Genomic DNA, 72,089 nt, shown 5'->3' with positions numbered 1-72,089 from the left:
GTAACACGTAAACTTCTTCTTCTAATGGACCGTTCAGAAATGCAGATTTTACATCTAAATGCATCAGAGGCCAATTCCTGTTAGCAGCTATTGCAATCACCATTCTGATTGTTTCATGTCTTGCTACAGGTGCAAACACTTCAGAGTAATCCAGCCCAGGTTTCTGTAGAAATCCTCTGGCTACCAACCTTGCTTTATGTTTGCCAATTGAACCATCTGGCTTTAACTTCTGCTTGAAAACCCATCTGACGTTGATGGCTTTCTTGTCTTTTGGAAGTTCTGTCAGCTTCCAAGTCTTGTTTCTCTCTATAGCATCAAGTTCTTCTTTCATGGCCTTTAGCCAGAGCTTCTGCTTAAGAGCCTCTTCTGTACTTATGGGTTCAGAGTCTACTAACATGGCACACTGAATAACTTCTCCTTTAGAGTCTACTTCAGTGTCTTGCAGCATGTCAAATTCTGCATATCTTCTGGGGATGTTTCTGATTCTTTGTGGTCTCTGAACTTGTTCAGAGTCTTGAGCTTCAGAGTTTCTAGCTTCAGATGGTTGACTTCCTCCAAAGCTTTGACCATCTTCAGGGCCTGACATATTTCCAGAGTCTGAATTGCCACCAGAATCTGGATTATCATCAGAGTCTGGGTCATCAGAGTCTGGATCATCAGAGTCACCTTCATCTTCTGAGTCTTCTCCAGAGTCAGAATCACTATCAGAATCAGAATCAACGTCAGAGTTTACTCCAACTTCAGAAATTCTTAACTCTGACCTTTCTTCAGAAGTTCTAACATCAGAATCAGATTGAGACTTATCCCAATTCCAAACTTCTGATTCCTTCACAATCACATCTCTGCTGAATTCAATTTTATTGGTTTCTGGACAATAGAGCTTGTATGCACCTGTACTGTGGTACCCTATCAGAATCATCACTTTGCTTCTATCATCCAGCTTCTGTCTTCTGGCTTTTGGAACATGTTTATAGCAAACAGAACCAAACACCTTCAGATGACTAACACTTTGCTTATCTCCAGTCCACTTCTGTATTGGAACTATTTCCTTCAACTTCTTCGTAGGACATCGGTTGAGTACATACGTTGCGGTGGCAACAGCTTCTCCCCAGAGCTTCTGAGGAAGTTTCTTCTCCTTTAACATGCTTCTCACCATATCAAGCAAAGTGCGGTTTCTTCTTTCAGCAAGACCATTGTGTTGAGGGGTATAAGGAGCAGTAACCTCATGCTCAATTCCATTCTCCTCACAGAACTTCTGGAACTCTTTGGAGTTATACTCACCTCCACCGTCAGTTCTAAGAATCTTCAACTTCTGACCACTCTGATTCTCAGCCTTCATTCTGAACTTCTTGAATTCATCAAACACCTCGTGTTTAAACTTAATAAGGGATACCCATGTCATTCTTGTGAATTCATCAACAAATAACACAAAGTATTTATTCCCTCCAATCGATGCTACTGGAAATGGACCACACACATCAGAATGTACAACTCCCAAGGCATGTTTTGCTCTTGGAGCAGTTTCTGACGCAAATGGCAATCGTGGTTGTTTTCCTTCCATGCAAACTTTGCATGACTTTTCAGGCTTCTTAATTGCAGGAATTCCATGTACCAACTTCTTTGAATTCAGATGTTTTAAGCTTCTGAAATTCAAATGACCAAATCTTCTGTGCCACAGCTCACTCTCCTTCTCAGCACTTGTTGCACTAAGACATTCTGAGTCTGCAGTTCTGACATTCACCTTGAATGTTCTATTCCTTCCCTGTTCTGACTCCATAATCAACTTCTGATTGCAGTCATACAGCTTCAGAAGATTGTCCTTCATGGTAACTGAAAAACCTTTCTCAATTAATTGTCCCACACTCATCAGATTGCTTCTGATGCCAGGTACATACCACACGTTCTGAATCAATGCTGTTTTCCCATTGTTCAGAATCACTCTGACATTTCCCATACCTTCTGCATTAAGATATTTGTCATCAGCACATCTGATCTTTGTCCTTTTTTCAGAGTCAAAGTCAACCAGCCATTTCTTGTTTCCAGTAAGATGATTTGAACAGCCAGTGTCCATATACCACCAGTCTATCAGATCCATATCATCAGATTCAGAGGCCATCAATAGCACAGATTCGTCATCAGAACTTCTGGCTATATTTGCTTCTTCTGATTTTCTCTCCTTGTTTGACCAACAGTCTCTAGCAAAATGACCAAACTTCTTACAGCAGTAACATTGGATTTTCTTCTTGTCATACTTCTCTTTTCCCTTCTGAGCATTCTTTTGTCTATCAGAGGTTGAGCTTTCTGACTTCTGACCACCATCAGATCTTCTCCTGGCTTCTGACTGCTTCTGATACCTCCTATCAGAAGTTGCTTTCAGAGCCTGCTGCTCTACTTCCCTTTCAGAAGTTCTTTCAGTCAAACGCAACTCTTGCGCTTCTAGACTGCTCTGCAGCTCTTCAATTCTCATTGTGCTCAGATCCTTGGAATGTTCTATTGCTACCACAATGTAATCAAATTGAGAGGTAAGGGATCTCAATACCTTCTCCATGATTGTTTCTTCAGAAAGAGTTTCTCCACACGCTTTCATCTCATTAGTGATCAGAATCACTCTGGAGATGTATTCAGAAACTTTCTCATTATTCTTCATGTTGAGATTCTCATATTGCTTTCTCAAGGACTGAAGCTTCACCTTCTTCACTGATGCGTCACCACCATAACATCTAACCAGTGTGTCCCACGCAGCCTTTGCTGTCGTTGAATCTGCAATCTTCTCAAACACATTTACATCAACACATTGATGAATGAAGAACAATGCTTTCTGATCCTTCTTCCTTACTTCCTTCTGCGCGTTTTTCTGTTCATCCGTCGCATCTGCTGCTACCGGAACATAACCATCAGTGACAAGATCTAGAACATCTTGAGCACCGAACAGTACACGCATTTGGATCATCCAACGATTCCAGTTTTTACCGTCAAATACTGGAAGTTTGGTGTTCATGTTGCCGTTTCCGTTCATCTTTCTACCTTGCACAGTACACTCAGATTTCTCACACAGTGTTTCCCAACCCACAGAATTAAAATTCTGATCAGATTTTGTTCAAGATTCAACACGAATCTAAGAATCAAAATCAAACACACAAGACCTCACGTTCACTCGTGTTTCCCGTGTTTCCCAATGAATCCGAACCGGAGCTCTAGATACCAATTGTTGGTGCAAAGGTAGAATGAAAGATGAATATTCTATTAAGAGAATGACGGCTAAAAAACATGATAAAAGTTACAATGATTGTCACCCTATTTATAAGCTAAAACTAGGGTTACTAGAATAGGATAAAATACTAAAATACCCTCTAACAAACTTAGGGGCTAAGAAAATAGTACAACTAATAAATATGAATTACTTCTAATATACTTATTTTTAACTTTTTTATTTCATTGGTTAAAATTCTTAAGAATTCTTAAATGATAATTTTTTTTGCAAATCCAATGCCTTTTTAGACTCTCTTCGATAAAAATAACGGTCGCTTGATAAGTTAACTCACAACTTATATCTTATGAGTGATGTTTAATAACTAATAATTTATAATTTATAATTGATGACTGATAATTTATAACTGATAAATTAATTGAAGTGTTTGGTAAAACTAGCGACTCAATTAATTAATAAATTAAAATGGCATAAAAGATATTTAATATATATTTATTTTATTTAAATTAAAATAAATTATAAAGGGTAGCAGTGGATTTAAATTAAAATAATAAGGATAAAAGTGGAAGAAAAAATGATAAGTTATAAGCTAAAACACTATTTAAAATAGCATTTGAAAAATAAGCTATAAACTAGTAAAATAAACTGTAAATATATGATGAAAAGATGGTTATTAAACCGATCTTTTATTGTCATATAAGCTTACAATATTGAGAATGTAACAAATGTGAGTAGTGTGGATAATAGTCTCACATTGGTTGAAAATATGTAGACTTGAGCATTTATAAGTGAGAGAATTTATTCACCTATCACTTTAAGGTTTCTGGTGAATATGTGGTGTGTCTCTCACATTTGTGTTTCTCTAAAAGAAGTCTCACAATATTCAATGTTCTCTAATGAAAAAAAAAACCTCAATAAATGATATCATGAGCCTTTGGTTCGAGAAGGAGAACGACTTACTTGTATCGAAAGTCAACGGTGTCACGTGACTGATGATAATGATAATGATAATGATAATGATAATATGTTTGATGATAATGATGATCTGTGTAATGATAATGAATAAATAGATTAAGAATGACAAGTGTATTAGTGTGACTTACTTTTGTATGTTGTCTAGTTGATTTTTGAGTTAAGATATTGACTTTTTGTATGCAGAATCGAAAGAGATTTATTCCCCCTTTTATATGTGTCTGACGATGGTGAATACCAACTCACTTATGATACTTGCAAGTGTACTAGTGATAACTTAGCTGGGTTATGTTTTGGATTAATTATGTAATTTTTTTATAAATATTTGGTAATACTTAAATATACTATGTTCAAATTATTGTGTGTCTGTTTAATTGTTTGGTGTGAATGAAATAGTTTTAGAGATATTAAATTAGATATAAAATATTACTTTCAGATAATGTAAATTGTTATTAAAAGGATTTATAAAAAAACTCGGACTTTAGAGATGGAAATAGAGACCGAAATTATTATACAACGCTTCTTGTTCGGTCGTAAACTTTGTCTCTATCGGTAGAGAAATTAATTTCAAATCAATCACAAAAACGGTCTCTAAAATTGGTCACTGAGGTCGGTCTCTGAAACGATCTCTAAATTCGGTCACCAAAACTCGGCCTTGGATATGATTGCTACGAACTAGCGACCGGGGTTTTCGCCATTGTAATGAATTGGTCGCGGATTAAGTCGCTAATAAAATTAATGAACGATTTTGAAGATTTTCAATTGCTAAATTAATCTCTAAATGTGAGATTTCTAGTAGTGCAGAAGGGTGGTGAGTAAAGAAATCTTCTGTTGAACAGTGTCAACGACGCCACAAGGGTGGTGAGTAAGAAACATTTTGTGAGGTATAAGAGTTTGTGGAAGTAAGAAGAGTTTCTACTTGAGGGGGAGCATTGTAGACTCACATTTGAGAGAGAGTATTGAGAATGTAAGAAGTGTGAGTAGTGTTGGCAATAGTTCCACATTGATTGAAAATGTGGAAACTTAAGCATTTATAAGTGAAAGAGTTCACTCACTTATCACCTTAAAGTTTTGGGGTGAATATATGGTGTGTCTCTCACAAAAATATTGCTCTAGAAAAGAAAGAAAAAATCTCACAATGTTCAATGCTCTCTAATAAAAAATTCTTCCAAGACCTCCAACATATAAGCTATAAGCTCAACAAATATCTTACCAAATAGAACCTTAATTTTTCTATGCTTCAACAATTCAAATTACCTTTTTTTTATATTTTTCTTTTAAATTACAAGAGACAAAGTCCAAAGAAGAAAACTAAAACATCAAAATAAACAAAAGTTAATTCGAAACGAAGTCTTAATTTGATCAAAACATCTACGCAATTGTTAATTTCTTGGTATACTTTACAACTATACTATTTTTACATTTGTTTATGTCTAACTTGAAAAATATATATATTCGACACAAATTTGTTATAGATATTTTTTTATATTAAGATTTTATAAAATAATAATAATAATAATAAATAATAATAAAAATAAAAATAATAATAATAATAATATTTTATTAAATAAATCAATATAACATAAACCTTAATTTGTGTAATTGAAATTAAATAGTACAAATAGAAAAGATATATTCTCTATAGAAAAACTTACGTGCACTTTTAACACAACTGGATGCAATGATTATGAAATTTTTACTATAGTGGCAGTTAAATTCCTGATAAATACGGAAAGTGATTTAGGGTAGCCCAGGAACTATAATAGCAAGGACACTAATCCATCTAGATGAAACGAAGAACCAAAGACAAGGCAATTAAATTAGAGAGTTTCTTATGACATCCTAATTATTTCTACCGTATCATGTAAATTTTCAAAAATATCTCATATATTTGGAGATATACCTTCGGACGCATTCAAATATAAGGTAACGTTAAAATATTCCGGAGATAATATTTCAGAGATGCATCTCTGGAACATTTTGAAGCATGAGAGTCACGTCAGACTCTTCTCCTTTCTCATTTCACATTTCTTCAACCACAACTTCAAACTCGCTCAACACACTACTATTGTACCCCAAAATTTACCCTCCTCTTTTCATCTTTTCATTCAACCCTTAACTTGAGAATCATTTGCATACCCTCATGCTCCATTCATATGCATCAATCATTCATTCATATCTAGTGGCTGATCATTATCGATTCAAAGTTCTTGGCTTACAAAGCTAAGGTTTTGGGTGTGGATGAAACCCTAGAGGTTTGGCTTGAATATTCATCTAGTAATAGGGGATGTAAAACCCTAGTGGCTTGATCTTTGAAGATTGAATTCAACAAAGTTCTATTTTGGTATTCTTCAAGGGGTTCAAACCCTAATGTGCTGATGATTTTGGTGGCGAGGCTTAATGTTTGTTCCATAGGTCTCATCTTGGCTTCTAAACCCTAGTTGGAAATCATATATGTTTAAGACTTGGTTGAGAAGCATCCTAATTCATCCAAATATTTTGATTAAAAGTTTGTGCTATGGAAACCCTAATCTCAGATGCTTGAAGACCTATGCAAGTAAGGGATCGACTGGGACATCTTGGTTTAACTGAAACCCTAGTCCATTTGGGGAAGGTTATTGCCTAACATCTTGTCTATCATACCCACCATCTTCTTGGCCCTTTCTAGATCATGTCTCTTGTTCATAGGGTATGGATTTCTAGTCCTTGATTCATGGATTCATGCTTACACCACTACATCGATTCTTTGGGCTTTGGCTTGCTCTTCCATCAAGACTTTAAACCATTCTTAAGTCATCATTATGGATTCATCTGTGTTTAACCAGGATTCATGCCCACTTACACAAACCCATACAGGAAAACCTAGTTTGAGACCTATAGTTGACTTTGGTCAATTGTTGACTTTTTGGTCAACTAGTTGACCAAAGTCAACCACTTTCCATAGGCCATTCTCAAGCCATTCATCTTCAATCCATGACCATTTCAAAAGCCTTGATTCATTCCAAAACTTGACCATCTTTGGCTACATTCCATTGAATTTGCTATTCAACATCCAAGATTCATTTCTAAGTTCAAGCTAAGATCATTCCACTTTACACAATTTCATCATAGGCCTTGAATTACCAATTTCAGTACCACTATCCTACAAGTGTCATGCCAGGGTCATTCATTTCATTCAAAAGACAATTCTAGTTTCCATTTTTCATGATATCATTACTTACTTCCATGTTTCAATTTTTAATTTGAACAAAAAGGCCAAGCTACATTACATGTTATTCTAAGCCATTCTAAATCATTCACATGTTTCTATTTATAACCAAAACCACAATTTCAAGCCATGACAAACTAAGGTCATTTTCAAAACCTTTTGTACATTCATCTTATCATTCAAAACCTTTCCATAAAACTCAGCAAGCATTCAAATCCTATTTCAATCCATTTTACCACAATCCACATTCACATGTCCATTCAAATTTCAATCTAAAACTACAAGAATTTCCAAATTACATAAACTTTACAATTTCATAAACCCACAATTCACATTTCCATACAATTCCAATTCAATCTCGAACCATGGTTTACATGTTCTTACATTACATTGATTCAATTCAAACATTACACAAAAAGAAAACTACAGAGATGAGCATTCTTCAACCAAATTCCAAACTACATCCAAACCATAACCTACACATAACCATTTCAATACATAACCTATATGATTTCATTACAGCCATTTCCAACTATGAGAATTCCAATATACATTCACATACAATTCAAGTTTAATACAATATTACAATCTCACTCCAATTGCATTCACTAGAACAATGAACCCTACAAGATGTCCACATCTAATCCAATCCCAAAGCCAAATTGGTAGCCAAAGCATGTTTCTAGCAAACTCGTAACCCAATTCAGTTCAGCCATGACTTCAACCTGTTAGCAAGGATTCAAATGCATTCATTAAACATTTAACCAAATAACCATTGCAACAATAATCCAGAATTCACAGGATTCGATTATAACAGCTCACTAACCATCATTAGCATAACCATGGTAGTGAATAACAAAGATAACAATCATACCAATATAAGATTCGAGCAAGAACAATAAAAACGGTTCCTGTTGAGTATAACAGATGTTAGGGATGCTAATACCTTCCCCTTGCATAACCGACTTCCTTACCCAGATTTCTCTTTCCCCGAGTTTTATCGATGTTTTCCCTTTCCTCCAGGAATAAATAAAGTTTGATGGCGACATTGTTGTACGTTCGAGCGTGCGATGCTTTCGGGTATATTTCTGCTAGCTTCAACTTGTGAATCTGTTGGAGAAGCTCTGCTACTTGGAGTATTTCCTAGTCGCTAGAAGGAGTTGAGCCTAGCTTTGGTTGTTTGTGTTTGTTTTAGGTGTTTAGATTTATGCTTTACTCGCTTTATATTATTCATCATTTATTTTATTATTTTTATATTCTCCTATTCTTAATATATGTATATGATGTTGTTGGGTTGGGGTGACGATACATGAGAGAGAAGCTTTATACCCAATCTTGAGTACAAACATAGGATAGTAACATGGCTAGGGTCATGTTTGACCTCCGTGGAGTTATTCTGTGATCATGGTTGACACGAGATGTCACACCTATAGCAGATGTTTGGGAGCATCATTGTCCGAAGACTCAGTTGTTTAAGGCAATGGTATCTCAAAATGGGTCATTTACTCTAGGAACCTTTTTGGATCACCCTTTTGAGGATAGTACATACCTGTGAGGGGGATATTAGGTTTTTGCAGGAAACTAAGACCCTTCATACTTGTTTCTTGTGTATACGTCGAACATTTGAACTTACAACAAACAAAATATGCAGTTTATCCAAAATATGCCAGAACTTTGATTATATAATATCTCATCATCATTACATCATGTGGCATCATTGCATCATAATGTTTGATTTTTCTTATTACATTTTCATGTTTCAGGGACCCTTAGTTTGTCAATTGCAGTTGTCTACTTAGTTATGGAGAAGTTCGACAAGAGTAACACTTATTAGTACAAGTTAAGGGACTCTAAGTTTGATGGACTAAGGAAGCTTGGTGACTTCTTGGTTGATGACCATAGGTTGGCCTTCAAAAAGGCATATGGTAATTTGTTGGGGGTTCTGTCTACTAGGGAAGACACAGGGTTAATCTTCACTTCCGCACAGTTCTATGATCCCACCTTGCATTGTTTCACATTCCATGATTTTCTTCTAGCTCCCACGCTGGAAGAATTTACTCACTTACTTCATCTACCAGTTAAGGATCAGGTGCCCTACATGAATGAAGATGTTTTCCCAGATTTTGTTGTGATAGCCCAAGCCTTGCATATGAAGAAGGATTTGATTGATTCTATCTTTCGAGTCAAGGGTAATGCCAAGGGTCTTCCGTCCAAGTTTTTGTTCGAGAAAGCCACTTTATTTGCCAACAGTGGAAGTTGGGATGCCTTTTATGCTAGCTTTGCCTTGCTTATCTATGGTTTAGTATTATCTTTTAGTGTTGAAGGGTTCATTGACAATGTCGCCATCACCATTTTTATCTCCTAGAATCTAGTTCCTACATTACTAGCTGATGTTTTCTTCTCTTTCCATCGGAGAAACATGAAGAAAGGTGGGACTGTTGCATTCCACAAGTGGATTATGACTGACTTGCCAAAGAGAGGACCGTTTTCTAATAATGTTGGGGAATTAAAATGGTCGCAGAGGTTGATGTCCTTGGATGCCGAAGATGTTATCAAGTATAGTCGTGATTATAGTGGGGTTGAACCTATCTTTCATTGTGGGGATTTTCAAAACATCCCTCTTATCATTACTAAAGGGGGTTGATTAACTATAAACTTGTTCTCTCACTTTGTCAGTTAGGGTATCTATGAAGGAAAAGCCTGAAGACCGACAGCTAGAAGAACTACTTATAGCTGAAGAGGTTGAGAATCTTGATATGATGAAGAAATTATGCAGAGCCTGGGGTAAGATTCATCGTATTGGGAAGAAGGAATTGGACAAGCAGACTGAAGGTGAGAAAAACAAGAAAGGGGGGGTTTGAATTGTTTGGAAAATAAGCGCTTTTTCAAAATGAAAATCACACAAGGATTTTATACTGGTTCGCTTATAACACAAAGCTACTCCAGTCCACCCGGCCAAGGTGATTTCGCCTTCAACAAGGACTTAATCCACTAATCTTGAAAGATTGATTACAAACAACGTCTAAGAGAAAGATCTCTTAGTCCTCTCAAGTATACAGACTACACAGAGTCACTTGAGGAAATAAACAAACAATAGATAAAAGATTTATGTAATCTAAAGTGCTTCTAAGAAAGCAAATATTACAATAGTAAGAACAAAGTGATTCACGTTATAAGCAACAGCTTCGTGAAGATTTAGAGAGCAAGAGTGTTTTCTTGAGTGTTTGATGTTTCAGTATATTTTTCCTTGTATGTGTTGTGTACTGAATGTTGATTTACAGTCCTTTATATAGATTAGTGAGGTAGTAGTTGAAACTGATGAGTAATAAAATGAATTTACGCCATAACATAAATAGCTTCTGCAAGATAACTTTCTCTCCTTGAAATGACTACTTACCACATATAGTATCTTCTTTATTGAAATTGGAGATTAACGTCTCTTTCTGTATTAGGAAATCCATTTGCAAACCTTTACTTGACTTTAACGTTACTCTTTCATAATTAGCAATTCCATGATCAGAATCTTCGTGTATCTGAGAATCTTGGAGTCTTGCTTCTGATGTTGATCTCTTTTGGATTCTGATGGATTCTTCAGATAGCGCTGATAAGTTCTGGAGTTTAGAGATAGCGTTGATCAGAGTCAGAACTTCTAGAGCTTACTTCTTGTTCAGATGCTTCTGATACTTTGCTGTTTTGCTCAGAGTTAGACTTTCTTGAACGTGTTTCTACTTCAGATGCTTCTTATCTTCTGATAATTTGTATCTGATCTGGTTCTGTATCTGATGACATCATCAGATTTCTTCCTTCTTTCTTTAGAACCCTGCATACTTAGAAACTTTTCGTTAGGGTGCCATTTTTGGTTTCATCCTTTGTTATCATCAAAATCATGGAATCTGTTGTAGAACAATTTTTGTTCTTACAATCTCCCCCTTTTTGATGATGACAAAACAATCTTAATTAGCAGATGAAACATATAAAATATCAGATCAGATAGACAAGAGCTCCCCCTGAGATAGTGCTAGGGAGTTCAGAAGTTCTTACCAGAGCTTCTAAGTAAAGAGGTTTCTTGATACCTTCTGCAATTTCTTAAGTCCAGGTTAGATAAAATTATTTTTAAGAAAAATATGTTGCAGAATGCTTAAGGTATTTAGACAATATTTTCATCAGAGCTATTAATGACTTCTCCCCCTTTTTGTCAGAATAAAAAAGACATAGCAAAATAAATAAATAATTGAAGAGAAAAACATTGTATTCAGATAAAAAGCAACAGAGGCAAAAAGAACAAGTAAACATCAGAAATAGAGAAATCAGAGCAACAAGCAATAAGTCCTAAGTGCCTAGGGGTTCGGAGGCGGAGGCATTCTCTGAAGCAACATAGCCAGCATGTTCTGAATGTTGTCGTTGACAGTGTCTTGTTTATCCATTCTGGCACGGAGTTCATTCTGATCTTGCTTAAGTTCTTTCAGCGTCTGGAGAACCATAGGGATAACAGAAGAAGAAGAAGACTCCCCCTGAGTCAGAGCCTGCTGTGCTTCAGCAGCAGCCAGCGCTTCAGCTTCAGCAGCAGCTTGTGCTTCAGCTTCCTTTATCCTTAGAATTTCAGCTTCTCTTGCTCTTTCTTCCTTCAGCCTTCTAGCCTCTTCTTCAGCTTCTCTTGCTAATCTCTCTTCTTCCAGCCTTCTGGCTTCAGCTTCTCTTGCAAGTCTTTCCTGAAGTCTTGCCTCAGCATCTCTGATGTATCCATTTCTGACTTGTTCAGAGATGTTCTTCAGTCTAAAAGCCTCAGAGGTCATCCAGCCAATGACTCTGTTCCAGTGTGTCCTTACAGAGTCAGGATCATCACTGACTTCAGAGTTAGTGGTCAGAGACTTGACCTTTTGTACTGAAGCCCCTGCGACCAGCATGATGGCTTCCTCAAGGGTAGGTATAGAAAGGTCAGGTTCAGAGGTATGAGGTGGAGATGTTGGAGGACTGAGATTTAATGTGAGAGGTTCAGATTCTGCTTCAGGTTGAGGTTCAGATCTTTGGGGTAAAGCGTAAAGAGGGTTTAAGTCTAATGGTTCAGATTCAGGTTCAGGTTCAGGTTCAGCGGAGGTGTTTGGAGGGGTGATATCAGAGGTGTGGAGGTCAGAGGGTTGAGTTTCAGAGGGTTGGTCTTCAGAAGTAATGTTGGTTGTTTGTTCTGGTGGAGGTGAAGTTGCTTCAGATTGTGTTTGTGTTGGTTGTTGTGAAGCAAGGTTTTGAGCCTGAATTTGGGCTAAGGTTGGAGAGTCAGGGTCAGAGTATTCTTGGTCAGAGGAGATTTGAAGGTATGGGGGTGATTCTGGGGCTGAAGATGAAGAGGAACTGGTTTGGTTCAGTTCTTCAGCTTCAGATAAGGGTAGTGTTGTATGGGCAAGATTAAATTTGGGTCGAGGTTCTGAGGTTCTGGTGGTTGAAGGTGGGATTTCAGAGGTTGTATAAATGGGTGGTGTTGGGAGAGGATTAGAGGAAGGAGTAGAGGAAACCATCAGAGGTTCAGAGGAAATAGGAGGAACAGACGTACCAGTAGAAATTTGCAGAGGAGCTGGAGATCTGCTTCCAGAAGATTCTCCAAGTCTTGCCTTCTTTGCCTGTGATGTTATCTTCTTCTCAGAGAGACCTCTCTTGTACCTGACGAAGTCTTCTTCTGAATCTAGACAATCGTCGAGGCTGAAGTCAGAGATGTCAACACCTTCATCCAGCAGACGATTAAGATAGATAGCAACCGCATCTCTGGGTTCATTCTTGTAGAACCTAGCAAGACCATGAGGCAGCTTCCTCTGATCTTTCAAGGAATCCCAGGATGTGTCCAGCGTGGGTCTGACTTGAATCTTCTTTATTATTCCCATACTCTTGAGATTTCTGGCGTTCAGAGGCTTCCCAGTATCTATTGTCAGATCTAGCATCAGCTTGGCCTTCTCCAGATGATCTACCAGCCCATTCTCGATGAAAACATCAGATAACAATCTTCCCAGAGGGATGTAGGATCTGGGCTTCATGTTGTTTCTGGTCTCCCTGACAGAGTCTCTTAGGTATCTGAAGAGTAGTGCAGGAAGGCAGATCTTCACACCCTTGTGAATGCAATACAAAATGCACTTCTGATCTGCATTGATGTAATCAGAGGAGTTTGAGGCTGGGCGGTGGTGAATAGTTCCCAGAATGATCTTGAGCCACACTCTGAGGTTCTGATGCAGCTCTTTGTTCTTTGAAGGATTTCCTTCAGTGTTGGGTTTGAAAATGGTTGGATTGATTACTTCAGCAACGCGCCTTGATCTAAGGTTGATGTTGTAAATCCTTTTTCCTCCATCTTTCTCCATGTTCAACAAAGAAGCAATTGACTCTTCAGTAATTACTATCTTTACCCCCAAAACATAGGAGACGATGAAATGGTCATCAACATCTGCAAATCTCCAGAACTCCTTGATGAGAAGTGGGTAAACAGGGCCATAGAGCCTTTGGAAGTAGTTTCCCCAACCTTGTTGACGAAGTTCTTCAGTAAGATCAACTCCATTTCTTCTCAAGTTGTCAAAGTCCACCAGTGTTTCACATAACACATCCAATCCCTCAAAGGGAGTTGCTAGGTTGATGTGAGGTAAACGATCAAGAATATGGGGTTCCTTGTATACTGGAGTAGTGGAAACGCCTGTAACCATTGGAGTTGAAATGCTTGAAGTTTGGGCAGTGGTGGTGGATTCCATTTGTTGAGAGAAGTTGAAAACTTCTTGTTGTTGAGCATCCATAGTTGAAGAAGAAGATGAAGAGTTTGCAGAAATGCTTCAGAGAGGTTTAGGGTTTTAGAGAGGGTTTGAGAGTGAGTGAGAGTGATAAGTGTGTGAAAAGTGAGAAAAGTGTTTAAATACCCTAAGTTAAAACACATGCAAAACGACACACAATATTGCGTTAGCACAAAGCTCAAGTAAGCACGCTTGGGGGAGAAATGATTAAGGCTAATTAATGAATGTCTAATCCCAACAGTATGCACACTGCTCGAGGAGATCTCAAACGTTTCCCTTTGATTTTCTTCTGGACAGCTGTCCAGAAGTTCTAGGGTTGGACGCTAAGTGCTCCACGTGTTGATGTATCTGATCTTCAGGAATACCAAAGGATTGGTTCCTGGAGATTTCTAACTCAGATATCTTCTTAACTTGGTAGAAGTATCAGAGTCAGAGGCAGAAACACATTTGTTTATGTCAGAGTCTCATTTTACATTTTCAGAGCCACACTTCATTCTGGACAATTTTGAATGTTTAGATTTTCTAAGATAAAAAGAAGTCTATCTTCAGCTAGAGGCTTAGTAAAGATATCTGCCCATTGATGATCTGTATCAATGAACTTCAATGTTACTATCCCTTTCTGAACATAGTCTCTGATAAAATGATGTTTTATTTCAATGTGTTTAGCTCTGGAATGTAGAATGGGATTCTTACTTAGACAAATGGCAGCAGTATTATCACAGAAGATAGGAATGTTACTCTCAAAAATTTGCAGATCTTCTAACTGATGCTTCATCCAGAGCATCTGAGTTGTGCACAGTGATGCTGAGATATATTCTGCTTCTGCAGTTGATAGAGCGATAGTTGACTGTCTTTTGCTAGCCTAGGAGATTAGATTGTTTCCCAGAAGCTGGCAATTTCCAGATGTGCTTTTTCGTTCTAGTCTATCTCCTGCATAATCTGCATCACAGTAACCAGAAAGTCTATACTCTGATGTTTTCTTATACATCAGGCTCAGGTTAGGAGTTCCTTTCAGATACTTAAGAATTCTCTTAACTGCTGTTAAATGAGATTCTCTAGGATCTGATTGGAATCTGGCACAGAGACAAACACTAAAGAGAATATCAGGACGAGTAGCAGTCAGATAGAGAAGAGAGCCTATCATACCTCGATAGAGCTTCTGACAAACCTTTGAGCTTACTTCTTCTTTTTCAAGAATACATGTTGGATGCATTGGAGTTTTTGCAGAGTTGCAGTTAGCCATGTCAAATTTCTTCAGAACATCTTTAATATATTTGCTTTGATGAACATATGTAACTTCTGAAGTTTGGTTAATTTGAATTCCCAGAAAGAACTTTAGTTCTTGCATTAGACTCATTTCAAATTCTGCCTGCATTAACTTAGAGAATTCTTGACAAACAGAGGTGTTAACTGAACCAAAAATAATGTCATCAACGTATATCTGGCATATCATGAGATCATTGTTAAGGTTCTTACAGAAAAGTGTGGAGTCAACTTTCCCTCTGATAAAATTGTGTTCCAGAAGAAAATTGCTTAAACGTTCATACCAAGCTCTGGGAGTTTGTTTAAGTCCATATAAAGATTTTTTAAGTTTAAAAACATGTTCTGGAAAGTTTGGATTTTCAAAATCTGGAGGTTGGTTGACATACACTTCTTCTGATATATAACCATTAAGGAATGCACTCTTGACATCCATTTGATATAATTTAATAGAATGGTTAATAGCAAAAGATACAAGAAGACGAACAGATTCTAACCTTGCGACTGGAGCAAAAGTTTCATTATAATCAATACCTTCTTGTTGACTACAACCTTGAGCTACCAGTCGAGCTTTGTTTCTGATGACTTCTCCTTTCTTATTCAGCTTGTTTCTGAATACCCATCTGGTTCCAATAACGTGAGTGCCTCTGGGCTTTGGAACAAGATCCCAGACATCATTCTTTGTGAATTGATCTAATTCTTCTTGCATGGCTGAAACCTAGTCGTTATCTTGAAGTGCTTCATCACAGGACATAGGCTCAATCAGAGACACTAGTCCCAGAGGAGTATCTTCAGAGGTCCTGAAGGTAGATCTGGTTCTGACAGGTTCGTCCTTGTTTCCCAGAATCAAATCTTCAGATATCTTAATATAACTTTTGACTTTCTTTGGGATTTCTGGGGATTTTATTTCTTCAGAGTTCTGAATGACAGTTGCTTCTGGAATTTTATCAGATCCTGCAAGAGTGATTTCTAAATCTGCAAAATTTTCAACTAGCTTTGACTTTTCAGGGTCAAGCTTATCATCAAATCTGACATGAATTGATTCTTCCACAATTTTGGTTTCTGTGTTGTATACTCTGTAGCCTTTAGAGCGTTCTGAGTATCCTAACATAATACCTTTCTGTGCTTTGGAATCAAACTTGTTCAGATGTTCTTTAGTGTTTAAAATAAAGCAAGAACATCCAAAAGGATGAAAATATGAAATGTTTGGTTTTCTTCCTTTACACAGTTCATAGGGAGTCTTTTCCAGAATGGGTCTTATAGAGATTCTATTCTGAATGTAACACGCTGTGTTTACAGCTTCTGCCCAAAAATGCTTTGCCACATTAGTTTCATTGATCATGGTTCTGGCCATCTCTTGGAGTGTCCTATTCTTCCTCTCTACAACTCCATTTTGTTGTGGAGTTCTAGGGCAGGAGAAATCATGGGATATTCCATTAGAGTCAAATAATTCTTCAAAATCTTTGTTTTCAAATTCTCCACCATGATCACTTCTGACTCTAACAATTTTAGCATCAAATTCTTTTTGCACTTTGGAGCAGAAACTAGTGAATACAGAGTGAGACTCACTCTTGTGCTTTAGGAATTTTACCCATGTCCAGCGACTGTAATCATCAACAATGACTAGTCCATACTTCTTTCCATTAACTGATGCTGTTTTCACATGACCAAATAAGTCAATGTGAAGAAGTTCCAGAGGCTTAGAGGTAGAAACAACATTTTTCTTTTTAAAGGATGTTTTTGAAAATTTTCCTTTCTGACATGCTTCACACAGAGCATCTGAAGAAAACTTCAGTTTAGGTAGGCCTCTGACTAACTCGAGTTTAGTTAGCTGAGAAAGTTTCCTCATGCTAATGTGGCCCAAGCGTCTATGCCATACCCATTGCTCTTCGTGAACCGACATCAGACATTTAACATTTTGTTCTTTTAAATCAGAAAGATTAATTTTATAAATGTTGTTTTTCCTCTTGCCTGTGAAAAGGACAGAGCCATCGTTTTGATTAATGGCTTTACATGTTTTTTGATTAAAGATTACATCATAACCGTTATCACTTAATTGACTTATGGATAATAAGTTATGCATTAATCCTTCTACATAAAGGACATCAGATATAGAGGGAAGAGTACCATTACCAATAGTTCCGGAGCCTCTGATCCTTCCTTTCTGATCTCATCCGAAGCCTACAAATCCAGCGTCTTTAAGTTCCAGACTTTGGAACATAGACTTTCTTCCCGTCATGTGTCGCGAGCATCCAGAGTCCAGGTACCATGACTGGTGTCTGAACTTTGCTGCATAGGATATCTGCAACATAGACAATCTTATCCTTTGGTACCCAGAATCTCTTGGGTCCTTTCAGATTAGTTTTCCCAGAGTTTCTTATAACTTTGGGTTTTCTAGCATTTTTAAATTTTTGTTCTTGTGTGTGTGTGTAATGATATGAAAAGGGAGATTTAAGTTGGTCACTGGTAGAAGTTTTATCTTCCTTAGGATCATACCCAATTCCCTTTTTATTGTTCTGACTGACTCCATAAATCATGGATGCCATAATACTCCTACCTATTCCATTTTTCAGAAATTCTTGAAAGGCTTCTTCGTATTCAAAAATAATTTTATTTGAAGTTTGTGGTGCTTGAGACAACGCTTCTTCTAATTCTAAGCTTTTTCTTTTTGCTCCATCTCTTTCTAGTGTTAAAGATCTGATTGTATCTTCTCGTGCTAGAATTGTCATCTCAAGTTCACTACATTCTTCAAATTTTGCTTTAAGACAGCCTTTAATGTTTTTAAACGTTTGTTTTAATTTCTGATATGAGCTAAGAGTTTCTAACAAACAAGATTCTAGATCAGATCGAGAAAGTTCAGAAAATACCTCTTCAGATTCTTCATCTGAGCTACTCTTGGATGTGGTAGCCATAAGTGCCACATTGGCCTGTTCATCAGAGTCAGATTCTGATGATCCAGATTCACTATCATCCCAGGTAGCCATCAGTCCTTTCTTTGTCCTGAAGGTATTTTTCTTGAAGTTTTCTTTTCTAGAGTTGTCTTTCTTTAGCTTGGGGCATTCATTCCTGTAATGACCTATTTCTTTACATTCATAACAGGTAATATCTTTGTTAGATTTACCTTTTGAAGTTGATTCTGATCGATCCCCTCTGGGTCTTGGTCTTCTGAAGTTGTTGTTCCTCTTTTTCCAGAGTTGCTTAACTCTTCTGGTTAGTAGGGACAATTCTTCTTCATCATCAGAGTCTTCTGGTTCAGAGTTGTCAGCATCTTCAGTTTCTGCCTGGAGAGCTTTGGTTCTGTCAAGTTTGCGTCTTTCAGGTCTGGACTTTAATGCTACAGACTTGTTCCTTTTCTGAGGCTCATCTTCCTCTAGTTCTATCTCATGGCTTCTGAGATAACTGACAAGTTCTTCAAGGCTAATATTGTTCAGATCCTTTGACAGCTTCAGAGCAGTAACCATAGGTCTCCATTTCTTTGGCAGACTTCTGACTATCTTTTTGACATGGTCTGCAGTTGTATATCCTTTGTCTAGAACCTTGAGACCTGCAATCAGAGTTTGGAATCTAGAGAACATTGCCTCTATGGCTTCATCATCCTCCATTTTGAAGGCTTCATATTTCTGGATAAGCGCCAGAGCCTTTGTCTCTTTGATTTGAGAGTTTCCTTCATGAGTCATCCTTAGAGAGTCAAGTATGTCTTTGGCTGTTTCTCTGTTGGTGATCTTTTCATACTCGTTGTAAGATATAGCATTTAGGAGTATGGTTCTGGCCTTGTGATGATTCTTGAAAACTCGTTTCTGATCATCTGACATCTTACTTCTGGGAACTTCAGCTCCATCCTCTGTGACAGGAGGTTTGTATCCATCTGTGACAATGTCCCAGAGTTCAGCATCATAGCCTAGAAAGAAACTTTCAATTCTATCTTTCCAGTAATCGAATTTCTCTCCATCAAAGACAGGAGGCTTAGCATTATAACTATCCTTTTCATTTGTGTGGGCCATAGTTTTTCTCTTTCTGGATCTCTCTACACTGTTAAGTGTTTGATTAGAAAATCAATAACAGAGCCGGAGCTCTGATACCAATTGAAGGTGAGAAAAACAAGAAAGGGGGGGTTTGAATTGTTTGGAAAATAAGCGCTTTTTCAAAATGAAAATCACACAAGGATTTTATACTGGTTCGCTTATAACACAAAGCTACTCCAGTCCACCCGGCCAAGGTGATTTCGCCTTCAACAAGGACTTAATCCACTAATCTTGAAAGATTGATTACAAACAACGTCTAAGAGAAAGATCTCTTAGTCCTCTCAAGTATACAGACTACACAGAGTCACTTGAGGAAATAAACAAACAATAGATAAAAGATTTATGTAATCTAAAGTGCTTCTAAGAAAGCAAATATTACAATAGTAAGAACAAAGTGATTCACGTTATAAGCAACAGCTTCGTGAAGATTTAGAGAGCAAGAGTGTTTTCTTGAGTGTTTGATGTTTCAGTATATTTTTCCTTGTATGTGTTGTGTACTGAATGTTGATTTGCAGTCCTTTATATAGATCAGTGAGGTAGTAGTTGAAATTGATGAGTAATAAAATGAATTTACGCCATAACATAAATAGCTTCTGCAGGATAACTTTCTCTCCTTGAAATGACTACTTACCACATATAGTATCTTCTTTATTGAAATTGGAGATTAGCGTCTCTTTCTGTATTAGGAAATCCATTTGCAAACCTTTACTTGACTTTAACGTTACTCTTTCATAATTAGCAATTCCATGATCAGAGTCTTCGTGTATCTGAGAATCTTGGAGTCTTGCTTCTGATGTTGATCTCTTTTGGATTCTGATGGATTCTTCAGATAGCGCTGATAAGTTCTGGAGTTTAGAGATAGCGTTGATCAGAGTCAGAACTTCTAGAGCTTACTTCTTGTTCAGATGCTTCTGATACTTTGCTGTTTTGCTCAGAGTTAGACTTTCTTGAACGTGTTTCTACTTCAGATGCTTCTTATCTTCTGATAATTTGTATCTGATCTGGTTCTGTATCTGATGACATCATCAGATTTCTTCCTTCTTTCTTTAGAACCCTGCATACTTAGAAACTTTTCGTTAGGGTGCCATTTTTGGTTTCATCCTTTGTTATCATCAAAATCATGGAATCTGTTGTAGAACAATTTTTGTTCTTACACAGACATGCACCATGACAATATCATATTCAACTTAGGTTAAGTCAAGAGCCCAGATGATTAAGTTTCCATACCCATGGGAACATTCCATGAGTTTCAAGACTATCGAGCCACATGTTGCTACTATCTCCGAAGTGGACCGTCTCAAATAGACTATCAAGACATTGGAGAAGGAGAATGGCGATCTCTGATCCAATATAGGAAAAGTCACATTGGAGAAGGAAACTTTGAAGCTTAATCTCAGTCATAAGAGGGAGCGAGTCATCAAAGCGGACACTGATATTCAGATTGAACAACATAAAAGAAGAAAGGTAGGAGAGGTTTTGAAGGGAATTTATGAGAACCTTGCAGCCAAGAAGAAGCAGTTAGCCGAAGCCTAATACCGCACATGCAAAATGGAGATTAATTACCAAGACCATATCAAGAATCTAAAAGACCAGTTAGAGAAATGTCAGAAGGGGTTGAAGGAAGAGCAAAGTCGTGTCAAACAGATAGAAGTCACTCTTTCATAGTACCAGAGAGATCTCGATAAAATGTTTGAGGAGATTCGAGAACTGAGAGGTCAAGCACACACGAGTTTGGAAGATAGTAATAAGCTAAATAAGAAGTCACTCATTGGGAGACTCACAGTCGCCACCTTCAGGTTCTCCTGGATTAGAAGGAGGCGTTTCTACATGATCTTTTAAGCGGACCTAATCACACTATATTGTACAACCTTGTTAAGGATGCACAGTACTAGAATGACAGGCATGCACGCTTGATCAAATTTGTTTACCATGAACTTGAGGACCTTCCTGGATTGCTAAAGGAAGCATATGCTGGCATGTTTCCTCACAACACTATGTGGGTTGTTTTTCATTTTGTATCGGTGTGTAGAGTTGTATTTGAGAGAGTCAAGGCCGATGTTCTTGTATTTCATTAAACAAAATTTTGAGCTGTAATAATTTGTATGATTTGTTCCTCAAATGAATAAAAGAGATTTTGTTGAAATATTTCTGTTGTTTTACTCTTACTAATTGTATGACTATATATGCAAACTGACATACTGACTCCCTCGAAGAACTTTTGTTTTCTGCTTGCATACACTTATACATCCATGTATTCATACATTTTTGCTAACAAGAAAACAAAATGCTTACCATATCGATCTTTCCACAGCAGCTACGATGACTTGTCATCGCTACTTTACCCGTGCAAACAAGTCCAAACTCATGGATGGTTTTGAAACCGGGAACGCCGCTGTTAAGGAAACCTTGGCTCAAGTCCAAGGCGAGATGAACCTCTTTCAAGGTAATATGGAGACCATTATGGAGTATCTCCAAACTCAGAGGGCTTCTACCTTTGTCAACCCTGTTACTGCTATCATCGCTGATGTTGTTGTGGTGACCACCTCTGTTGTTGATGTTGTGGCCACTGTCAAGACCCCCATAGAGATTGTGGCCCCAACTATTGTAATCAGCCTACGTTCCCATCTACTTCTAACAGGCTCGCTACTGCCTACCCGTGGGGATGCCCTTGAATTTTTCTTCACACTTTGCTAATGGAGGTGCTTTCATCCCTCATCATGCTCTTGCCGCCCCTACTACTTCCGAGAATTTTGTTTTCCCATGGGGTGTGCCCATGGTTCAGACTCCTTAGACGGTTGATCATGCTAACCCCAAGAACATCCAAGGTCAGGTTCATATTGAAACTCTTGATGGTGATGCTGAGTAACGAGGCCCGCGCCTTCATTTTCATATTCCTTCCCATGCAACTCGGCCTGTGAACCCGACTTAATACCAAGCTGCCCAGTTTGCATATCCTGGGGAAAATTATGTTCTTATGTTGCCGTACGCACCTGCCAACCCTGCACTCCAATGAAATAAGGATTTTAGTGATGAAACATGGAAATATGCATGGTAATAGGTCTTCGGGGTCAATGGGGATTCAGTTGACTTTGGTCAACTGGTTGACCAAAAGGTCAATTGTTGACTCAAAGTCAACTGCAACAAATTTTGGCCAATCAGTGATTTAGTGATGGAAATGAACATGTATTGCATAGAAATGATTGTGGACTGATGATCTTGACAACACCATATGAATGGATGCAATGATCATGAATCAAGATCTTGAAACAACATATGAATGGGTGCAATGACAAAACCTTGATCTAGATGAAAATCCAAAACTAGTGGACATGTAGGTTAGATGAATCAATCTCATGCACAAAGTAAGTTTAATGGTTGATGATGCGTGACAAGATGTATGACAATATGGTCAAGAACCTTTTTCTAATGAGCTAGGGTTTCAGTCAATTCCAAGGTCAAAAGTTAACTCACAAGGGCACCCAAGTACCAAGCATCCTTGATTAGGGTTTGATGATGTACACCCCCTAATCAAGGTATTCAAACAAAGCATGAAGCTTCACAAATAAACTCCTAACACATGGACCCCAAAAATCAGGATTTTTATGTCATGATGAGTGTTAAGATGTGGTCTCCTTGAATCCATATCCCAAATATCAAGAAATTAGGGTTTTGCCCTAATGGTGAGCAAATGTCACAAACCTCAAGAAAAACCAAGTTTTTGTTATCCACAAGCTTTGAATCTATGATGGTTATGAGAATATGTTAATATGAATGAATGATGCACATGAATAAGGCATGAATGAATGCAGATGAATCCTAAGTCATAGGTTGGATAAAAACTGAAAAGGGGAGGGCAAATTTTGGGTTATGCTAATTGTTGCTTATATTTTCATGGTTATCAACGAAAATATCTGATATGAGATACCTTATATCTTCTCGCTGTGTATAAATCATGGAATAAGTCATTCAGAGTTTTCTTCTGAAGTCGATTTCCAATTACGATTGATAAACCACAATTATTGTTCTTTGCTCTTGATGTTTCCCTTAAGAGACATATTTGGTGGTGAAACCCCTCCCGTGATTAACGTAATAAAATGGTAATCATTCCAGATGGAGACTATATGGTATGATTCCCTTCCTTGTAATCTTCCTTGTCACCGTTGTCTCTTCTCCTCATGGTCCCTTCAATCATCTCAATTGTCTATCTGAGTGAGGTATTACCACGATGAAGGTAAATTTTTATGCATGGGGATTCAATATGATATAAGACTTACCGTTTAGAATCCACGTGTCTCTTATTGTTTCTCCTTCAAGTGTTCTATTTGGTGTATCTACCAAGTCTTCCTTTTTTTATCAGATATTCAATTCCATCATCAAGAATGACTATTTTCTTTGATTGGTGTTTGCATGCTATGAAATTGTCTATGAATTCATTACACAATGTTCTCCAAGAACTAAAGAAGTTGTTTTCTAGTACTTTGAACTAGGTCACGACGAATCCCTTTGGACGAGAATGAAAAGCTTGCATTTCACCGCTCCTCTTGCTTGGTGGAAGTCTGACACAACTCCGTGTATTTGACGTGCTATTTAGGAACCCTGATACCATCATAAGTTTATATATTTGGATACTTCTCTAAGGACTTAGGGATGTGATACTCAATGATACGTTTTGTGAATGGGTTCCTTCAACGATGGGTGATGGGTGGTTTATCGGAGTTGTGCTCACACTTCCTTCACGAATGATGGGAAGAAGGTCTCCTAGTACGATGGTCTTCAGGTGGTGTACGAACGATGACTTAGTCACCAGAGTCATATGGAGGTGAATTGTTATCATGATGGGGAGGCCAATGCCTTTTTGGAAACTCTTAAGTTCTTAATGATTATGAACGAATTTGATAAGAGCATCAACCATGATAACTTTGGAGTGGCTGTGTTGCAACACCTTTAACTGTGTTGTTATGTTAGTTGGAATATTTTCTTGGTTTTCTTCAAAGCATATCAACCTCTTGTTCTATTGTTGCGGCTGATTGAAAATGTTTAACATGACTTTATTCACATTTCATACGCTGAATGAGGCTTGAAGTTATTGGATATCATGTAACGGTGGTGGAACCGAAGCGTGATGATGATGAAGTGAAAAGTAAGGTACATGAATCTAGTTTTATAGTGAAGGAACTGGACGAGTTTCTTGCACTTACGGTCGAGGAACCATCGTTGAAGCTTGAAGAGCCTTGATACCCTTGAAAATATCCTGGAAATTTCGTAAAATTATAGACTTTTACCGCTCTCGTGAGATATGTACTGTAAATTTTAAATTTTCGGTAAAAACATACCGTAAATTTCAAATTTTCCAATTAAGATATACTAGAAATTATGAATTATACGTAAAATATCCAAAAATCCAAAATATTTTAAATTTCCTGAATACCGGGAATTTCAAAAATTCCGGAATGAGCCTAAAATTTCCAAAAACATGAAATTTCAATATTTTTGACACACCGGCCTGCATAAATGGTTTGATAAAAAATTCATCATATATAATAGATACATATTTTCCATAAAAGTTGTTATACATACAAGATTACGTAACAAATTAGGATGACTTCCTAACTTCATCTTCTGAGTGCCTAATATGTCCTACATATGTTGATTCCCATGCTTTTGCATCTTCAGTACATGTATGTCTCCAAAGGTCAGTGACAGGAAGCAATGGACTATCAGGTTTCAACTTTACTTGAACCCAATGATTGTCATTGACAAAACCAACATCAATGATTTTATGTCTGCTCGTATACATAGGTGAAGTTAAGGTAAGAGGGAAAACAGTAATATTAAGCCTCTTTGACAGGGAGACAAATACGACATTGTACCTACAAGCAATAAAGTAACCCATATCAGAAATCTTCATCCATTTTTCTCGACCCTGCACACCCAAGTTTTATAATTTTAAGGCATTCCTAACTTTAGAGAACATGTCATAAAACAAATTGGAAAACAATTTATAGTGTTGATGAACTTGAGTGTCTAACTGCGTCCAAACCAACGACCATGACTCTTCGCTCCATCCAAGTAAAGCTACAATAGCCTAAAAACCACAATTTCCATCGTCACCCATATCAACAATGTCATCAATGTATGGATGCAAGAAATTAGGAATTTGAGTCAAGTAAAGATGCCTTGAAGATGCATTGGACAATTGACTTTGACCTAGCAGACTTGATGGTTGACTTCTTGTTGGTTTTAGGCATGATCTCTGTGTAGTCTGATTCCCCTGCGAGCCCTCATCATACTCCCAATGTGAAGGATCACGATGAACATCACTTTCTTCACCCTTTCTGCTATTCTTAACTCCCCTCTTTGACTTGTACTTCATTGTTGATAGTCACATCTAAGTTATGGATGGATGTGTTAGTTCCCATACCTTTTTCTTCAACACCCTCTGGCCTACAATATCCAAATAATTGAAATATGTCTTCAACTCTTCACACTCTACTTCTAAATTCAACTTTGTACCACTATCTTCAGGATGAACATCATGCTCTTCAATGTATAATTTCTTCAAAAAAAACAAGAATTGGATATAAAGGAATAATATTGCCTTGTATTTGGAAATTGACAAGTTGACATGCACAAGGTAACCCATGTGTTGTCCCGGAAAAGAACAACTCTTTGAGATTTTCTAGTGTCCATTTGAAGTTCTCCTCCCTTTCATGCTCCAAATAGGCAAAACCTATCGAAAATATTAATTTTGTTGACATAACACCAACAATTTCAAGCATTGGTAGCCGATACCTGTATGATCACGATGCAAATAATAAAAAATCTGATAAATCAAAGTATGTCGAAATGATATCAAGGTATGATCACAATTCACATTACCTATTTATCTTGTATGTATAATAAAAAATCAACACCAAGTGAAACATATTCAATAACTTAACTAAATCAGGATGTGTATAGAAGATATCAACAATAACATTTGAGTCTTTCCTATTTCTTGTCCAACACATATATTTTTCTTTATGAATAAGAGTCAACAACATTTGCATTTCCGTCAATGAATCTTGCTTGCTCGTATTGTATGTAGCTCTAGATTTATACACTTGGGTAACACTGGTGAGGTTTTCTGGATCTTTGTCTTTCAAAGCAGAAGCTATGTACTGTAGAGTCATATTGTACTTCGTCATGTCATTCACAAACTGTCTCTCATGAACTTTTAGATGGTCCAATATGTCATGACCATCTAAATCTTTAAATAGTTTATGATTCTGAAACCCATACCTAACCATTATCTTCCAACTACTACCACTCGATGCAGATCTCAGTCTAAAAGGGCATTTCACTTTCATACTATAAGTGTCCTTTGAGGATTTACTGCTTTTAGATGTATTCTTTCTTTTATAATTTCCTCATCTCTCACAACCCATAATTAATTTATCTTTCCTACCTCGTTGGCTATTTGCAGTATTAGAACGAACAATCATAACTATAATATCATATTCTTTGCACAAGCTAATACTTCAGATCAAGAGTCAAATATTTGTCATTTACATCACATAAAAAGTATAATATCAATATCATATAAGTGGGAGAAAATATTTTAAACTTGTTACATAGAAAACATATTTTGTCTGTGGTGAAGAACTGCGTACAATCGCTACACGAATCTGTAGATGATCCTGCCGACTCCGGACTACACAAATAAAGCATTCCCCCCAATTTCTGCTTTGTTACCGAAAATTTCAAATATATTCAAAAAAATTCGGTATATCGAAAATTTGTAAATTTTCGAAAGCTTTTATATTTTTTCTTCGAAAATTTGAAAATTTTCGATATTGGATAACAAATAACGGCCATTTTTTCTCAGGTTTCCGGTATAAATGTGTGAGTTTTGAAAAATACAAAAACAAATGGTGTACTAGAAATTTCAAAACAACTATAAAAAATTCCGCTTGTGTATGTTAGAAAAAGTGAAATATTGAAGAAAAAAATTGATCGGTAAATATTAGGAAGGATATTTGGAAAATTTGGAATTTTGAGGATACTCCGGTATAATATGGGTGACAAGTTAAAAGCTATTGGAACACCTTTTATCGAAGCATATCCTGTTGGAGAAAAAAGTGGGACAATTTGGTAGAAAAAAAGTGGAGGTGCAAATAATATTTGCCTAAATAGGCTAGGCCCATTGCACATGTCGAGTAAACTGATCCAGTTTATACTTGCAACGAAAACTGAGTAGCGTAATCCACCGAACATAGATTTGTCTGAGTAAAGAAAAGAAAGAAAGAAAAAAAATCAAAACTGAGAGAGTGTAGAACAAAAGAAAGAAGAAAGAAGAAGAAATAGATCTGTGGATCTGTGATCAGAAGAAGAAGAAGAAATGATGACATCAGGAGGAAAATATTCAACGATTAATAATCAACAGTTACAAGGATCTGTTCCGGTTAGATTTTCTTTCTTTTCTTTTTCTTTCCATCCAAATTCCATCTTTCCGTTTTCACTCTCATTTCTTTCAGGCCGTTCCAGATCCACCACCTGTCACCGTCAAATTCACCGGTACAAACTCTTCGTAACTTCTATTTCTTTCCGATTTTGTTAATCGATTCAGTTCAATTGAATAGATCGGATTCTGATAGCTGAAAACTCTACGATTTTCAATTGTACTGCATTTCAATTGCATAAGTGATTTTCATTTGAATCTGTTCTTTCTAACGTGAATGATGAGTTGATTTCACTGTAATTGATTTGATGGTTGAATGCTTTTCATTTTTGTAGATTCAAATCTTCAGACATTTCCTCCATCACAAGCTCATGGGAAGATTACCGGTGGTTCTAGACCACCTCGAGATGCAGATGGTATGAGCTTGTTGCTCTTAAAGTTTTTTGTTACGTTGTTTTGGTTCAGATGCATTTAGCTAGTTTTTTTGCTCATTACTGATCCCATTTTTAGTATGATATTTTATTTGACTGTGAGTGGGAATGTAGTATCAGAGATGAGGATTGCGTTGGATGTGTATGGTTAAGATGGGAAAGGATATGCTTAGAAATGAAATAATATTGGGATAGCACCTATAGTAGAGAAGATAGTGGAAAAATAGACTAAGGTGTTTGAGCGTGTAGAGAGAAGATCCGGAGATTCTTTGATAAGGAGAGTAGATCAGATAAAGAAAAGTCAAACAATTAGAGGAAGAGGAAGACATAAAAAGACTATAAGAGAAGTTATTAAGAAAGATCTTGAGTTTAATAATTTGGATAGAAGCATGTTAGGTGGTTTGTGAATCTAGAGAGAAAACCTGGAGATTATTTAGTAAGGAGAGTAGATCAGATGAAGAGAAGTCAAACAACTAGAAGAGGAAGATCTAGAAAGACTACAAGAGAAGTTATTAAGAAAGATTTTGAGATTAACGATTTGGGTAGAGGCATAGTCTTAGATAGAACATTATGGCGAAAGTTAATCCATGTAACCGATCCCTCTTAGTGGGAGAAGGCTTGGTTGTTGTTGTTGTTATTGTTGTTATTGTTATTGTGTGTACGGGGATGAGTTTTCACTAATCCATCATAGCTAGCTAATGTGCAATTAATATTATTAATGGTTGTTATATATATTAGAATCTGGGTGTGAGGATTTTCTTAGTTGAATAATCTAGATATGACAACATATTCTATCTGGAATGAAATATAAGTAAAATTGATCAAATTACACATGTTAAAAAGGTAGTTAGATCACATTTAATCAAATTACGTATGTTGAGAAAAATATGAAGTACATTTTGCTTATATTTCATTCCGGAGGGAGTAATAGATGAAACGACGTCACGGGGATTTGTGTATAACTGATTTTGGTACTTGACAGGTTTTGATATATTGCTATGCTAAGTAACACTCCTGTGAATCTAGCTTTGTCTTTCATGAACTTGTTAATCCTTTTATTGTTCAGCATCATTTACTTGATACACCTGCATGATACATTGAGTTAAGCTATTCTGTATATGTAATTGTCTGATGGAAGTTAGAAAGATATGTCTGGAAGAAAGAAACGTGAGGGTAATATGGGTTTATGCTTACTATTTATAACATCGGCATTTGTGCTTTTGGCAATTTATGGTTTAAGTTATGATGTTTAATTAGCTTTCTTGGTTATCATTCTAACATGTTCATGTTAAACTGGTTGACTCATTTTATGCAGATTCATTTTCAAAACCTGTATCTGGTGGTTCTTCTGATGAACCTCAGCAGGGTGGTTGGCTTCAAACTTTTGCAGTTGCTTCTTACAAACCATACTTTGATGTCGACACTTCAGATGTTCTAGAGAGGATTATAGACTCACTTTTTCCATTCAGAGGAACTTTTAATGAAAAAACTTCTACCAACCCTGATTTGTAAGTAGAATTTTTTTTCTCATTTAATTGACACATCAAAGTAATAATACTTTACTCATGAGTTATGAAATATCTCAGTATTCAGTGTGAATATTGTTAATATCATTTTTATGAAGAAAAAGTGTAGCTAAAATGGTGTGAGTTGTGACCAATCCTTAGATGCTAATGTCTTGTGAGCCAAAATGATGTAGAAGGCACTAATGATGATCTATAACACTTGGTGATTTTGGGTTTTATGCTCGAGTATATTATGTTTCACCTTTATTTGAAGCGGAGGTGTGCTGGGAGTGAACTATCTTTTACCTGTTTATCATTGTGAAGAAGTTTACAATGGAAACTAGCATAATAAACAGCTGTGTTATATATTGTATCGCTAATAAGTTATTATTGGTTTGCTCGTACCAAGTAAACCTATTAGCTCTTACGTTTTGTAATCAAAAGAGATGATTTTAAGCAGTAAGGTTGTTTAGTTTATGCATATTAGCTAGCCAGGGTTTAAATAACTTCGTACTATACAGTTTTTTTGGGTTTGGATCCTCTCCCATATGCATCCCTCTCCAACAGAAAAATTGTGAGTGAAAGGAGAGAAATATAAGATAAAATGACAGGGTGATTAAGTGAGAAAATAATTGAGAGAGGTAGATAGACAAACGACATGAGAGAGAGAGATGTAGAGAAGTTTTGTGGGAGAAAATCTAAATCCGTATTTTTGGTTTAATCCCTAAAAAAATATCTTGTAGTTTCCTTTCATGAAACATAAAATTTCCTTTTGCTCATTGTTGTATTGGTTTTAATCCATGCAATACTTTGTCAATGTTAGAATCAATTCCTATATAATTCCCTTTCCTGGGATTAACATCAATATGATCTACATATTAAGGAGATTAATTCCAACGTATGGACATTGGCTTAAACCAAAACAAGGACCAAAAGCAATTTTTACTTTAGGGATTCAAACCGGGAAGCATTTGTTATAGGTTTATAGGGATTATAGCTAAAATTGGTGCATATTACTGGGATTAAATAGCTACTTAAGCCATAGAGGCATATAGACTAGTTAATATCCAGCAATATTTGTTTCTGCTATAAGTAGTCCACTCCTAAAAGCTTGAATGGCATCAATTAAGAGCCACTCCTATGCTGGTTATGAATTTGATTCCATGGCTAATGCTCTTTCTATTCTGCTCCAATTCAATTATCTACCAGTTTTGTTTAGTTTCTTGTTTATTTGTGGAAACAAACAATGTATACTGGTGTTCTAGGAAGAGGATGTTACCCATTTTTTAACTTTGAAGGAAACATACTCTGTAGTTTTGCCTTATTAAAAAGGAGTAAACTTGTTCTTTTAGCTGTGTGGCAGCATGTAATTTTTAGTTCACCATGAATGTACTCAGGTATGGACCATTCTGGATTTGTACTACATTAATATTTCTAGCAGCGTCTATGGGAACATTTGTGACATATATAGCACACAAGCTGAAGGATCAGGAATGGAACTATGACATAAATCTGGTGACTTGGTCTGCTGGTTTGTTTTACGGCTATGTTACTATCGTTCCTCTTTGCCTGTATGTAATCCTCAAGTACTTCTCTGTACCGGCGGGACTTGTTCAACTATTCTGCTTATATGGATATTCCCTGTTTATCTTTATTCCAGCTCTGGTAAGTCACTTTCTACTTTCTCCCTTTTATTTAAAAGAGGTATATATATAGTTTGACATCTTCAAGGCATTCTATCCTCACATGTGAAACCCTTTGTTTGGTGCAGTGCATGTCAATTGTCCCACTGGATATTTTCAGATGGGTGATTGCAGGTGTGGCAGGGTTCATGTCAGCGACATTTGTCGCACTTAACCTACGGGCTCATATCAAGTCAGCTGGGGAACAGTGGTTCTTCATTGTTGCTGGCATTTTTCTGCTGCAGTTGGCTCTATCCGTTGTTTTAAAGATATACCTCTTTACCGTGTCAGTTTAAGATGAAACTGGAATGAATGAGTGAAAAATATATATTGAAGAGATATTTTTTGTCCTAATAGGATTTCGTTAATACAGTTTAATTGAAATATAATTCATAGATTAAACCATGTGTATTCATTCATTTGTGACAATATATAGAAGCATTCTGCATTTGTAATTCATATTACCAGTGCAACTTGGGATTTTGAAGACAAATTTTCAGTTAAGTTTTTGCTGTTGAGGGTATTATTAATTTGACAATGAAGATGTGTTAAGTTAAATAATTGTGGCATATTTTAACTGCATGTAATCTAAATCTTTGGCAACTAAAGTTAGAGACTTGTGTCTAATACCAAACTGTTTAGAACTTTGATAACTATAATTACAAACAAACCAAAAACTTGGTGGAATGAACTGAATCTCATGGTCAAAACTCACAATCCACTGCATCAATTATGAAAAAAAGTAAAAGAGAGAAATAGAATCTGACACCAATTACACGAGGTAGAAGGAAGGTGAATCCCAGCACAAGGATTATAAGAGGTTACTTAATATAAAAGCACCCTTAGATTTGTGGTTGAATTGACGAAATTCAGGCGATTTTGTTAAACTATAAAATGTAAAAATGTACATCTTTTACAAAAATATAGTAGTTTATATTCATTATGACAATTTCAGTGTCAATACGAACACACTATTAAGCCAAACAAAATATGAGCTCAAAAGACGCCCTTCAACAGGAAAATAGCTTAGTTTTGTGAGAAATTGTTATGTGAATGAAGACTCCATCAAGCATCAAAAAGTCATAGCATTGAGCTAAGATTTTAGACTTTAGCATGAGATAAAAAAATTAATAACAAAGAGTCAATCCTTAATCCTGAAATTAGGGCTCTCTATGACTGTGTAATGTTGGTTAGGCATGATTTTGGAAAAAAAAACGAGTACTTTAATTGACTTGCAATACACCAATAGTGCACACATCACGCTTAAACGATTTTTGATGTCCCAAGTATCAAGATTCTCTTCATTCATTAATCTAATAGTGGTGGTAAGCATTGTTCTTCTATAAATTCATTTGATTATAGAAGAGTTAATCTTAATGATGTGACTATATTTTCCACCTCCCTTCTCTTTATCTAGATTCTAGATATCTTTTTTTCCTTTCCTATCTTCTGATCTCCTGAAGAAGCAAAAGAAAAGAAGCTAGTGAAGAAAGTTGACGTTATATTGTTTGTAACATAATGATGTCAGTTTCAAGGTCTCGAGTGAAGTGTCTGTTTCTGATATTGATATTAAGCATTTCAGTTTTAAACCATGATCATGAATTTGATGCTAGATATGTGAAGGTAAAAGTCGAACTTGTTCAAAATGAAACAGAGACCCGAGGGTGTTACACTGCAGTTAATAATAGACAAGTACCCTCCTCTCCTGACCCCTTGCATAACAGATAGGTGTTAAATTTAAGTTCTAGTGTGAGAACTTAGTCTCACATGTGAATAGAAGTTTTTATTTCTTCTTGAAAAAGCAAGTTTGCATGAGTATAAAAAATCTTGTGTGTGTTAATTTGTTTATTGGATTGTGACAACTATCCAAATAGATACCAAAGGTTACCCTATGCATATTTGTGTTATGAATTAATCTAAGAAGTATATAATGTGATTGTCATGTGAGAGATAATAGAAGGGTAAGCACTAAAAACACATTACAAATTAATTCCCAAAAAGGTCCATACTACATTTACACAACCAAAACAAAGAGTAATTAAACTTCATACATTATCCATAATGAAGCTTTAAAAAGCTAGAAATTAAGCACTCAAGGTATGAAGTTGATGATGAGAATCATCAGAAACAACAAAGCCTTCCAAACAACATTACCATGAAGAGAAGTGGCTGCAGAGAAAGTTCCAGTAGTTGTATTAGTAGTAAGAACAAGAACCATCCAATCATCCTCAGAATTAAGTCCAACTCCAGTGTACTTTGAATTGTTGAGAAACTTTGCATAGATATCAGTATGAGTGTACTTAGATAGCACAACAGTTGGTTCCAATTTAGGCACACAAACAGGTAGAATGACTCCATCTGTTGTAGTGTTAACGTTAATATCACATTTATCAGCATGTCTTAACAAATTGGGAATTCTTAGGTTTCCACCAGGACCAGAAGTTGGGTAGTATTGAGTCACTTTTTCACATGGTGTGTTTTGTATTTCTTCGGCAACTTCATCAGCTAAACAACTTGCCTTGTCATTTTTGTTCAGTGGTGCAAGATTCTTCGTCTGTCTGTAGCTGTTGATTCCCTTCAGTACACTGTCCACTTTGTCTAATCAAACAAATTAAGTGTGTTCATGTATAAGAAAACCATTATCAATAGTAAGCAACTCTTTGTTATGAAATCAAATCAATCAACACTATCATTGGATTATCAATAGATTAATAATGGAAAGAGTTTCATTCAGCAAACTAAAATTTAAATTTCATTTCATCCACACAACATATGAAATCTATTTGTTTTACAATTAAGACTAAAAAGCACAAAACAATTTATTTGCACATTGAATTTTTTTTAATCGGAACTAAGGAAAACATTATATTTACAGAAATCAAAAACATATTTAAATTTATAGTATACTTGGAATTGTGTGGCTGGAAAAGTAACAGAAAATTTAAAAATATGAGGGAATAAGTAACCAAAAGAGATACAGAAAATTTAAAAATATGAGAGAATAGAAAGTGTTAGAGAAGAAAACTACCACTGCAATGAGCTGGATTGGAAAGGAAAAGGAAAGCACATAGAGATGCAAGAAGTAGGAGATTAAGATTGAAGCAAGCCATGGTGAGTAGTGTGTTGTAAAGAAGTGTGTTGTAAAGAGTAAAGATGTTTTGAAGAATGAATAAAATAAACTTGAGAAAAATGTAAAGAGATGAAGTAAAAATGGTGCTAGGTAGTGACAGGTATAAGTGCCTCTTTGACACGTGGCTCACATGCAAGTAATAAATTAAACCCATTATCAACATTAAATAAAAACGATTAATAGATTTAACCATTACTACTAGTTAGGAGAATGTTACCAAAGAAATTCAGTCCTTCAAGAGTAAGTATGTATGTTGGATAGCCATGTCCAAAACAAACTCAAACTCTTGAGTTGTTTTCCAGAGTGTCCATTTTTCTACTGATGTGTCTCTGTTGCATGTCATCAATAGCACACGTCAACATCTTCTTCCGCCACTCCTCACCACTTGGCATGCTCATATTCTCTACAAGAAAACACGTGTAAACAGAAGGCAAAATCATCTTTCACAAGTACAACCAAAATCAAACTGCCCCATTAGTATATGTTTCCACACCCCTCACTCACTTTGTTCTAAGACATCTTTTGAAAAATCATCTCTACATATTCAGTAACTCATAATTAGTTTTTGTCTGTGAAAATGGCTACTAATCAACAAAAATTTACTACTCAGAAGCAAGACACGCAACCTGGCAAAGAACATGCTATGAATCCAACACCCCAATTCACCAGCCCTGATTACAAACCAGCAAATAAGCTTCTAGTATATATATCATATCAGTGTTTCTATATTAATAAATTTATACAATAATTCACTTATTCAATCATTTTAATAAAAAAAAAAACCAACCAATTTAATAATATTTTTGTTTTTCAGGGAAAGATAGCATTAGTGACTGGGGGTGACTCTGGAATAGGACGTGCAGTATGCAATTTATTTGCATTAGAGGGTGCCACTGTGGTTTTCACATTTGTGAAGGGGCATGAGGAGAAGGATGCAAAGGACACACTTGCTATGATAAAAAGGGCTAAGACTGCAGATGCTAAAGATCCACTGGCTATACCAGCTGACCTTGGTTTTGATGAGGATTGCAAAATAGTGGTTGCTGAGGTCATCAAAGCTTATGGAAGAATTGACATTCTTGTCAACAATGCAGCTGAGCAGTATGAGTGTGGTTCAGTTGAAGAGATTGATGAACCAAGACTTGAGAGGGTGTTCAGAACTAACATCTTCTCCTATTTCTTCCTGACCAGGTAATAAAAGTCCCACTAAGTAATAATGAATGCACTTTGTTACTTAAGCTACAAGTTTCTATAGTTTTCTATTTACTTTTTACACATCTTAACAAGGATTTAAATATGAATGTTTAATAGATTATTACAGTCTTTAAACTCTTAATTAGAATTAAATAAAGCAGAGATGATTTCATGGTTTTGGGTTTGACAAACTATTATACAATATAGGCATGCCCTGAAGCATATGAAGGAGGGAAGTAGTATTATTAACACAACATCAGTGAATGCATACAAGGGGCACCCAACCTTAATTGACTATACGTCCACTAAGGGTGCAATTGTGGCCTTTACAAGAGCACTTTCACTACAGCTTGTGAGCAAGGGAATAAGAGTGAATGGGGTTGCACCTGGGCCTATTTGGACTCCATTAATACCAGCTTCTTTCAAGGAGGAAAAAATTGCTGAGTTTGGTTCTGATGTGCCGATGAAGAGAGCTGGGCAGCCTATTGAGGTTGCTCCTTCCTTTGTGTTTCTTGCTTCCAACCAGTGCTCCTCTTACATAACTGGCCAAGTCCTCCACCCCAATGGTGATTCACTTATATATATGCTCCATGTTATATTTTTCACACATTGTATGGTTTTTCTTACATTTTTTTATTTTATTTTTCAGGTGGAACCGTTGTGAATGCATAGGTGGTGCTCGTGATCTATGTGCAATGCTTTTTGTGGTTTTGTGTATGTAAACTGTGTTACGAATGGCAGAACAGCAGTCAGTGTAGTATGGTGTATGATGTATATGCAGTACATTTTGCTCTAAAATGTATTAACCTTATCAAATAAATTGTCATAAACTTTTACCTGAAAGTCTTGATTAGACGTCGTAACATGCACGTTCAGTAGAATTATGGAAATATACCCTAAAATTCAAAGTTAGAAATGAGATTAAAGAGTTGGATCAACATAATAAGCCAGTTGGTGAGGGTAAAAATGAGCTAGTCTAAGCAATTAGGGCTTCAAGAAAGCTAGCACATAGGAGAATCGATTACTAATGAAATGCAGAAGTTAATAATGGATAGTGAAACATATAAGAGATAATAGTACAAAAGCACTTACTAACTTGCATAATGGATGGTGAAACATATGAGAGATGATAGTACAAAAGCACTTGCTAACTTGCATAAAGGATAGTGAAACATATGAGAGATAATAGTACAAAAGCACTTACTAACTTGTGTTTGGTATTTTGGGGGAGTTCCTGGTCTCATTGATTGACATCATGATCTAAATTTATATCCTCCAATTTCTGTTCAGGATTGAATAGTGTATTCATATCTGAATTGATAACCTCCAATTTCCGTCTGAACAATAATATTTTTACAGGTAATTCAAATTCAGAAAAGAAATAATAAACTACAGATTGAAGCATAAGGATTTTTCTTTTTGACTGTAAAAAGACTATTGCATTTCACTTTCAATAAGATGAACAATACAATCAGGAATGGAAGTAAACAAAACAAACAACTGAGCACAAGCTTGATTAGTGAGCTACCCTAACAATAGTGTGAGCTGCCACATTACATTGGCTTGTCTAGAATTTCAAAATGCACAAAAATGTTACAAAGTGATACATGTACTTCCATACTATTTATTAATCGGATCCCTTGATCATTGACTTCATTCCTAGGAAAAAATAAATAATAGAACATCAAGATGAATGCTCAAAGCTAATTTCAACACCATTTCCACCAACTCCAGCAATGAAACATTGAAACCCGTTTGACTCCAGTTCAGCAATCACTTTATCAACAACGGTGGCGGATAGCACTGATTTAAGCATGTCAAGGAAGTGAACAAGAAACTGAGATTAGGTAACATATTCAAGATACTTTAAAAAAGCTGTTTCAATCTCATTTGAACTGCAATCTGATCGAACCGGATTGTTTGCTAAAATATTATGATGATTTAAGCATGAGCAAAAATAACAAAGGCTAAGAACTAAGAGTAGACAAGAAATTCTAAAGAAGAAAATCAGATATATAATGGAAAAAATTTAGAAGCACGAGGAAAAGAAGACAATAAGTGAAGAGGATACATATTGGAAGCAATGTCAGAACACATCCTCCACCACCAGCTCCTGTCAACTTAGAAGCTAACTTGTACTTCAATGTTGTTTGAAGAACAGTTTCTATTGTGGCATGACTGACCCCCATACTCTGGAGCAGACCTTGATTCATTTCCATTAGCTCTTCTACCTTCTCTTCAATCTGGGTAACAGAGAGATGGTCTGGGGTAGGTGACTGGAGAACGGTCGTCAATTCTTTGCTGATAGAATCAACTGCACTAAACACAAAAGCCATGGCACCTGGGTGCCTCAGCATTCTCTCCGAAACACCAGCTACCAATGCTTTTGTGTTTCTACCTACTTTCGTGTTGGTAATGAGCATTTTAAGGTGCACATTTGACTTCATCCGTGTCAAGTTACCAGATCTGAAGCTGATAATGTTACCTGATGATGAATGATGACAATTAATGAGTGAGTTGTACATTCAAAGGAAATAACTAGTGTGTGTGAACAAAGTATACCGTAATTATTCCTCCAAAAGAATCAGAATTTGTACAGATATATTCTTCAATGAAACTTTTGTCTCTTTTCTTGAAGAATATATCCCAGTAATTATTCCTCAATGAGAAACTGTTGAAGTAATTTCACAAAAGACGACGACAAGTTGCTATATATCTAGGTACTTAACCAATAACCCTTAGTAATCTGGCATGACGCAGAGGTACAGTTTCTACAGGTGAGACTATTGAGACACTCAAGGAAAACATTTTATGGACCCTCTCCGCCTATACTAGGAGAAAGTTCAAAACACGCCAACTATATTCCAGTTCATTTTCATCTAACAGAAGATTCAAGCTGTAATCACTAAGAACAAGCAAAAAAAATCAGAAAGTCATGTTCCAGATATGTATGTGTGTGTGAAGAATAGGATGAATTGACAACAGGTATCAAACTTTTAACCTTGCAACTTTAACCAATAAAAGAAGATGGAACTTTGCAGCATACCATATGCACTGACTGTATTGTCAATTCCAGAGGGCTTTCCATGGATGATCTTCTCACCTTCAAAAGCCCATTTATTTACCAAATCAAGTTCTTTCTCCCCAAAAGAGTGCCACCCTTGTTGGCACAAATCCACAGAAACAGAATCAGTGACAGAAAGCAGAGCAGCCGCCAGAGCCACACAGAATGCCGCCGAGGAACCCAAGCCCGCACCCAAAGGAAGTTCAGAAGATATAACCACGGTAGCAGGCTTAAATCTACACAAACAAGAAAACATAATCAAAACCAATCAAACACAAATACAAACACAAACACGGTAATGACACATAAACATCAATAACAATTTGTGAAAATGAAGCCGATTGAATATAACCACATGCATTTTGACACTGATCATGTCTTCGACCAGAAGTATTTGTGCTACACATGAATAAAAACAATATATGCCTCATCTAAAGTTATTTCACTATAGCCTGTAAAGCAAGTAATATTATTCACTATACACTTACACATTCATAACAAAATCATGGGTTCTAGACTCTATGAAGCACAAACACGTAAAACACCACACCGACACTGACACATTGACACCGCTAATAATTTGAAAAGATGAATAAATTAAATGTAATTACAAGTGTCAGTTTCGATTTCGGACACGGATACGCCTTGTTTCAGAGGTGTCAATGCTACGGCGGCAATTATATAAACAAAACATTCAAAAAATAATTGAAATGAAGAGTTATAGATTGAAACCCTTGGATAGACAAGTATAACCAAAGAAAAGCAGAAACTCCAGAAGCAAGTCCAATTTTAGCCTCAGGTATACTAAGTTCTTCAACTAAAGCCGCAATTGATTTGGTAGAGTCACCAGAGCATGAAGCAGGTGTTGAAGATAACAAAGCAACATAATCAGGAAAAGCTTCTCTAATTCTACTTATCGGCCACGAGAATTCCAAATCCACATCCTTCAGAACAAGTTTCAACGATTCTTCATTTTCTAAACCATAACACATAAATCATAAATCAAAATGAATTAAACTGCATAATCATCCATGAATAACGATAAGATTGGGGAAAAGGATTGAATGAGGGAGAGATAGAGTAATACCGGAAGAAGGAGTGGATAAGCGGAGAGAAACGTAGGTGTATAAAGCGATGGAAGAAGCAACGGCGGTTGATCCGTGAACTACGGCGTGTTCGCCGGCTAAGATGATTTTACCGGGAGCTCTGGATTTAACCTCCATTGATTGATTGATTGAAGTTTCTGGATCTTGTGATCTATGAATCTGTTACTCTCTTTTATATGACATTGTTTAGTCTGATAGAAAACGACGTCGGGTTATGGTGCTGGTTATTTCGTTGAAATGGCGATGGTATCTTACTACTGTGTCGTCTTGTATATGAAGCCGAAATAATGATCAGTGTACAGTCTCCATTGGAGTTCCATGTGGAATGCGTGTAGTTTTAATTAATTAATAGATAGATTCAGTTCAAATTAATAGTTGTTTTTGGACTCAAGACGTGATGCTTATTTTACTTTTGTTTTTCCTTTTTTTTTTCTTTTTCAAATAGTTTAGTACGTAGCTCGCTGAGAATTCAAATTTGCTAAGTTATTAATTGCATAGCTTAATACACACAACGTTTTGTTGTTTAAATTTTTTGTATAAAGCGACGTAGTGTATATGAGGTACTACTGTTTAATAAAGTCATTCAAAAAATGTGTTATTTATTATTAAAATAATAAAATTTGGATAATCGATGGATCAAATATTTAATTTAAGAAAATAATAATTGATATATTTTAAGAAAATACCAACATGTATTTGACACTATCTCAACTTTCTTTGAAGGGGTTTAGGTGTCCTCGCCTAAGAGTGATGTCGCGTAAGCAATATTCTTATATAGTAGAGAGGTCTGTTTTTGCCGCTGATGACGTGTATAATGTTGTTGGCGGTTAAAAATAATAAGTCAAGTGTGAGTTGTTGAGACTTGAGCGTTTATAAGTGGGAGAACCCGCATATCTATCACCTTAAGGTTTTAAGTGAATATGTGATGTCTTTCTTACTTATGTGTTACTCTTAGCCCAATATCAATGCTCATTCTCATGACTTAACATTGGCCAGAGGAGAGAGTCCACGATTCCGTGAAAATAGGTGGTTAATAATTTCCCCTGGTTCTAAGGGAGCGGTTGCCTCCCATAAGGGTTCTTAACCCTATGTCCAAAAGACCTTTATAAATACCTCACCCCTAATAGGTGAGGGGACAAATCTTAACTGAGATACATATTATCCAAAGCATAACGGTTCATACTTAGCCTCTCACCTCAACAAAGCAGGTTTTATAAACCACCGTACAATACTTCTTGTTGATGCGGGCAGACCCTAACCACCATACAGTCTGCAATGATGGCATGAATGATACACATGTTTTGCATTTACATTTCGTTCCAATGTTTATTGCTTTGCTTTTTATATTTATCTCTTATTAATGACATTGAGTTAATGATACTATTTTCAATAGTGCATACTCTAGCCAATTCCATACATGCTGACCTCTTGGGAGAAAATAAAGATCATGACTGTTAATTTGTTGTATAATGGCTTATAATGGCTGCTAAATAAAAGTTGGAATAACAGCTTTGATCATTAGTTTATTTTAATGACATTTAATGGCACATAATACAGGTTAAAGCACTCTTCAAATACATTGTAATGCCAAGTATGGACGACATGAACAATTCCGCTTCAGCAAAAAAATCAAGAGTTCGTAGATCTCTGATTATAAAACAGTTGCGTTCAAAGCGTCAAAGACACACTACTCTACAACAAGTTTCATTCAATACCCAACTTCTTACACCAGATAACATGACGACCAAAACTCCACTGTCTGAGTTAACCTCGTCACATCAAAACCAAAAAACAGTTGAACAAATTGTTGAAGAAAGAAGGTTACTTAGTGCACGATTTTATGGTTCAGAACCCAGCCAGACCAGACATGGATTTAGAACTATAAAACATGCCTACAACATTCACAGCTTAGGAAAAAAATATTTTTCCAAAGTTTTTCAATGTCGTTACCCTTGAACCAGATGGCAATACACAACCTTCTACAACGGAATCACTCACGCAGATCTTACCACCACAATGCAGACCCATAGAACATGTTGCAAGGTCTTATCATAAATGAATGTAAGTCTCTTATCATACATACCTTGTAACTTTTTTTTGGAATCTTTAGTGCATATGTAATCATGGTTTGTGACACTGTTCTTTAAATTTGTAACATTTCTTATCGTACAATTTATACAACTACGTACTTTATACTATAATATTTCCATTCAGAGTTAGGAAATGGTACAAACGAACATGTGCTACGCCTTCCAAAAGCTAAGACCAGAATGTTGGTTCTTCACAAATTACACAGAAAAAGTGTAATTCGAGTAACAAAATTTTAGTTCGCGTTCTATGTAAAAATTAATGATAATGACGATGCTTTCTTTAGCTTCATGCTTAACCTATACAAAACTATTATGACAGGGCTGAAGCAAATATAAAACCTGATCGGGGAAGGCCTCGGAAAACCGTAATTGTTCCAAGTTTTGGCATGAATTTACCGTCCATTGCTCCGCCAAACATACATGATTTAGATATGCCTACTCTTTTACATGACAATAGACATAACCAACCAGCAAATGTATGTTTCTTACTACCATATATAATAGTTTTATAAATCCTCACAGACTTATTGAAACCTTTTTACGATTCACCGAGTTACCGATACCTTCACCTGTTCTTGAATATCCTATCTAATGAATCCTTTTATGTGTTACAGGTTTCCAATAACTGGCAAAGCACTTTGTGGCAGACCTCGAAAAGCATTGGGACTTCCAAATCTTGTGAAGAATATGACAACACCACCTAGGTACTGTATTTTTTCTTTTTTTTATGACTGAGTTATTTCTTGGTTCATACTTATATTCATCATCAGTGTTGGTGATGTGTTTTGATTCTTTTTTCCCCATACATAGTTCTCAATATGTATTACTTTTTGAACATGCATTTGGTAAGTATGACAAGTTTCTTATTTGTTAATTAACCATGGTTATTTTTTTTAGTCTTTCTGTTTTATTACAAATTTACATGTTTTTGAATCATCATTTGGTTTTACAATCATGATTCAGAATGTACTTGAATAGTCATAACATTTGAGTTGTTTAATCATAACAATGCTTCCACTGTTATGTAGGAATACTTCGACCAATAAAAATATCTCTATTTGATTTTTCTGAGACCTAAAAAGGGGATTTATCCCAAATCCGCTATGGTCTCTATAAGTGTTATTGTTTGTAGGTTTACAAACCTTTTGTTGATGATGATATTGTATGAGTTTGTCCTGTGTTGTGTGATTAACTTTATAGAGTTGAGATTTTTCCTTAGGAAATTGAATGAATCTGTTTGTGTCGTTTGACTTCCAATTTTATAATGACCATAGTTTTTGGTCGATATGTGGTCATAGTTAAAGGTTGTCTCATACATAGCATAAGATTTTGGCTATAAAGTCATTTGATAAGGCTAGAATACAAACCTGTAACATTTGAATTCCTATTATCCATGGTTAACCTTCTCTATTTTTGGAAGGTTAAGACTTAATTGAGCGAATTAGTCGAGTTTTAGATCTGTTCAATAAAGTAAAAAACACAAAAAAAATCGCAGGTGACCATAGAAGGGAGTTGACTGTCTTATTTCAGGCATAATTTGAGTTCGGTAAGTCGGTTTGAGATGCGTTAATTGTGGTAGAAATCTAACGTGATAATATTTCTTTTGAAATAGAGAAATTGGTTTTAGGGGCGCTAAAACAATAGCAATTCACTAGTTTTTATACCAGAGGCGTATCCAGTTTCATTCATGCGTTGGCTATCTTGTCTTACGCATAACTTGAGTTTCGCAAGTCCTTTTGGGATATTGTCAATTGCGATAGAAAGAGAGTTCAATGATATTTCATGAGTATATAAGTTTTTGTGCTATTTTGAAACCATATATTTTGCTTTAGAGTTTATGTAGAAATTGTCACGATAGGACTGAACTGAAACAAATAGAACTTGAGTTTTGTAACTCTTCTTGAGGTGAGGTTAAGTGAGTTTGAAAGAGGGTTTAAAGAAATTTAAAAGTGAAGAGTTTAATAATTTTTTCATAAGTATATAATTTTTGGCGTCATTTTGAAGTCCGGCGAAACATTATCCCCGATGCCAGTTCTCGTTCTTTTTGTTTGACTAAACTGAACCAATTGATGTATTAAGTCCTAAAATAAAAATCATATTCTTAAAATAGACTCTCTAAGCTTTTCGAAACATATTCATTTTATTAATTTCGAATGTGTTTGATATTTTAAATAATTATTCGAATATGATGCGTGACTAGTAAGAAGCATGATATTGGGTCTGTTTTATGAGTTTAGAGTTGTTATTAAGTAGTCTTGAGATGTTAGAGCTGTAAGAGTGTAATTGGTAGTTTGATATGTTTTAGGGTTGCCTTTTAGAAACTCTAATAAGTTTTAGAGTTATGTTGATAAGTTTAAGAGAGGGATTTGTTACCTTAGAGTTGTCAGAGATACTATCTGAGTAACTCTGATATGTTTTAGAGTTGTGTTGATATGCCTTGATGTTAAGGGTTATTACCTTGTGGATTACAGGGAGGCATGTGATTGACAACTTATAGGCTCAAGAGTGGAACCTTTTTTAGAATTTTTGAGACGTGTGTTTTATTATGAATTTGAGATGATAATGATGTTGCATGTTTGTGTTGTTTATAATCATGTGTTCATGTATTTCGAAGATGGCTAGGAATTCGATCCAGTGATGGCCTGATTTAGAGAGGGACTATGGCGGTTTTAGGTCCAGAGAGGGACATAATTCAGAAAGGAACCAGAGGCATAGGAACACCAATAACATACCTTTGATCCCAATAATTTTGGTACCACATGCATTTGATAAGGAGATGGTGGCATTGCATTACATCTACATTATGTTCTGTTTGAGTGTGATTGAGAATACTGTTATATTCATTATTACTATCCTGCCTTGTTGAATTTCACCATTAGCATTTGTTAGATGTATTCTCACCCCCTGTTTGTTGTTGTGGCATCTGTGCTCCTTGAGAGTACATGTAATCAAGTACATGAGTAGGCGCTGAGTTAGGGTATAACGTCGATGCCCGCTTTAGCTTTTATCATTAGATCTTAGAAGAGTCGCTCTGATATGTAGCACTGAGGATGGGATGTCTTTTGTCATTTGTGTTATGTTTCGTTTTGTTTATGTTGGAGTTTGTTGTTGAGACTTTATGTCGAACTCATTTGTTTTCCGCTGATTACTTTACATGACTATTTGGTATTTTAGGTGTTTATGATATGGTGAAGCATGTGTGACACTCTAATATGTGATTTTTAATTGAATGAATTTGTTAAATGTCAAGTCGAGGTTTAAGGTGTTACATAGCCAAACCAATTGATCATGTGAGTGATGTAGAAGACATTGGTGAAATTGATTTGAGTAATGAACAAGATGAGAATGATGTGAATGATATAATCAACAACAGTGATAAAACTGGAAATGTTGATGCTAGTGAGGACTCAAATGAGGACTCTGAATCTGAGGAAAATAACTCCAGAAATCTTTCAACAAGAACAAGAAATCCACCTGGTTATCTCAGAGATTATGTGACTGGATTGGAAAATGTAGACAATCAAATTCCTAATCACCTATAGAATATGGTAGTTGCTATGTTTAGCTTCAATGAAGATCCAAGCTCATATGAAGAAGCTGTAAAATAAAATACCTGGAAGAGGGCTATGGGGAGGGAAATGAAGTCAATTGAGGATAATGATACCTGGGAGCTGACAACTCCTCCACAAGGAGTGAAAGCCATTGGAGTCAAGTTGATTTTCAAGACCAAATATAATGAAAAAGGAAAGGTAGAGAAACATAAGGCCAGACTTGCGGCAAAGGGGTACACACAGAAATGTGGAATTGCTTATAGTGAAGTCTTTGCTCCACTGGCAAGATGGGATACTATAAGGATAATTCTAGCTCTGGCTGCTCATAAAAACTGGTGTGCGTTTCAGTTAGATGTAAAAATTGCTTTTTTACATGGAGAATTAAATGAGGAGTTATGTGGAACATCCTTTAGGGTGTCACAAAGGAGGAAATGATCAAGTTTATAAGCTTAAGAAAGCTCTGTATGGCCTAAGACAGGCACCTAGAGCTTGGTAGAGTAAGACTGAGTCTTATTTCAATGAAGAAGACTTTGAGAAGTGTCCTCATGAGCCAATTTTGTTTGTCAAGCATGGGAGTAAATGTAAGATTCTCATTGTTAGCTTGTATGTATATGACCTCATCTATACTAGCAATGATGATGAGTTGATTGAAGCACTAAAGGGATCCATGAGAGAAAGGTTTGATATGACTGGCCTTGGGAAAATGAAATATTTCTTGGAAATTGAAGTAAGTCACTGTAACCAAGGAATATTCATTTACTAGCAAAAGTATGCATTTGAAATTCTGGCAAAGTTTGGAATGAAAGATCGCAACAAAGTTTGTAGACCAATTATACCTGAAAGCAAGTTAATAAATGATAAAAATGGAAAATCCACGGATGCTACATTGTATAAAAGGATGATTGGATGTTTGTTGTATCTTCTAGCCACAAGACCAGACATGACCTGCTCTGTTTGCTTAGCTGCAAGATATATGGAAAGGCATACTAAGATACATGTTGCTGCAGTTAAGAGAATTTTGAGGTACTTGAAGGGAACATTAAGTTTTGGCATCATGTATAGGTGTAAAACTGATGGTGATTTTATGATGCAAGGGTCGACTGAAAGTGATTATGCAAGTGATCATGATGATATGAAAAGTACCTCTAGTTATGCGTTTACAATGGTATTAAGTTCAATTTGTTGGTCTTCCCAAAAGCAGCCTATTGTCACTCTGCCCACCACTGAAGTTGAGTTTGTGTCAACTGTCTCTAGTGCATGTCAATGCATTTGGTTGAGAAATATGTTGAATCATTTACATTTGAACCAAAGTAGTTGCACTACCATAAATTGTGATAACAGTCCTTCCATCAAACTCTCAAAGAATCCCGCAATGCATGAGAGATGTAAGCATATTGATGTTAAGTACCATTTCCTTAGAGATCTCAGCAATGATGGAGTTGTTAAGCGTAAATTCTGCAAATCAGAAGACCAATTGGCTGATATTATGATAAAAGCTTTGAAGGTGGAAACTTTCTACAAACTAAAGGAAGGCTTATGAATGTGTGATATTTGTTGCATCAAATAATTAATGATCTGTTTAGATTTGTTTCAAACATTTTTTTCTTTGTTTTTCTATTAGTTGATCTAAATGTGTAAGAGATCAACTTAAGGGAGACTTTGTTGTGTATTAGTTGATATTTGGGCTTATTGAGCCCTGTACATATTAGGCCAATCACTTTGGGTTTGTAAAACTTGTTTGTAACCTATACAAGGTAAGTTGTGATGAATGTAATAGATGATGGACCCAAAGTTTACTCAACACAAGTATTATGTTCCTGGCACAAGTTGACATTACAAAAAGTTTATCCCATACCCCTTAATTTAACCCTCTAGGCCTACCAATTAAAATTTTGGACCAAAATATCCCTATATAAATACCTATATTTTAAAAAAAAACACTTTCTTCCTCATTTCATTTCAGGGAGAGCGAGAGCACGTAAAAGTCAGAAGTCACATACCCAAGTAATTCGTTCCAGTTACAAACCAGAGAACACAGTCTGAAGTCATCTGTTTTTTTTGTTATTCAACATCGGAGAACTCACAAGTAAGTTATCCGATTTTTTTTAGGAAAATATTACACCATAGAGAACTTGGGATATAGTATTCCGATTCAGATATATTCTACACCAGAAAAATATAACTACGGTTATTCGGTTTTGTATTTTTTTCGGAGAGCTTAGTTCATAGTTATCCGGTTCGTTTTTTTAACTTCCAATTTTGTTGTTGTTAATTTTAGTGGCGCACATTAGAGACCGAGACGTGATCATTTATCGACGAATGGGTGAAGGATGGAAACCTCAACAACCGATGAATCGAGAGGAACAACAGATAGGTGCACATGTGCTTCGTCCACTGCATCCAGAGTTCCCTAGAGGTTCGTTCGATACGTCTCTCCTAGTGAGGTATCAGGACCACGTTGCTCACCATTTGTGGTTCAGCGAAGTAAGTTAATCTCTATTATTTTATGTTAAGTCAATTTTAATGTTAATTATTTATATTTATAACATATATTATGAATTATTTTTAGGAGAGAATTCCTAAGAAAGAATTAAAGATTGTTGCACATGGTAGAAAATTGATCGGATGGGTTTCATACAGCTTCCCACCAGTGATAGATAGATGGTTGTCTGATTCTGGTTTATCCTCTCTATAGAGAACCAGATTGTCGAGGATATAGCAGAATTTAGCATCAATATTTATAGAGAGATGGCATCAAGAAACATCGTCCTTTCATATGCCATTTGGCGAGATGACCATTATATTGGACGATGTTTCTTGTCTTCTTCATTTGCCGTGTAAGGGGAGTTATGTAAACCTACATGAGGTTCCATTGATTCTGATGTTATTACTCAAGCTATTGATTTGTTAAATGTTTCGTTGGAGGAGGTAGTTGAAGAGGTTTGTAGTTGTAGGTGTGCTTATTATAGGCGTCAGCGAGCTAAGAGTAGATTTGAATGAGATTTTTACGCGTCAGCGAGCTGAGAGTAGATTTGGCTGTGCGGCTAGAGCCTATATGGTATTGTTGGTAGGCTGCACCATTTTTGCTAACAAGACCTTTACTCTTGTAGAGGAAAAGTATTTATTACTATTAGGTACTTTCATGGATGTGGTAGATATTGTTGGGGCAACTGCACTTGTCACACTCTACAAATATCTAGGAGATGCTTCCTTTTATACTTGCAAGCGGCTTAGGGATATTTCTCTCTACTATAGGTACAAATGTTTTATTTTAATTTTATTTTGACTTATACTAACTTATGTACAATAAATTTAATTGATAATATTCATGTTGTGTAACAGTGTTAGATTCATGAGTATTTATAAATGTTGGCAAGAGAGGATCGTCTAAGATTGCTGGTATCGGTAGTCTACTTCCCAGGGCGATGCAATGGGTGTAAAAGTAGGGTGCATAAAAGGTTGATGAGCTTAGGTCTGTGTTGAATGGATTGACACCTGTTAATGTCATTTGACGCCCTTTTGAGGATCATAGACAAGACCGACCATTTGATGATATATACTTGTACATGAGTGCCTTGAAATGGTATGGCACATCTGTACTCTATTTATTTGAGAAATGTTTTCATCAATTTGGATATAGACAGCATATACCGCCTCCACCTCCTGATTCTGACACACTTTATATGGATGTTGAGTGGATTGCATATCATGCAAGCGTGATGTATGTGATCCTCGTCCGACAGTTTTCACTACCACCCCATATGATGTGGTGTCTGATTACTTGGATTGGTACTATAGGGTGTCACATCCTCGTTTGGTACCACCACCTCAGGGGAAGGTGAGATAGGTCTCGATTTCTGTCTATGACGAAATATCGTCAGATCCGAGGTTATCATTTATTTCACATGAGCTTCATCGTTATTTACATTGTCACAAGGCGGAAGAGGATGATGATGATTTTGTTAAGGTCTTTCAAGAACTATGTGTAGCTCAGGGTGGACTGGTACCTCAGGGTGGACCAGTACCTCATGCTGGTGAGGATGATGATGATGGATGTATTATTTACTATTCTTAGCTATGTAGTATTTTCAGACTTATGTACTATTATGAGACCTATGTATTTTGATAATTCTTTACTATTATAAGACTTATGCAATATAATCCAAAATATAACATGAAGTCAATTGTCAATACAAACCAAAATATAACAATCACATTACAATTATAATCTAACATAATGCGGCACTACATGCGTAAGGTGTTGTTAATGTTTTAACCGTCTAACAAATCCTGTCATCCCAGAAGTTGCATCTGGTGTGCAATACTTCTTTCAATCCAATGTGATCGGTGGAAACGAAAATTCTTTATTCATGTTTATCTGTTTAGAAAATTAATAGGCAAGACATAAATGAAGGATAAGTAATTAACTTAACAAACATGAATATTTAACTATCTGAACCCAATAATCTTGATTTACAAAATCAATGCAATAAATGGACACATTGGGTGAATGTGAAGTCGTCATAAGAAAGAAAGTCAAACTAGGATAACCCAATGAGACAAGAATGATGTTATACCGATTTTCTGACACATAACCCATTTCTGGTAATGTCGTTCACTTCTCTGGTGGCTGAGGATCTAAAGATGATATCACCAAGGATTTTCTCACTTCCGATAAACGACTTCCAAATAACTTCTCATAAAGACTGCTTCTGAAACCTCTAATTTCATTATCCAAGTCACAACGAATCATTGGTCATCCATCCTCATCATATTCATGCAATAATGCAATATTATCTGATTTGCATAGTAAGGGTACTCCACAATTTACTACGAATGATTAGAATAAATAGTAAAAAGTAAAAGATTAAAGTAAAATTAACAAGAATAAACTTAGAATCATTGGCCATCCATTCTCACCATATCCATGCAATAATGCAATATTATCTAGTTCGCATAATAGGGGTACTCTACAATTTACTCCGGATGATTACAATAAATAGTAAAAAATAAAAGATTAAAATGAAATTAATAAGAGTAAATATTTACAAAATTGTTGGAGTAAGGGATAAATGTGAGAGTATTGAGTAAATTTTTCTAGCATATTTACCAATAAGTTTAAAAGACTGTGTGAGATTGACTATTGTGAACATAGGGATCCACGCGGATGTTTGAGTTTCTAGATTTTTTTCAATTTCTAGATTGACGCTCATAAACTTGAATGATTTTAAAAAACAATATTTAATTTAAGAATTTTGTTTTAGATTGATGAAGAATTCTATACAAATTTATTTTAATTTTTGTTTTTACTAAAAATTAATTAAAATTAAAACTTATTGATTTATACTTGTCTCATCATCATCAAAATGACTTTTTTAAGAGATGAAATAGAAAAAGACTTCAATGCAAACATTTAATCAAAATACTTATTAAGATTAATTATTTTAGCCAACCAAGATATATTTAGCCAATCATTTTTTTAAGTAAAACTGATTTTTCATTAAGTTAATTTCAAAAATATTGATTTGAGTTTCGTACTATTCCAAAAGTGGGTTAAAAAAATACTAGTATATTTTATTTGAACCGGTGAATTACTGAAGAAAAAAATAAGTGTGGCTTCCATCAAAATCAATATTACTAATCCTAAAATCAGACTTTAGCAATGAAATATCATCAAATTAAATAAGCACTCAAACAAATGAAATATCATCAAATAAAATAAGCACTCAAACAAATGAAATATCATCAAATAAAATAAGCACTCAAACGGCCGTTGAAGGACTTCTGGAATGTCAAATAAACATGAACTTCCTTCTAACCCCCCTTCTACTCTCTGATGGGGTAAAAGACCATGAGAGTTGACTACACAGGGAGTATCATAGATTTGCAGGCATAAAATATCTAAAGGGCATAAAATATTGCTCTAACACAAATAAGTTAAATTTTGGTAAATATATCCCAATAGGCATCTGCAAATACATATAATATATCATCTCAAAGACCATACATAATTTAATTTAAACCGAAATTTAACATTTTACCCAGCTTAATAAAGATAAGTTTTTACTGGCATATTATCTACATAATAGTCTGCCATGAGTAAACTATCTCAGCTACAGTCTCTGATCGCAACAATAACAATGGACCTTCTTGATTCAATGTTTCACTCCCATCCCCTTGCCGTTCCCTGCAATCTGCAAGACAAGAAATGCAGGCAATTTCAGACATAAAAGTAACTACTATGATAATTAACAGTTCGGGTAAAGGTGTAACAGTCATTCTCACTAATAAAACAGCAGAGTAAAAAAGGTTATTTGTAAGTTTTCAAGACATGCATCATCAGGTTTTACAACGGTGCTGAAATAAGCATACTTTTTAATGTGAATTTTAATTCAAAAGCCTGTAAAAAGAAAGAGCCTAAAGTTCACCTTAACATCCGTGGCGCAGCATCTAGTGATCTGGAGATGGTGGTCGCTGGTCTGGAGGCTGTGGCCACATTTGTGGTGCCATGTAGGGATGAGGCTGCTGAGCATACATATTTGGGTCCATCACAGGCTTCCCCATTATGACACCAGCAGCTCCGACTTGGGGGGCATGTTGAGGTGGCATGTAGCAGTAGTTAAGAGCATCAGCAGGTCCACCAACAGGCATTGTTCCTCTTGGGATTGATGCCAGCACTTCATCTTTCAGGTCCTCGCGAGGCACAATGTCAACCAGGAAATCAAAGATATCCGTCCTTGTGATTGCAGCTGCAATATCATTCTTCTGAAGCGTCCTTCTTTTGTTCTCTTCAGTGTGGTTCCATGAACGCAGGGTTAACTCCAATATGAACATTTCACAGGCCCTTGCAAATATGACCGGTGCCTCAGCTGATATCATTCTAACATCCTCATCAGCCTTCATAATCTTCTTGATCCTTGCCAGGGGAAGGCTGTGGTTCTTGAAATCAGTAACCTTTTCAATTTCTTGGTACTGGTTTGCCCAAAAAGCTTGGAGCTGTTGCTGAAGTTGCTGCTGTTGCTGCTGATGAATATGCTGATAAGCAAGTTGATGCTGACCCATTTGAGCTCCAGCAGGTTGACCAGTTGATTGCATGCCCCCTGTAACAACTGATCCAGGTGCCCCGGTCATTTGATTTGGCTGATATGGATTAGATCCATACGGCATTTGACCTCCACTACCGACAACCCCCATCGGCGGATTCTGGTTATGCCCTTGATGATCCATTCTGTTTTGACATAAAATCAGACATGATTGGCAACATTATACAGGCGACAAAAGAAACAAATCATGCAATCATTGAGGCAAATCCGTTGAAATATTAGCAATTATACCACGGATATAGCATAATCATTTAATGAATAGGAAAAATGGCCTGCCATTGCAGTGTTCTCAACCGTGTCTGATCGAAAACAAAGCAAACTCGGAAAAACAAAAACAGGAGACCGTTTTCTTGAGAGAAACATGTGATCGGCAACATTTTGCAGTGTTCTCAACCGTGTGTCGTGATCGAAAACAACGCAAGCTCGGAAAAAAGAAAATAGGATACCCTTTTCTAGAGAGAAACATGTGATCGGCAACATTTCAGAAGCAACAAAAGTAACAAATCATGCAATCATTGAAACAAACTTGTTGATATATCAGAAAGTAAACCACAAGTACAACATTCAGCATAACCATTTAATTCATCAGAAAAACAGATCTCAAACGCATGTCATGATTGAAAACAACACAAGCACAAGAAAGAAACCGGCACATATTTTTCTTGACATGCATAAATCATAAAAGCACACATTTTGATCTGCCCACTCCCATGCACAACTGTATCTCAAACACAAAAACTGTTTTACCAAGATGACACCAAACAACCCCTATAGGAAAGCAACTCAGGCAACAAAATCAAAGTTTCACAAAATAAACATCAGATTCAATCATCGGATCTTCCCTAAGAATACCAAAATAAGCTTCCCATTTACAAAAATCACAGGATTATCATTTAATTCAACTAAAAAAACTGTTTCACATAAGGCATGCACACAATAACAAGCAAACCAGTTCATAAATAAAATTGATAAAAATAATCAATTAATAGAAAAAAGCATAAAAAAACTAGAAACTTTTATTTTCCATATTCACACACAACTAAGATCAAAGAAATTTCGTCTCTTTCATCACATATCAGTTTCACACAGATATTAAAAAAAAAAAAACACCACCATAAAAATCAACCAAAAAGAACACAAAAAAATCAACAACAAATGAAATTAAGAGTTTCCCGTAACAATTATCCCCAAAAAACGAAGAAAAAAAAACAAAATCACGAAAACCACGGTACAGCATAATAACTAAGCAAAGCAAATGCAGATGCATTACACACAAAAAACATACATGAAGTGGTGGAGCAAGAGTTGTTACCGAAACCGATGCTTGGTTCCGCAAACAGTAAGAACCTGAAAAGGATCAAACGAGAGAAAAAATGAGAAATCACGTTTGATTGAAAGATCTACAGCATGCGAATTGAGCAGAGAACGAGTTGTTTTGATAATGCTTTTGAACTGAGAAAGATCCCAAAGAAGAAAAGTTAGGGTTTCAGAGAAAAAAGCGTGAATGAAAAAGATGCAGAGAAAGTTGTTGCGAGAATTGATGAAGTTTTTTTTTTTTTAACTTTGAAAATGAAATGAAAATGAAACGAACCTCTCAAAGACAATAAAGCTGTGTGTGTCTGAATAGAACAACTTGCTTGTTCAGAAGCTATTTATATTAGAATTTCTTACTTTTTTATCTTTTTATTTTTTTATTTATTGACGAATTTACCCTTCTTCTTCTTCTACCCAGTTCCCACAGTATTTATTTATTATCATCTTGTCATATTTAATGTTTATCTCTTTAATTATTATTCAAATAATGTAAATGTGTTTCTTTTATAGAAGAAGTATAATAGTTTAATTATAAATCTATAAACATTAAATGGAAAAGTAAAACTACATTTAAAACATAGAGCTTGTGCTTGCATCAAGTTACACTTTTTTAATTAATACTATTTATTAAAACATTTTCTTATGATTTTATCGAATTCAATATTCAGGCGGTTATACGAGTAAATTTATTTGACATGATATACAATGTATTTAAATATATATTTAAATTTTAAACTAATTATTAATTTTAAAATAAGTTGTATTTAATTATTTATTTTCTAAATTTCAATTAAATATGATATAAAATATGTATCGTGCAGAATGACCTGTAAAATAAAATATTTATTTGATATAATATATAATGTATTTATTTATAGATATAAATTTGAAATGAGTTACTTAATTGTAAAATAAAAAAATAATTATATAAATTCAATTACATTAAATAAGCATGCAAAAAGAAGAAAAAGAAATGACTCGTGAGAAGAAGAAATTTAAAAAAAAATCGATATTTTGAAATAAAAATTTTATTTTTTAAATTAAGACAAGTTGTTAATTAAAATAAAATAAATATTGTGTTGATATAGATCCATAAAATAAAAAAAAAATATTTGATATGATATAAAATGTATTTAAATACACATGCAAAAATTAAAATGATTTATTTAATTCTAAAATAAACAATAATCATATAAATTTAATTGTATTAAATAATCTTGCAAAGAAAAAAAATAGAATCGTTAGGTGGAAAAAGAAAAAATATTTTAAAAATAAAGATTTTGTTTCTCAAATTAAGATCATGGTTGATTAAAATAAAATCGATATTGTGTTGATAGTTATCTGCAAGATAAAATAAATTATTAATTTTATAAAAAATTAAAAAATAGATTATTAGTATTTTTAGTAATAATAAATAAAAGTTAGAAAGTGTGGAAAAAAGAAATGTAAGTGAGATTTGAAATTTTAATCACGAGAGAATGTGTTGATGTAATATTTAATTATGATTTAATTGATGAAAGTTGAAAAATAGATCACATGTCATTAGGTAAACATTACGTGATTACTTAGATGTCTTTTTTGTAGTGTAAATAGTTTTTAGTAAAAAAAATAATTTAGAAAGTTCATGCAATTGATTTTTAATGGATTGACGTGTTTTTGTTTTTCATCCATATATTTCTTTTTTTGAATAAAGTTCTTAAATAATGAATTTCACTTAAATTTAGTCCTTAAAGTTTTGCAGTTTTTTTTGCAGATTTTTCTTCGAATATTCCTGCGGATTTTAATTTTATGGACTCAAATAAAAAGGATTTTAACATTCATGGATCATTTAGTAAAATATATATAGATAAAAATAAAAATACGCTAACTTACAGAGATAAAAAAACTATTTAAGTTAATAAATAATAATAATATGTCATTGAGAGCTTACTTCTTTTGTATAATTTTTATTTAATTAGTATATACAAGATTTTTGTAAATATATCTATTTTTTATAATTTAATAAAATATATGTAATCAAATCAAATAATAAACTAAATGTTTTTCAATATTTTTTAAATAATATATCTATTAAATATGATAGATATGTTGAAATTTATAAATTAATTTAAATTTAAATTTAATAAGGATAAATTAAAAAAAATGAATCTAAATAAAGCATAATATTTTAAATAAATAAAACAAAATATGTTAATAAAAAATACCACAACAACAATCAAGTCTTATCTCACTAAGTGGAGATCAATTTCCACCCTAATGTTCTATCTCTGGCCATAATTTTATCTAAATCGTTAATTTCACGATCTTTCTTACTAATTTCTTTTATAATTTTTTTAGATTTTCCTCTACATCTAGCAATTTGATTAATCTCCATTTGATATACTCACTTTACCAAAAAAATTGCAGGTCTTCTCTATACATGTCAAAACCACTGAAGTATATTTTTCACAATCTTTTCTTTTATAGGTGTTACCCCAATATTCTCTCTAATGTTGTCATTTTTAATCTTAACGTGTCTAGTCTTACCACACATCCAATGCAACATCGTCATCTGCTACACTTACTTTATTCTCGTATTAATTCTTAAGCGTCCAATATTCTGTCTTATACAATATCGCAGGCCTTACAATAATCCGATAAAAAATTCTCTTCAACTTGATTGGTACCTTCTATCACATAAAATCCTCGAAGCCCCCCCTCCATTTCAACCACCCAACTTGAATTCGATGGTTTATATCTCTTTCTATTTCTCCATCATTTTGTATTACGGATCCAAGATATTTAAACTGTTGACCTATGAGATGATATGGTCTCCAACTTTAACCTATATGTTAGAAACACTTCTCCTTTTCCTGAACTTACATTTCATATATCCCGTCTTAATTTTCCTTAGGTGAAAGCCATGCGTTTTTGAAGCTCGTCTCCAACCTCTCATTTAAATCCTCATTCGACTCTACAAGTAGAACTATATCATCTGCAAAAAAACATGCATCTCAGTGTTAGATCTTGCATGTCCTCCGTAAATACATCCAAAATTAAAGTAAAAAGGTAGGGGTTTAGGGTTAAACCTTTGTGTAAACCTATTGTAATGGGGAGATTATTCATCTCTCAACCATGTGTTCATACACTAGCCGATACATGTTCATACATATCTTGAATAACTCGAATATATGCAATCCTAACCCCTTTTTTATTTAGGGCTTTCCACAAAATCTCTTTAGGCACTCTAACATACGCCTTGTCCAAGTCAATAAAAATTAAGTCCAAGTCTTGTTGGGCCATCTGATACTACTTCATCACCTGTCTTAATAGATAGATCGCTTTAATGGTCGACCTCTCGTACATAAAATCAAATTGATTCTTAGTGACTTGAGTCTCTTTTCATAATCTTCATTCAATCACTTTTTTCCATAACTTCATGGTATGACTCGTAAGTTTAATCCCTCAATAATTTGCATAATTTTGTATATCCCCATTATTCTTATAGATTGAGACTAAAGTGTTTCTTCTATATTCATTCAACATTTGCTTTGATCTCATAATCCCATTAAAGAGTTTAATGAGCCATTAAATACCTTTATCTCCAAGAATTTCCCACACTTCAATGGAAATGTGATAACACAGAAAAATATCGTGTTTCCGACTCGACTCACGTACAAATTTGAGTTTTTTTCCCTTCCTTTTTATAGTTTTATGCTTGTACTTTATCTTTATTTCAGGTATTTAGATTATGGGAGTGATCGAGCGAAGAAATGATGCGAAACCGCAAAAACTGGAGTAAATATGCACTTCTGCATTGAGATGATGCCCTCCCTGAAGGGATGACGCCCACCATGATGTGATAGGGGCCAAGGCTCAGCACAAGAAGACAAAATATGAATAATCTGAGTGTCAGCTGGATGATGGGTAGGTTGTCACCCAGATGGCACCTGTCATCACATACCCTTAGAGATTTGCAAAGGCTAAGAATGAGGGTCAATTCAAAAAGTTTGTGGAGCTCTTGAAGCAGTTCCACATTATTGTTCCCTTTACAGAGGCCATTACGCAAATGCCTTCCTGGGCTAAGTTCCTCAAGGAGATCCTATCTAATAAGATGAAGCTTAACGATGACATCACTATGGCGTTCAATGAAGATTGTAGTGCCATAATACAAAACAATATGCCACCAAAGCTGAAATATCCAGGGAGTTTTTCTATTCCCTGTGTAATTGGAAAATATGTCATTGACAAAGCTCTTTATGATTTAGGAGATAACGTGAGTTTGATGCCTCTCTTAATCTATGAGAGGCTGAATTTAGGAGATTTAAAGCCCACTAAGATGTCCCTCTAGGTGGATGATCATTCATTCAAGTATCTTGTAGGTATTCTAGAAGATATTCTAGTTAGGATAGGCCAGTTGTACATCCCTACTGACTTTATAGTGATGTATATAAAGGAAGACTCCCACATTTCGAGCTTATTAGGAAGACCCTTTTTAGCCACCGTTGGTGCGATTATTGACGTAACACAAGGGAACTTACTTTTGAGGTTGGTGAGAAGAAAATTGAGTTCATTATTTCCCATTTTTTGAATGCTCCAACCATAGATGATTCATGTTATTTTGTTAACATCATCTATGAATGTTTAAAAGAATTGTCGCTAGAGGCACCTCCCATTGAAAAGTTGGTTGCACCTTCTACATCGAATATAGAGGAAGTTGAGGCTAAGGTGTTTTTAGGTGAAGGTTTAGATTAGTGCCTCACCTTGACCCCTAACTCGATGCTCGACACAGAGAACCCAAAAGTATAGCTTAAGAAGTTACCCAAGACCCTTAGATATGAGTTTTAGATTCTGTGTTAAATCTCTCTGTTATAGTCAATACTAGCCTGGGAAGAGATGAAACAGATAAGTTACTTGCTGTTTTGAAAAGATATATCGTTGTCTTATGATACATCTTGAGTGACCTTAAGGGTATCCATCCATCTGTGTGCATGCACCAAATCATGCTAGAAGAGGATTCTAAAACCTCTCGAGAGCACCAAAGACGATTGAACCCAAACATGAGGGAGGTAGTTAAGAAGGAAGTTATAAAACTTCTGGATGTCAAGATTATATAACCATCTCATATAGTAAGTGGGTAAGTCCAGTACATGTGGTACCGAAGAAAGGTGGCATGATTATTGTTAAGAATGGTATAGATGATTCATTATCCACACACACGATGATTGGATGAAGGATGTGCATAGATTACAAGAAATTGAATAAGGCCAAAAGGAAGGATCACTTCCCCCCCCCCCCCCCTTATTGACCAGATGTTTGAGTGCCTTTCTAGGCACTCACATTTCTGCTACTTGGGTGGATATTCAGGATTTTTCTAGATTCTTATACACCCAATACCTTTACATGCCCTTATGGAACTTTCACTTACCGGCGGATGCCACTTGGGCTTTGTAATGCTCCTACCACTTTTTAAAGATGCATGATGGTTATCTTTGCTGATTTTATTGAGGATATTATGGAAGTCTTTATGAACGATTTCTCCGTGTGCGGATCTAGTTTCGATGATTATTTAGTGAATCTATAGAAGGGTTTAGAAAGATGTGTTAAGGTTAATCTTGTGCGGAATTGGGAGAAGTTCCACTTTATGGTTAAGAGTGACATTATTCTCGGACACTCAGTGTCCGCTAGAGGTACTCAGGTTGATATAGAAAAAATTGAGGTTATAGAAATTTTGCAACCTCCAAAAACTGTGTGAGAAGTCAGAAGCTTCCTTGGACATGTTGGTTTCTACTGGAGATTTCATCCAATTTGTTAAACCTAATTTTATCTATAAATAACACTTATGCTCTACACTTTTTCTCATCCACAATTTACAAATCATATCCTAAAAAGTTGTTGTTCTTCACACTAAAGAACAACAACACCGAAACTCTAAAGATCCATCATCATCATCATCGATCTTTTCTAAAAGGGTGCGGGCAAAGAAGAAAAATTGGGAGAAGGTTGGGATCAAAGACATAAAGAGCAAGATGGAATAAAACATGAATATTATACTTTCATCACGAACAATCTTCTTCCCATAGGTTGGCCTCTCTTAATACCTCATTTATAGAATTGTTTGAATTGTTTATGTTTGGTGGATGTTTTATTTCGATTTGATATCTCATGTTTTATTATGGTTTAAATTCGTTAGTTAACTCTAATCAATTTTTTTAAAACTAATATCATAAGAAATTTTTTCTGTAAAAAGTAAATAAATTCTTTTGAATCAATTTTTTAACCAATTTTTTACTAATATCATAAAATACTTTTAAAAGAAAAATCAATTTTTGTAAATATTTTTTTAATAACCCTTTTTAATAAATACCATGAATTGAAATAATTTTTTAACATGAATCAAAGTTTATTAACAAAATTATAATATATTCAAATCTAAAAAACTAATACCTCATTTAAGTTTCAAACCCAAACCTCATAATTTCTTTCAAGTTAAACCCAAACCATATTTCAAATAATCTAAAACACAATTTCAAACCTTTAAACAAATATCACAAATATTCTTAACAAATATCATAAAATCTATATCATAAATCTTTTTTTTAACTAACAACGTCCTGTTATAAAACCACGAAATTTCTCAATAAAACACATACGCCAAGTTATACTAAATTGAACAAAACTAAAAAATCAAATTTTAATTATTTATAATTTATATTAAGTAAAAGAAAGGAAGCTTTTTATTTTCTAACTAATAATAAGATAAAATAAATATTTTATTCCCACATAATAATTATAATCAACATGGATTAGAGTTAATTCTATAATTAAGCATATTGAAATTAGGAATTAATTTTTAAATGCGTTAATACAAACAATATAAAAAAATAAGGTTAATTATGGGATATTAACTAATTTGGAAAATTAGTTAATCTATGGGATAACTATAGGATAATTTTATGGATAATATGAGATAAATTTTTAGGGTTTTAGGGATAAAAATTCAGGGATAAGGGATATATCATTAACTTTTTAATATTTTTGTTAATTGAATATATAATATCATTATTAATTTTAAAAAACAAAATAAATTATAACATGAGGGATATAGTTAGGGATAATTAATGGGGTAATCATTGGATAACTTAAGGATAACATGAGATAAAATTCTATAATAATTTTTAGGGATAAAATCAGGGATTAAGGGATATGATTTTTGAGTTTCTAAATCATACTTTTAATATTGGAATAATTATATAATATCACCAGAGGTTATTTTCTTGAAATCAAAGTAATGAGATTTTTTCATTAATCAAAAAGGGATAAAATCAGTCTAGCACACCTCAAATCGTAAGTCCTCTATCCTTGAGCATTGAGATATTTTTTTCAAAATTAAGTATTTCTTTGTCCCCGATGTGTGAGAATTTTTCAAGGGATAAAAATAATCAACCAATCAATCAACATTTTCGAGATGAACTACGAGGCTCTGATCCTTTAATAAATTCGAAGGTACGTAGACATAGAGTTGTAAGACTCTAGCGAGTATAATAATCAAAAATGTTTTTTAGGTATTCCCTGATGCGTGAGATTTTTCAAGGGATGATGACAACTCGGTCATTTTTCCAACTGCGACACCATGCATAATGAAAGTTGCATGCATGAAAATAAGACTTTCTCACTCTAACCATGCATGCATGATGTAAAATATGTTTCATGGAAAATACCATTAACGAAGGTACATAGATGTTGTGATTTATTTATGCATAGTTGGTTGGCTTAAGAACATAGAGTGCTCATGGTAAAAACCAGGCCATGATACAACTTATATACAATATTTCTCATGACAAAATGTTGACTCCTACAAAAACATTCTCCATCATCTTCTATAGATATCTATTGTTACTTCACTCACCATGATGAGGTGATCTTGTAAATATTTTATAACGATGAACGACATAAATAATTTCAAAGAGTGGGGCCACTGCCCATTGGGGACCGTATTTGACTTGCATCATTTTCATCTTTGAGCTCTTGGTGAATGATTCAACCTTCTTTAATAAACTAGTTAATTTCGTTGTTGGTAAAGAAGAAAATCATGTACCTTTTAGAGATTCAAAACTCACACATCTACTCCAGGTATATCAAAACTCATAATTTTGAATAACCTACAATAACATTGTCTTGGTTTGAACATATCACTTTTCAATATGATTTTACTTTTTATTTAGTGCTCTCATAATCAGATTATATTATATGGATGACAACCATCTCTTGAAGAGGACTCCAAAACTTTGATGTTTGTCAACATCTCATCGAATCAATCTTCAATCGACGAGTCACTTTGCTCTATTTAATTTACGGCTAGAGTGAATGCTATGAAATTGGGGTCTCAAAGCGTAAGACCTAAACATACACTCATGGTGCTTAGAATCTTGGTAAAGTTTAAGAATATTTATTATGTAATAACTACAAAACATGGAATGATAATGCTAGCCATACAATTTTTTTAACATGGTTATAGATTTGTTTTATACTATACATACAGAGTTTTATATGGTGTGGAGGTGTCAAGCCTCTTTCTATATTGAAAGAGAAAATTTGTAATTTGTAATTTTCTTTTACATTCATTTAGAATTGTAATTTAATTAAGATTAAGAAGATCTATTAAAGGTGTGGAAAAAAACTCGCAAGTATCATTCAAATGATAAAAACACTGCAAAGTTATTTGGATTAGCATGCATCTACAATTCTCCAGTTTTCAAAGTTGAGTGTATGAGTTTTATAGCCAACCTTTTATAAATAAAAAAAGTGAAAATAGTCCTTGAAGTTCTTATAAGATGGGCCAATTACATTTTATAAAGTTGGTTCGTCAAGGGTCGGTAAAATTTATTTAAAAACTTTTATACTATGATATATGTATGATTGTGCTTCTGATGACATTAGTCATCTTGATTTTGTAGAAATTATTCTGGTTCTTGCATGAAAAAAAATTTAGTTCTTAAATTGCACAAATTAGCTACGACTTTAGCTACAGATTAGCTACAAATTTTTATGGGTTCAAGTATAATGTTGATTTTAGCCACATGGTATGCCATATCAGCACTGTCATGTGTATGTCTAATCACAAAAAAACTTCCATGTGGCGCGTCACATCAGCTTCTGTTAATGGACGTTGACAAGAGGGACCAAAAGTGTGGACGGAAAATATTATGATAATCATTCTTTGAAGGAAAATTTTTTAGGGGCTAAAACTTAAAATAACAATGTTTATGAGGACCAAAGACTTATTTAACTCAAAAGTTATTACTCATGTCCATGCGTACCCACTGTCATCCGTAATAATATAGAAAAATAAAATAAAAAAATACATGCTAAATTTTAATTTTGGTCCCTCAATTTTACTTGATTCACAAAATCAATCTTCATATTTTTAATTTAATCAATTTTGGTCTCTCTCTCACATTTTTTTATAAAAAAATCCATGAGATGTTCATTTTTTAACTTATATTTTTTATCTATAAAGTCCACAATCGTTTTTATATACGATTATTTGTCATGTTTCATAAGAAATTTGTCATTTAAAAAATAGAAACATCGTTAATTTTAAGTGCAAAAGTATGAGAGAGATCAAAATTATTTAAATTTAAAATAGAAAAATATGGGAGAAGCGCATGGTATTTATAGATGAACACATGCATGCATGCGTCAATGCTCTAGGCGCCACATAGGCATAGGACATGCATACGCCAATGCTCTAGGCGCCACATAGGCATAGGACATGCATACGCCAATGCATATGGCGCACACACACAATCACACATGCATGTGGCGCCTATATGCATTGACTTTGCAAGCATGCGTCAAGGCTCTTGGCGTCTCCTTTAAAGTTTATTTGGATGCGTCAGTTCAACTGACGCATAAGTAGAGAAAAGTGTTTTTTTTTAAAAAAATTATTTATTTTGGGATTTAATTTGAAAAAACTGGCTATTTAAAAAAAATCCCCCAAAATGAGTTAAGGAGTTACAAGGGGGAAGATCATGAGTTTGAATCTCACATTTCTCACTCTTAGTATTTCTTTTCTCTTTTATTTGTTTTTCCTTTAAAAAATAACATTTTTTTATCATTTTATTATTAGTTTTCGTATTTGTTATTAATGCATTTTTTAAAATATAATTTTTTTCAAATAAATCATTATTTTATACATAAAATCTCAAAAATCACAAAAATAAAATAAATTAAAAATCTTTTATCATTATTAGATTGTTTTCATTTATTTAAAATATTTTTTTAATCTAAATTCACTAAGCCATGAATTCATCCAGATTCATTAGCTTGGGCTCTAAAAAATAGATAGAATCAGGTTAAATGAAATCTTTCTTAAATAGTTCAATTTCATTTAATCTTTTTAACCTAATTTTATTTATAAATAACAATATTTTTTCTCATCCACAATCTACAAATCATACCCTACAAAGGTGTTGTTCTTCATATTGAAGAACAACAACACTGAAACTCTAAAGTTCCATCATCATCATCGATCTTTTCTAAAAGGGCGCGGACAAAGAAGAAAAATTATGAGAAGGTTGGGATCGAAGACGTAAAGAGCAAGAGGGAATAAACAAAGTGAATATTATCTTTTTATTGGGGACAATCTCCTTCCCGTAGGTTGACCTCTCTTAATACCTCATTTATAAAATTGCTTGAATTATTTATGTTTGATGGATATTTTATTTCGATTTGATGTCTTATGGTTTATGTTCGTTAGTTAATTCTTTAATCAATTTTTTAAACTAATATCATAAGACATTTTTTTCTTAAAAAAATAAATAAATTCTTTTAAATCAATTTTAAGCAATTTTTTTTACTAATATCGTAAAGCATTTTAAAAAGAAAAATCAATTTTTGTAAATATTTTTTTAATAACTTTTTTTAACAAATACGATGAATTAAAATAACTTTCTAAAAAGATTATTAACAAAGTTTATTAACAAAATCATAATATATTCAAATCTAAAAAAATTAATACCTTGTTTAAGTTTCAAATCCAAACCTCATAATTTGTTTAAAGTTAAACCCAAACCATATTTCAAATAATCTAAAACACAATTTCAAAACTTTAAACAAATATCACAAACATTCTTAACAAATATCATAAAATCTATATCATAAATCTTTTTTTTAACTAACTAACATCCTGTTTTAAAATCACGAAATTTCTCAATAAAATACATACACCAGATTATACTAAATTGAATAAAGCTAAAAAATTAAATTTTAATCATTTATAATTTATATTAAGAAAAAGAAAGGAAACTGTTTGTTTTCTAACTAATAATAAGATAAAATAAATATCTTATTCCCAAATAATAATTATAATCAACATGGATTAAGATTAATTCTATAATTAAGCATATTGAAATTAGGAATTAATTTCTAAATGAGTTAATATAAATAATATAAGAAAATAAGGTTAATTATGAGATATTAACTAATTTGAAAAATTATGGTTAATCTATGAGATACCTATACAATAAGTTTAGGGATAAGTGATATATAATTAACTTTTTAATATTTTTATTAATTGAATATATAATATCATAATTAATTTTAAAAAAATAAAATAAATTAGAACATGATTAATTTTCATTAACTTTTTAATATTATAAATTTGAATATATAATATCACTAGGGGTTATTTTCTTGAAATCAAAGTAATGAGATTTTTTGCAATCAATCAAAAATGAATAAAATCAGTCTAACACACCTCAAATCGTAAGTCCTCTGCCCCTGTGGATTGAAGCATTTTTTTCAAAATTAAGTATTTCTCCATTCTTGATATGTGAGAATTTTTCAAGGGATAAAAACAATCAACCAACTAACATTTTCGAGATGAACTACGTGACTTTAATCTTTCAATAAATTTGAGGGTACGTAAAATTGTAAGACTATAGCGAGTATAATAATAAATAAAAATTTAGGTCTTTCCTTATTAAAATAATAAAATATTTTTGTAAATAAATAAAGAATTAAACAATGAATAGATGATAAGCAAACATCTCAAGCAAACACTAACCCTAAAATTAAAGAAGGATCACATTGAGTTCAATGGAGGTAACAGATGAATAATACCTTCCCCTTATTTAACAGATGAAAATAAGACTTTCTCACTCTAGCCATGCATCCATGATGTAAAATTTGTTTCATGGAAAATACCATAAACGAAGATACATAGATGTTGTGATTTATTTATGCATAATTGATTTGCTTAAGAACATAGAGTGCTCATGGTAAAAACCAGGCCATGATACAACGTATATACAATATTTCTTAGGAAAACATGTTGACTCCTACAAAAACTTTCTCCATCATCTTCTATAGATATCTATTGTTACTTCACTCACCATGATAAGGTGATCTTGTAAATATTTTATAATGATGAACGACATAAATAATTTCAAGGAGTGGGGCCACTAGGGACCGTATTTAACCTGCATCATTTTCATCTTTGAGCTCTTGGTGAATGATTCAACCTTCTTTAATAAACTAGTTAATTTCGTTGTTGGCAAAGAAGAAGATCATGTACCTTTTAGAGATTCAAAACTCACACACCTACTCTAGGTATATCAAAACTCATATTTTGAACAACCTACAATAACATTGTCTTGGTTTGAACCTATCACTTTTCAATATGATTTTACTTGTTATTTAGTGCACTCATAATCGGTTTATATTATATGGATGACAACCATCTCTTGAAGGGGACTCCAAAACTTTGATGTTTGTCAACATCTCATCGAATCAATCTTCAATCGACAAGTCACTTTGCTCTATTCGGTTTGCGGCTAGAGTGAATGCTGTGAAATTGGGATCTCAAAGTCTAAGACCTAAACATACTCATGGTGCTTAGAATCTTGGTTGAGTTTAAGAGTATTTATCGTGTAATGACTACAAAACATGGAATGATAATGCTATTTGTTTTATACTATACATACATAGTTTTGTATGGTGTGGAGGTATCAAGCCTCTTTCTATATTAAAAGAGAATATTTGTAATTTATAAATTTCTCTTACATTTATTTAGAATTGTAATTTAATTAAGATTAAGAAGATATATTAAAGGTGTGGAAAAAAAAACTCAACAAGTATGGTGCAAATGAAAAAAATCTTACAAAATTATTTGGATTAGCATGCGAGTTTTGTAGCCAAACTTTTATAAATAAAAAAAGGTGAAAATAGTCATTGAAATTCTTATAAGATGAATCACTCATATTTTAAAAATGTGGTCCATCAAGGGTCAGTGAAATTTATTTAAAAACTTTTATAATATGATATATGTATGATTGTGCTTCTTGTGACATCAGTCATCTTGATTTTGCAGAAATTAATTTGGTTCTTGCATGATAAATTTTGTTGTTCTTGAATTTGTTACAAATTAGCTACGACTTTAGCTATAGATTAGCTACAAATTTTTATGGGTTCAAGTATAATGTTGACCTTAACCACATGGTATCTCACGTCAATATCTTACCACGCTGGCACAACCATGTGTAGCTCAATCACAAATAAACTTTCACATGGTGCGCCACGCCAACTTCTATTAACGGACGTTCACAGAAGGGACCAAAAGTGTTGACAAAAAATATTATGAGGACAATTATGTGAAGAAATTTTTTTGAGAGACTAAAAGTGAAAATAACAATATTTATGAGGAAAATTTTATTTAACCCAAAAGTTAATATTCATGTCCATGGATATCCATTCTCATCCGTAATAATATATAAAACATTTTAAGAGTATTCGGTCAGAAGAAATTAGAAAAATAAAATAATAAAATATATGTTAAATTATAATTTTGATCCCTCAATTTTATTTTATTCATGAAATTAATCCCCTTATTTTAAATTTCATCAGCTTTGGTCTCTTCTCACATTTTTTTTTATAAAAAATATATGAGATATTCATTTTTTAACTTTTTTTTCTATATAGTTTCACAGTCGGTTTATATACGATTATTTGTCATGTTTCACAAAAAAAATATCATTTAAAAAATAGAAACATCGTTAATTTTAAGTACAAAAATATGAAAGATCAAAATTATTTAAATTTAAAATAGAAAAATCAATTTCGTAAATTATATAGCCAAAACTATAAGTAAGTCTAAAATATATTATAGAATAAAAACAATCATGTAGAAAAATGTAAGAATAATATTTTGAAAAAGAATATAAATAGTTAATATATACTAATTAGCTCTTTTAGAAATCTATAATTCTATTAAAATAAATTATATAAACATAAACTAAGAGAATAATAGAAATAAAGAAATATTTCGTATATTTAATTGTTTATTTAAAAATATATTGTGAGTCAGGATTTGTTGACCGACAGCAGATGTTAAAATTATATGAAAGCAATCCAATCATTAAATTATTTAATATTATTAAAATGAGGATGTATATAAAGTTTAAAACAATTCAAATATTTGTTGATATACATTCTAATAGTTTATATTTACATATATTTTAAATAATATATATATATATATATATATATATATATATATATATATATATTCCGTACTAGAATTGGAATTGAGGTTGATGGATGATGTTGGACTCTTGGAGCGGTGGTGCTAATTTTCAATGTAGTGGCGTGAAATGGATCTGCAAGGTTGGAATTCTAATGCACAAGTTAATTACAAATCCAATAATTCAACCCTGAAATGATGCATGCTCCAAGAATTCTAACTTGATTGATTCTTTCAATCCCCTATCTTTCTGCTTCTTCTTCGAGCAACTCTTGGTTGACTCTTTCATTTCTGCCCTGTTCCACTAGTCTGTGATCCCTGTTTAGGTGTTTGGTTGTGATTCTATGCTCTTTTCCGGTGCCTGTGTTGTTCTTGTTTCCATTCCATGTCTCTTGTTATCTTTGTTCTTTGCTCAATCTTTCTTCTCTAGTTTATTATCTTTTTAGCCCATTTTGCTCCCTCTATCGTGTTTCTTGGTGGTTTTGGTTTAGTGTCGTATCCTGTCTTCATTTTTCCGGTGGAGCTTTGTTTGTATCTGTTGTGTGTGTTGTGGTTCCTCCTGCTTTAGTCTGAGTTGCCATGGAACATATCAGAAGAAGCACAGATCTTGCTCGATAAATGGTCCCTGCAAAAAATAAAGGTTAACAACTCATAATTTCTCAAAATTTAACCACGGCTAGACAAGATAAAAAAAATCCCAATCCATCATCAACAACATCAATCCTACCACTTTGCAAAATATCAACATGGAACAAGGGGATGATGACAAACAAGTTGAAACACTAGCCCCTGGTTTCTTCTTCTTCGTAGAGGAATAAATTCAAGAAATCTTTGAACCCTCCATTAGCCTTCTTGAAAAATTGTCACAGAAAAGCCTATTCACAAAAGATCTTTACAAACAGCCCTAGCTGGTATCTGATGCAATCCTAAGAACCTCAATGTCCAAGAAGTAGAACCTGGCATCTTTAAGTTTTTAATGGAAAAAAATGAAGACCACAAACGGATTCCTAAAGGTAATCCATGGTTGTTCATAAACTCTTGGATCATCATGCAGGAGTGGGATGGTAAAAGTGCGGTCAACAAACTGGACTTTTCAAAGGCCCTAATATGGGTCAAAATTTGGGGTCTTCCTACAAATGTTAAAACTATCCAGATGGGGATGAAACTTGGGGGGGAATAGGAGAAGTTATTTAGAATGGGATCTATGACATGCCTGATAGAACCATGGTCGTCAAGGTTAAAATCTATCTTAGTACTAAGACCCCTATTTGTCCAAGAATGTACATTGGCGGAAAGAACAATGGTATTATCTGGATAGATTTTAGGTATGAAAAGTTGTCTCTCTTTTGTTTCTACGGTGGAATCATGGGGCATAATGAGGATTTCTGTAAAAAAAACTACACCAGCCCATGGTATAATAGAGGTGAACCCGCTAGGCCCGTGGCTCAAAGCTAGCCAACTAGGAATAAAACATATAGCCATAAAGGAAAGAAATTCTAGCAACATACCAATCAATAAGCCCAATATGAGCATGTATAGCCCTATTCCTAAATCAATGATAGAACAACTAGAAGCTATCTTTTGAAAAAAAACACATGGAAGAAAACAATGTTATCTTAAGTCAGAACAAGAAAATGAGACTTATAGAATGAGAAGAAATAAATGACAACACCAACGACACAACAACAAACAATTAAGCTATTTTGGCATGTCGAGCATACAAGGCAGCCACTAAGGGATGAAGATATTGGCTTGGAACTGCAGGGGGTTGGGAAACCCCCAAACTACCAGAGCTCTGAAACATCTGATAAGATCACACTCTACTAATATTATGTTTTCATTTGAAACTAAAAAGAATAACAAGGATATGTGTTTTAATAACCTAGTTAGAATTGGTTCCTTAACCAATGTTTTCAGCATAAGTAGTGGTATTAAATGGGATAGGGAGGGATGAGGGTCTTGCTTTAATGTGAAGTGACAATGTTAACATCATTATCAATGATTCTAATAAAAACTATATTTACTTTTATATTATGGCTCATAATAATAATGTTGATAAGAATGATAGTAATAATATTATGTTGAGAGGAACTTCCATCTATGGCTACCCTAAATCCAATAAAAAAAGTCTTACTTGTAACATGATTACGAACATTGCCCAAAGAAATAGCCATCCTAATTGGTTAATCTTTGGGGACCTGAATTTAACTATTGTTAATCATGAAAAAATGAGGAGGTAATCATGTAGACCCTCAATTAAACCAAGTTATTTTTTATACTTTTAATCCATGTAACCTGATGGATCTATGTTTTGAAGGAAATATGGCTACTTGGAGTAACAATCAGCAGGGGGATAAATGCATTGAATCCATACTGGATAAATTCTTGACTTCTCCTAGATGGATGAATATATTACCTCATTACAACAACACTCACCTCCCTAGATATAACTTTGATCATAATTCTATTTTTCCCACCTTTCAAGAAAGTCAGTACCAAGACAAGAAAATGAAGGTTGCTGATAAACCTAAAAGTTTTGAGAACATTTGGTTTGAATCCCTTGAAACCAACAAAATAATCTCTGATTCTTGGAACTACAACGGCAACCAAGACATCAACCTAAAGCTTAGCTACACTTTGAAAACCCTATGAAATTGGGTAACTACCAAATATGCCCATCCCTCCAAAGAGATTATAGATATTAGAAAGCACCTCAAGTATATGCAAGACAATAACAGTTAGAATAGACACAAGACTCAGGTTCAGGAGACGCAAACAAGAATTGATGCTCTGCTCCATCAAGAAGAAATATAATGGGGCCAACGAGCCAAAATCCATTGGCTCACTGAGGGATACAGAAACATAAAGTTCTTTCATCGAAAAGCCACTCAGAGAAGGAACCACAATATAATAAAAATTATGGATAAAGGCAATGATGAGATAACTTTCAAAAATAAGGGAATCCAAGACATCCTTATCTAGTTCTACATGGAACAGTTTACTGCTGAAACCCTTAGAATTCATGAAGAGTGCTTCCCCTCGAACTACACCAAAAATGTACTAAGGAAATAATGGACAACCTTAACTCCCATTTCACTAGAGAGGGGATTATACAACAAGTTAACCAACTTAAAGGGAATGCTTCCCATGGCCCTGATGGTATGCCAGCCAAATTCTGTAAAGGCAAATTGTCATACAACACACAATCATAGGTTTCGATGATGATAAATGACCACCATGGATGAATCGGCATTGTCGATTCCACTTCTACAAAACAAATGCAACATATCCTTTTCTATGCTCATCTAAAACTGCTATATTTCATACAACATATGTGGATAAAATGTGATCATGACAAAATGCATGAAAATCACAAAAATATGAATTTTTGCAGATTTGCAGGATTTGAGACGACCACAAGGGTCAGCGCATAGCATAATGATGTTGGTCACTGGTCAGCGCATGGAAGCTTTGAGTCGACCACAGGTCGGTGCATGGCTTAGTGCAGTTGGTCACGGGTCAGCGCATGGAAGACTTGAGTCGACGATAGG

At 34.5% G+C, this 72,089-nt stretch overlaps 6 protein-coding genes across 7 annotated transcripts; 2 read left to right on the top strand and 4 right to left on the bottom strand.

Moving 5' to 3' along the window:
* Positions 1 to 25,018: 25,018 nt before the first annotated feature.
* On the bottom strand, positions 25,019 to 26,774 carry LOC127129523 (uncharacterized). The gene is made up of 5 exons (XM_051058687.1): positions 26,305 to 26,774; positions 26,043 to 26,217; positions 25,847 to 25,981; positions 25,442 to 25,510; positions 25,019 to 25,348 (listed from the first exon to the last, which is right to left on the bottom strand). Exons 1-5 carry the CDS (start codon positions 26,772 to 26,774, stop codon positions 25,019 to 25,021), a joined length of 1,179 nt encoding a protein of 392 aa, XP_050914644.1.
* An 802-nt stretch (positions 26,775 to 27,576) lies between these two features.
* LOC127132345 (uncharacterized) lies at positions 27,577 to 31,987 on the top strand. Its single transcript, XM_051061287.1, has 6 exons — positions 27,577 to 27,868; positions 27,942 to 27,981; positions 28,201 to 28,281; positions 29,612 to 29,804; positions 31,199 to 31,466; positions 31,573 to 31,987. Exons 1-6 carry the CDS (start codon positions 27,806 to 27,808, stop codon positions 31,777 to 31,779), a joined length of 852 nt encoding a protein of 283 aa, XP_050917244.1. The 5' UTR covers positions 27,577 to 27,805; the 3' UTR covers positions 31,780 to 31,987.
* A 1,458-nt stretch (positions 31,988 to 33,445) lies between these two features.
* On the bottom strand, positions 33,446 to 35,079 carry LOC127132346 (uncharacterized GPI-anchored protein At5g19250). The gene is made up of 2 exons (XM_051061288.1): positions 34,512 to 35,079; positions 33,446 to 34,081 (listed from the first exon to the last, which is right to left on the bottom strand). Exons 1-2 carry the CDS (start codon positions 34,804 to 34,806, stop codon positions 33,576 to 33,578), a joined length of 801 nt encoding a protein of 266 aa, XP_050917245.1. The 5' UTR covers positions 34,807 to 35,079; the 3' UTR covers positions 33,446 to 33,575.
* Positions 35,080 to 35,110: 31 nt separating this feature from the next.
* Positions 35,111 to 36,650, top strand: LOC127132344 (NADPH-dependent aldehyde reductase 1, chloroplastic). The gene is made up of 4 exons (XM_051061286.1): positions 35,111 to 35,313; positions 35,428 to 35,804; positions 36,015 to 36,373; positions 36,457 to 36,650. The coding sequence occupies exons 1-4, from the start codon at positions 35,191 to 35,193 to the stop codon at positions 36,477 to 36,479; spliced, it is 882 nt and encodes a 293-aa protein (XP_050917243.1). The 5' UTR covers positions 35,111 to 35,190; the 3' UTR covers positions 36,480 to 36,650.
* Positions 36,651 to 37,217: 567 nt separating this feature from the next.
* LOC127132343 (mevalonate kinase) lies at positions 37,218 to 40,332 on the bottom strand. The gene is made up of 5 exons (XM_051061285.1): positions 39,959 to 40,332; positions 39,604 to 39,847; positions 38,854 to 39,107; positions 37,879 to 38,292; positions 37,218 to 37,610 (listed from the first exon to the last, which is right to left on the bottom strand). Exons 1-5 carry the CDS (start codon positions 40,092 to 40,094, stop codon positions 37,492 to 37,494), a joined length of 1,167 nt encoding a protein of 388 aa, XP_050917242.1. The 5' UTR covers positions 40,095 to 40,332; the 3' UTR covers positions 37,218 to 37,491.
* Positions 40,333 to 51,551: 11,219 nt separating this feature from the next.
* On the bottom strand, positions 51,552 to 54,422 carry LOC127132342 (nuclear transcription factor Y subunit C-3). 2 transcript variants are annotated; one of them, XM_051061284.1, is made up of 4 exons: positions 54,313 to 54,422; positions 54,034 to 54,068; positions 52,047 to 52,846; positions 51,552 to 51,812 (listed from the first exon to the last, which is right to left on the bottom strand). In XM_051061284.1, the coding sequence occupies exon 3, from the start codon at positions 52,843 to 52,845 to the stop codon at positions 52,069 to 52,071; it is 777 nt and encodes a 258-aa protein (XP_050917241.1). In that variant the 5' UTR covers position 52,846; positions 54,034 to 54,068; positions 54,313 to 54,422; the 3' UTR covers positions 51,552 to 51,812; positions 52,047 to 52,068. The 2 variants fall into 2 exon arrangements, with proteins under 2 accessions (XP_050917241.1, XP_050917240.1); XM_051061283.1 differs by having other exon boundaries at positions 54,007 to 54,068; positions 54,313 to 54,395.
* Between the last annotated feature and the right edge of the window lie 17,667 nt (positions 54,423 to 72,089).

Source organism: Lathyrus oleraceus, chromosome 3 (assembly GCF_024323335.1).
Source record: "Lathyrus oleraceus cultivar Zhongwan6 chromosome 3, CAAS_Psat_ZW6_1.0, whole genome shotgun sequence".
In the NCBI taxonomy this organism is placed as follows: domain Eukaryota; kingdom Viridiplantae; phylum Streptophyta; class Magnoliopsida; order Fabales; family Fabaceae; genus Lathyrus; species Lathyrus oleraceus.
This window is presented reverse-complemented; position numbering and strand designations above follow the sequence as displayed.

Bases quoted from the DNA above. Each gene is read 5' to 3' on its own strand.
- LOC127129523 (XM_051058687.1), bottom strand. From the start codon at position 26,774: ATGAAAGTGAAATGCCCTTTTAGACTGAGATCTGCATCGAGTGGTAGT. The intron at 25,511-25,846 runs GTATGGGAACTA...TGTGGTTTTTAG, and splicing joins AGAGGGTGTTGAAGAAAAAG to GCTATTGTAGCTTTACTTGG. The intron at 25,349-25,441 runs GTTCATCAACAC...TTGGGTGTGCAG, and splicing joins GGACGCAGTTAGACACTCAA to GGTCGAGAAAAATGGATGAA.
- LOC127132345 (XM_051061287.1), top strand. From the start codon at position 27,806: ATGATGACATCAGGAGGAAAATATTCAACGATTAATAATCAACAGTTA. The intron at 27,982-28,200 runs GTACAAACTCTT...TCATTTTTGTAG, and splicing joins TGTCACCGTCAAATTCACCG to ATTCAAATCTTCAGACATTT. The intron at 31,467-31,572 runs GTAAGTCACTTT...TGTTTGGTGCAG, and splicing joins TTATCTTTATTCCAGCTCTG to TGCATGTCAATTGTCCCACT.
- LOC127132346 (XM_051061288.1), bottom strand. From the start codon at position 34,806: ATGGTTAAATCTATTAATCGTTTTTATTTAATGTTGATAATGGGTTTA. The intron at 34,082-34,511 runs GTAGTTTTCTTC...TTGTTTGATTAG, and splicing joins CAATCCAGCTCATTGCAGTG to ACAAAGTGGACAGTGTACTG.
- LOC127132344 (XM_051061286.1), top strand. From the start codon at position 35,191: ATGGCTACTAATCAACAAAAATTTACTACTCAGAAGCAAGACACGCAA. The intron at 35,314-35,427 runs GTATATATATCA...TTTGTTTTTCAG, and splicing joins AACCAGCAAATAAGCTTCTA to GGAAAGATAGCATTAGTGAC. The intron at 36,374-36,456 runs GTGATTCACTTA...TTTATTTTTCAG, and splicing joins CCAAGTCCTCCACCCCAATG to GTGGAACCGTTGTGAATGCA.
- LOC127132343 (XM_051061285.1), bottom strand. From the start codon at position 40,094: ATGGAGGTTAAATCCAGAGCTCCCGGTAAAATCATCTTAGCCGGCGAA. The intron at 39,848-39,958 runs GTATTACTCTAT...GTTATGGTTTAG, and splicing joins CTTATCCACTCCTTCTTCCG to AAAATGAAGAATCGTTGAAA. The intron at 38,293-38,853 runs GTATGCTGCAAA...ATTCATCATCAG, and splicing joins CAATACAGTCAGTGCATATG to GTAACATTATCAGCTTCAGA.
- LOC127132342 (XM_051061284.1), bottom strand. From the start codon at position 52,845: ATGGATCATCAAGGGCATAACCAGAATCCGCCGATGGGGGTTGTCGGT.